The sequence below is a fragment of the Lissotriton helveticus genome, chromosome 6, assembly GCF_964261635.1.
Source record: "Lissotriton helveticus chromosome 6, aLisHel1.1, whole genome shotgun sequence".
In the NCBI taxonomy this organism is placed as follows: Eukaryota; Metazoa; Chordata; class Amphibia; order Caudata; family Salamandridae; genus Lissotriton; species Lissotriton helveticus.
The window spans coordinates 1,538,499,465-1,538,571,553 of record NC_136067.1 but is presented as its reverse complement, the minus strand read 5'-3'; positions in this window follow the sequence as shown (position 1 = coordinate 1,538,571,553).

Sequence of the window (72,089 nt, the reverse complement as noted above, 5' to 3'; positions counted from 1 at the left end):
ACTGACAAAAGCAGACATCAGAGACCCTATTGTGTTGACCAAAACAGAGATAGAAGCATTTGAGCAGCTAAAAACGAAATTGTGTGAAGCACCAGCTTTGGGAATGCCTGATTACGAAAAATAATTTGAACTGTACTGCAGTGAGCGAGAGGGATGTGCTCTATCAGTATTAATTCAGAGGCATGGAAGAATGAGAAAACCAATTGCGTATTTCTCAGCTGTTTTGGACCCTGTTGCAAAAGCTTTGCCAGGTTGTCTGAAAGCAGTAGCAGCAACCAGTGTAAGTCTGGAGCAAAGTGAAGGAACTGTGACGGGATTTCCTGTGAGAGTTTATGTACCTCATTCGGTGGAGATTCTCCTCACAAGAGCAAAAACTCAGTACCTAACGAACAGCAGAATGACTCGTTATGAGAAAATAATTTTAGGAGCTGAGAATGTGACAATTGCAAGATGTGTAAATGTCAACCCATCGACACTGTTACCTGATACAGTTAAAGCAGAAGTGAAAGGTGAACCTGATCATCAGTGTTTGGATGTTTTGGAGTATTGTACAAAACCTCGTCCAGACATTACAGATGAACCTTTACTCGAATCAGATTTTGTAATGTTTGTGGATGGATCGTGTTTGAGAACAGAGAGTGGAGTTCTAAGTGCTGCATATGCTGTCTGTACAGTGGCAGAGGTATTGGAAGCATCTTGTCTGAAAGGAATTCATTCTGCTCAGATAGCGGAATTGATTGCTTTGATACGAGCATGTGAGTTGGGAAAAGAGGTGAAAGTAACCATAGTGACCGATAGTCAATATGGTTATGGGGTTATTCATGATTATGGACAACTTTGGTCCCAAAGAGGTTATTTAACCTCTGCAGGAACACCCATTTGGAATGCAGAGTTTGTAAAGACATTGATTGATGTGATACAGTTGCCTGAAAAATTGGCTATGGTAAAATGTTCTGCCCACAAGAAAGGTGAGGATTATATCACCAGAGGAAACAGTTATGCTGATGCAATTGCAAAGCATTGCGCCAAGAATCAAATTTCAATCAATCGGGAGAAAACTGAAGAACATGTTCCAAGTCCTTTAATGCTAACCACTGTAGTGGAAACTTGGCAGGAAGTGAAGCAGATGCAGGAAGAGGAAGGAACAGAGGAAAAAGATATTTGCCTAAAATCAGGTTGTAGACAAAGGGAGGAAGATAACATTTTGTTTTACAAAGACGAAAGACCAGTAATGCCTGATATCATGATTTCAGACATGGCCGGAATGTACCATGGTCAAGCACATATTGGCAGAGACGCTATGATTCGTCTCTTTAGACAGACTTGGTATAATCCTAAATTCAGAATGATTGCTCAAAGTTCGTGTCAAAGATGTTTAGTCTGCCAACAATTTAATCCAAACAGAAAAACTGTTGTAAGTTTGGGAACCATAGGACGGGAGGGTGGCCCATTTACAAGAGTACAGATGGATTTTGTTGAAGTACCTCCATGCAACAGGCTCAGATACGTTCTTGTAATAATCTGCTTGTTCTCTCGATGGGTAGAAACTTTCCCCACGAGAAGGAATGATGGAATAACTGTTGCTAAACTGTTCTTGCGTGCGATAATACCGCGTTTCGGGTTTCCAGTCACGATTGAATCGGACAGAGGCCCACATTTTCAAAATTTGTTAATGCAGATGATTTGTTAAGCTCTGGACATTCACCAGAAGCTACATTGTGCATATAGACCTGAGGCTTCGGGAGTAGTTGAACAGGTAAATGGTACAATTAAAAACTGAATTGCAAAGATGTGTTTGGCAACAGGAATGAAGTGGCCTGATGCTTTGCCACTTGTTTTGATTACTCTGAGAAGCATACCTGACAGAAAAACTGGATTAAGCCCACATGAAATTTTAATGAGCAGGGTAATGACACAGGCCTATGTACCAGTTAATAAGTTGCTAACTATAAATGATGACATCATACTGGATTACTGCAAAAATGTATCTGATGTAGTAACTTCTGTGCTCCACCAGGTGGGAACTGAATCAAATACCAAAGAGAAAACTCCGGCTCATGATCTAGTCCCTGGGGACTGGGTAAGAGTGAAAGTTCATCGCAGAAGGAATTGTTTGGTACCAAGGTGGCAAAGACCACGTCAAGTGATCTTGATCAGCAATACTGCAGTTAAGTGTGCTGGATTGAAGAAGTGGGTTCATGCGAATCACACCATCCGTGTGCCTGAACCTGAATATCCATACAACGGTGAAAGTACAACTGACTCTGATTCTGAAGGTGAACCAGAGAAGGGTCCAGATACTGAAGATCGACAAGAACGTCGATATCTGGAAGTATCAGAAGCCAGTTCTGCGTCTGAAGGTGAAGGTGAAAGGGAGATTGTTGAAATACCAGATTCAGAAGATCAATCTGAAGATCGAGAATCGGTAAAGACAAGCACCAGTAAAGGCGCAAAAGAAAGTGAAGAGAGAGCTGTTGAAAAGGAGAAAACTGAAATGCAAACTGAAAACTCTGGAAGTAGGAACGGAAATCCTGAAACTGGGGAAGAGGAAGTAACTCACGATAAGGATGAGATTCCAAGTACCAGTTATGAAAGAGTTCCTGGCAAAGTGACAGTAGAGAAAACTAAGACAGATGAAGACAAAGACATTGTGAAAATCATAATCAATGATTCAGTTGAAGATACTGAAAGTAAAACTGATGATAGTACAGATGAGACTCCATTAAGAAAAAGCACAAGAAAAAGAGCTTGGAGAGTGGAGCATAACACTGTAGAACCAAAGACTAAGAAAGTCTGCAAAGGAGACAATTGGCCTAAAGGGGCTGGAGGATTGAGATTTAAAATAGTAAATGCGACAAAAGAACAAGAAGAGCAAGTGAACGAAATTACCAGTCAGAAAGAAACACTGGGAAAGAAAATAGAGACTATTCAACGGGAGTAAGATGTCCAAATCAGCGGTACAAGTCACCTGAGTGGACATATATTGTTCTTCCACCAATTGTTGAAGTAAATAGCAGTCAAGAAAATCTGTATGACCCAAAACCAATTGGGAAAAGTGAGTAAAAAGGTCATCTAAGAGAAAAGATAGGTGTTCAAAGTATATTATATTAAAGTAAAAAGTCTGAAGTCCTGTGAGACAGGTTTTTGTAAATATAGAAGAGGTCGGAGTTGACACAAGGTCGCAGAAAACTTGTTAGAAAATCTTATTATAGCATTATTTAGAATAGAAACTGACCCAAGGTCAAAGAAAACTTGTTAGAGTGCTGTGTGGTGTGGAAAATTTTAGGTGACATAAGGTCGAAGAAACAGTGTTAGAGAAAAATGGCAATGAATAACCATAAAACGAAATGTTCTATTTTTAGAAAATGGTGCAGGTGTTGTACGATATGTATGGGGTTGTTGACTATACTATGGACAATTTTAGCTATTGTGATTCCTTTCCAAACTAATTTAACAAAATTAAAACCAAATGTGAGTTCAAGTAAGCTAATTGATAAAGAAAAAGTGCATGAGGTTCATGTGTATAAGCCAGAGTTGCATCAAGATAGGTCTATTAGTGACTACACCCAAAATACTTTTTCAAAATTATTGCTTGAGTACATCAAAACTATGAATGTTGATGACTGTTCTGTTTGTTTAAAATAGCCAGCCTCAGTGTCAGAAGGGGTGACCTATCACCAACCTTCCTCTTACTTATGGAGTTACTTGTAGTGTAATCTCAAGTTTGTTTTATAAGACTGGAAAATTGGAATATCATTATTCTAATGTGGATGGGATATTTGCAAAGTTGAAGAGTGATGCCACACTAAACAAAAGGAAACATGCAGAGGTGATGGGAGAATATTTTCTAGAAGTAGATGAGTTAACACACAAGTATGCATTTAATAATAATTTGACCTGTGAAATGAGAGTTGAAGAAAAGGTGGCAAACGCAATATTTTGTGTACCCCTCGCAAAGTTAATGTCCCATAACGTAATAAGTACTGATTGCATGTTTTTCAAAAAATAACCAACCATAGAGTAAAATGCACACATTACTTTTATTATTATGCACGGGGAAAACTAACTTTGCTTGCATGTTGCACTAAGCCCATCTAATATGTATTGTTATAGTGTTGTGAATTAATGTGCAGCTTAGGTGTAAAAAAACACAATTTAAATGTGATTAAATGTGCACGTTTCTATGTTAAGAGGTGATCGAAATTGTAAGTATAAAACGCATTTATGTGGCTTTTTGCTAGGTAACAACTAATGGGAAACATTAGAATGGTGGGAGGTAAACAGAGCGGGTTAAAATTCAATATTTAACATAAATCTGTGTTTGTTTCTCGATAGTTCCAAAAGTGGCCTCTGAGGCCTATGCAAAAAGATGGCTGCTTGGGTAAACTGTGAGCAAGAGTTGGACAGCGCAGGCGCGCCAAAACCTGCAAGTCAGAGTGAACTGCCTGTGCTCGAGGAGGTTCAAGGCTGCGGTAGCCCTGAACCTAGGATGGGTGCCAAGCATGGACTATATTATGTTCAGGGCCTGGGAGAATTTAAGGGATGTGTCGAATACAAGGAAATGTCTAGGCCACGGACTTATTTAAACAATAACCCTTTATTTCTTGATGACATGTTGTGAAAATGATGCTGTAATGGTGAGATGATGCTCACCCACCCCGAAATGGTCCAATGAAATTCTGAATAAGAGATGTTAGATACTTTTTAGATAGATTGATTTAGGGATTTAGGGTATAAAAACCCCTGGTTTTGTCTAGTTGGGGTAGCTTTTTCCATTTCCATCAGAGATGCTGCCCGATTGCTGACCGATTCCTGGATGTAAGATACTTATGATTTTTCTCCTTGTTTAATTTGCAGGATTGAAGGATAAGATGAGGGTGTTAGGGAGGGACATTAGGAGAGAATGATTTGGATCTATCTGTTCTTTGCTAAATTTTAACTGTCTTCTAAATAAAGTGATTTTCTTGAGCTCTAAATAAAATGATCATTTTGAAATAAACTTTAAGATTTTACTGAATAAAGATTTACTAATGCATAAATGTCAGACATGATAAAATTTTGCTTTGAATAAAAATTAGATAAATGAAGATGTAAATCTGGTCTTTGATTCTTCCTACGCCTAATTTTCATTCTAGGAGATCCATTGCCACTATGGTGGTGTGTCTGAATAATTAAATCCATGGTAAAATGTTAAATCTGCATGTGTAAATAATGAATAGTTAAATAGGTTTAGACGCTCCACCAAATGTTACAGCACTTCTCCATTGCGATTCACCAAAGCCTTGAAGCCAAGTGTGAGTGAATAGGGAAAATGTGCAGTGTTATGGGCCCCACTGATGCATGACTTGTGAGTTTAAGGTTTCAGGGAAATGATGAGTATTGATTAGAAATGATTTTTGAAGCCGCGCTGTAACAACACTACCACAGTACTACTTTCCACACTGCAAAATGCAGTGTGTGCATCTGGCCCAATGTGAGTACACAATATTTTAAACATATCTTGAAAATATATATAACTGCATTGACAGTATGAAATGGAAGTCAAAATATTGGCACATTTTCTGACTTTAATTGTCTCACCAACAATTATTTTCTTCTGCTATTGAACCAATATGACCCTTGTTGTCCCCAGCTGACTCATTACTAGCAAAGTTGTGCATAGAATATTTGTCAACTGACTCTAGTTGGGCTACAGCTATAGTAAACACATCACTGAAGGAAGGTATTGATCCTGATACACTAAACATTGCTTCTGTGACTCTACTGTAAAACATTGGTCTGGATCCAGAAATAATTTCAAACTACAGACCAGTCACTCAACTGCCATTGTTTAGCAAATCTTGGAAGAGCAGTAGTTCAGCGAATAGCATGCTATATGACTGCAAACAGTTTTCTGCACCCAGAGCTGTACAGAACTGATGATTATATCAGTGGTAGATGAGCTAAGACTTATGGGGAGATGGGAATGTTCCCAAAAATCTGATAATGGTTGAACAAGTGGGAGCTATCAATACCATAACTCACACTATTCACCTGAGCACGTTGGAAATACAGACATAAGTGTAACAGCTCGAAAATGGTTAAGCATTTTTTCTATCTAACAGGTTATTTCAACTCAAATTAGAATCCTATGAGTCTTCACTGAGAAAATGTAATTGTGGAGTCCGACAGGGCTCTATTTTGTCACTGTGTATCTTTGATATGTACTGAACTCTATTAGCCCAGCTATTTGAATGTTGTGGTCTAAAGTTTTCCTATATACAGATGACACGTATATAATAGCAATCTTTAAACGGGTAATCTTGAAGTGTCAATAAATCTGCTTCATTGTCTAGAGAAAGTGTAATGTTGGATGACTTTGAACCATCTAAAGCTTAAAGGCTCAAAAACAGAAACTGTGGGCCTGGTGCAACAAATGACACCACTACCATCTACTTTTTGGCAGGAGAGTCTAGGAGCTCCTCCGGTGTTGCTGCCAATAGTTCGGAACTTGGGTGCTAAAATTGATTTGCACTGGCTATCAGAACAAGTGTCCACGGTACCTAAAACCTGCCTATTTCAACTCCACTCACTTAAGAAAGTGCTTCATCAGTTTAAAGCTGCACAATGGATCACTATTCTAAATGCATTTGTGTCTGCTCACTTGGATTACTGTAATTCCATTAACCTGGGCCTACCAGGTTATCCTGGTAAAAAACTACAATAGATCCAGACTTTTGCAACAAGATTGGGTACTAGGGCACAGCACCACTTATACATTTCTCCAGTGTTGGCAAAGCTTCATTGACTGACAATAAAGGAGACAGTCTTGTTTAAATCCCTCTGCTTTGTACATAACTGGTATGCCAACTACGGCTTTCACCCCTCAGATCCCCATTTAAACTATTTTCGCACACCAGCACTGTGAGATCAGCCTCCAAGATTAACCTAATAGTCCCTAAAGTTAATTGTAAGACAGTCAGTGGTTGTGCCTTTTTAGCAACGGCAGCTCAAAGGTCAAATCCTCTCCCTGATGCCCTAAAAAGAGAGTTAAACCATCTGAAATTAAGGAGAAGACAGAAGACCTGGCTTTTCCCTCGGCCTAATTAAGGAGAATCAAAACAACAGGTACAAGTTTGTTTATGACCTCTTTTTTAGTGCTATGATACCCTAATGGGGAGTTTGGTAAGTTTTTAACAAATACGCATAAACATAAAGAAACAGAAAATTGTAGAAAGTTATCCAAAACAGAATATGCAATGAAAACAGTAATACAGGCAATGTGGCAGTAAATACAGGGCTCCAGGCTACCACCCTGTATGATGTGTGCAATCACTTATTGATCACAGACCTTCAAGCAGTCCTACAACTGAAAACACAGCCCAATAGCAGTGCAGTTAGGAAAACATTTGAATGTTCCTAAAACTATACTGACTGCGACCGCTTACTGATCGCAGTCACTCTCCTGTAAACATGGAGGATCGCATCCCTCTGGCAAAACTGACATACTTTGTAATGAAGTTGTAAACCTTTACTATTCATGACTTCAGGGATTCCAAATTAATTTCGATGATGGGGATTGGGGGGAAGTGTTTGACTAACATCAATGGGTGGAAGCCCACAGACACTACAGGCTTGTTCTAGACCATAAAAGTCTATCTTGATCTGTGAAGCTAGCAAGCCAACCAAGCGCTGGAACACCACCAAAGCAGTTTAAATGAAGGAAAATTCAGAAAGGTAACTCTTTTCTTGTCTCTGGTGAACGGAACAGGTTGACACAAGGTAATGCATACTAATCTCTGGCTTCTTCATCTGGCCGAGGACTTCCATTGAGACAAGGTCAGCTTCAGCAGTGAGTCAGGCCAGCAGAACATCAGCATTTACAGTCAGGATTGTTCCTTGCTAGCAGAGCCGAACTGGGTACCCAAAGCAGCCCTGGCAATTTTGTAGGACCCACCCCCCCACCTCGGGAGGGGCTAGGGGGTGCAAGCGTAAAGCACTGCTGCTTATGTTACTGGGGGCCGATATTGCAGCACTGCTGAAAAACCGTCCCCCAGTAACAAGAAAACAGCCCCCCACTGCTGCAAAACCGCCCCCCACCCTTCCAGTCTCCTGGGAAAACACCCAATGCCCGCTACGTCCAGTCCAGCCCTGCTTGCTAGAAGGAAAATTACATCATTAATTTAACATCCTGGAAACGTAACAACATGATGGTCTACGCAGTTGTACATCCAAAAGGAGACCAATAAGAGGGAGGGTTGCTCCTGAATATATATATATATATATATATATTACCTACTGGCGGTCGCCAGTAGGTATATATAGTTAGGATTTTTTCTCTATGGGATTTTTGAAAATTCTATGTCTAATAACTTTGGCGTTTGTGGACGGAATTGGCTGAAATTTTCAGGAAAATGGCACATTTTGTTTCTGAGCAGCCCTTGAAAATTTGGGGGGGGTTCGTCAAGGGGGGGCCGAGAAAAAAGGGGGGTCCCAAAACGTGTTTTTAACATTGAGTTTTCCATAGGGCGGTTGGCCTCACTTTTAGCCCGAACGGCTGAATGGATTTGCACGAAACTTGGCAAAATTGTAGGGACTGGTAGCCCGATGTGCCTTTTGTAGGTCTCAATATATGTGCTCCAGTGGATTTTGAGAAATTAACGTTTAAAAAAAGATATATATCTGTAACAGCGGACCGGGCAGCGTCCCAGGACGCGTACTTTTCGCGCAACGGAGCTTTGTGAAGCGAAGCTGATTGGTTCTCCGGCGTCTGTCAACATTCCAAACAGTCCGTAGCGGCCGCCATCTTGTCTCTCGGTAGGATCGAGAGACAAGAGGAGGCCAAAACAAAGGGGGAAATAACCATAAGGGGGCATAGTAGATCCTCGCTGACCCCCTAGGTTTGATGTGGAGGTTTTAAAAGGGCCCCGCGGGGCAAAAAAAAAAAATAATAATAATAATCGAACGGCTGAATGGATTTGCACGAAACTTGGCAAAATATTAGGGACTGGTAGCCCGATGTGCCTTTGCTAGGTCTCAATATATGTGCTCCAGTGGATTTTGAGAAATTAACGTTCAAAAAAAGATATATATCTGTAACAGCGCTCCGCTTCGCGTACTTTTCGCGTTACGGAGCTTTGCGAAGCTGATTGGTTCTCCGGCGTCTGTCAACATTCCAAACAGTCCGTAGCGGCCGCCATCTTGTCTCTCGGTAGGATTGAGAGACAAGAGGAGGCCAAAGCGAAGGGGGAAATGACCATAAGGGGGCATAGTAGATCCTTCCTGACCTGTTAGGTTTGATGTACCATTTTGCCAAGTTTGGTGTAATTCCGTTTAGCCATTCAGGCTGTAGACGTATGTAAATGTCCTATGGAAAATTGCATGGGGAAAACACATTTGAAAGTGTTTAAATTTAGAACCAATTAAAATGTTACTTTGGTTTTGTATTTGTGTGTGATGGTTATGTATATATCTCAAATGAGAGGAAACCACAGCCATTTTGTGATACTACTGTCTGAGGTACATTTGTGAGGAATTTTTGGTGGTGAATTTCTGGTGTTTGATTTACACAGTACTAACACTTCTCCTACTTTTAAAAAGGTGAGTTGTTAATTTGTAAGGGGAACTATGTTATAGCCGCAACCCTGCCGCACCTTGGAAGTTTCCAGAGTGGGGGCGGATGTTCTACTGACTTGCATTTTCCCTAGTCTATCGATTTTTTTGGCGTGGCAGGCGGTGGGACAGCGAGGGGTGATTTGGGTTCTCTTACTGTTTTTCTGGTCTCTCACCACTGGCATATTTTAACGGTTTCTTGTTTCTAGGACATTAATAGGTTTTATCATTACGTTATGTTATCGTTTCTTTGTTCGTTGTTTAATAAAAGTTCATGTTCATCAGTGGCCTACTGATTTTCGTTTTCCTATTCTTTTCTTTCCAGGTTGTTTCATGCTAAAGTTTCTGTTAACAGGATACAGTGATCACTTCGTTATTATTGCATATGTCCTTTTCACTAGGGGTGCTCTCTGGTAGGGCCAGATGACGTATCTCTAGTAAATGGTCCGGGTGAAACAGGTGCATCAATCAGTGGGGAGTAGATAGGCATGACAGATTACAACGGGGGAGAAAGGTCCGCATTACGTACCCTTTCACTACTTGCAAAGATTTTCCTACGTTTATTTGCAAACAGGAAATACCTCCAAAAAGAACTAATTCCCAAACAGTCAATGTTCGGACAATCAATCAATCAATGAGGAATGAAATAGGTACGACGTGTTAAAGGCTTGCGTTACCTACCCTTCACTATCTGCAAAGGGAGAGAGAATATTCCTATTCTTTCTCGTTTGCAGGCAGAGAAGATCCTTAAGAGAACCAACTTCGAACAATTCAATGCTCGATTCAAACAATCAACAAGGGGTACTGTGAACACAAATGAACGCCGCTTATGTACATACGCATTGCTATTTTCAACAGGTTGTTCCTAATGTTTCTATTTTAGCGAGGTCAAAAAGAGATCCCATTAGTGGCCTACTGATTTTGCTCGATTCCTTTTGTTTTTTTACACGATTTTTCGCTATCTGCAAAGACTAAACAGAGTATTGCGACTCTGTGCTTGTTTGTAAATAGAGAATGAACCAAAGAGAACAATCAATCAAATGGAGAGAGAAGCAGGCACGACGGATTACAAAGGGGGCAAAGGCCTGCGTTAACTACCCTTCACTATCTGCAAAGAGAGAGTACTCCTAATAGAAATGAGGGGTGGGGGGCAGCATTCAAAGCAGATCAGTGTGCAGAAACACGAAAATGTTTTTACTTACCACGTACTTGACATTCGACAGCTTATGATATTTGCTATTAAAAAACCATTGAAATTCACTGAAAAAACCATAGGTTATAGACCATATATAGTTAGGAATTAGCATTTACAAAACCTTGAAAATTCACAGAAAAAACCATAGGTTATAGACCATATATAGTTAGGAATTAGCATTTACAAAACCTTGAAAATTCACTGCAAAAACCATAGGTTAGAGACCATATATAGTTAGCTGGATATTTTATTGACATAAAACCAATGAAATTCCATATATAGTTAGTTGCACTAACTATATATCGCGCACCCGCAATCCACTGCTGATGATGTCACATATTAAATCATTCATGACATGGTCAGTGACATCACTGATGACATCACTGATGACATCTCAAATGACATCACTGATGACATCACTGATGACATCTCATTTGACATCAATGACCACATCACTGATGATATCATTCATGTGACAATACAATGCATCTCCTCACATTTTAATATAACCTCTGTTTCACCCAGTGTTAAATACAGAGTATAATTTTTGAAACCATTGACACACCAATACTAGTTACTACATACGTACTCACTGATTCCTACGTCTACACACACATTCACTCATTCACCCATACAATCATTCATACATACAATCACTCATCTTTACAACACTATCATATGCACTCATACACCTATACAGACACTCACACTCTGCCACTCATCCATGGAGTTACTCACACACCTAGTCAGTCCTGTAAAGAATCAATCACACTTCCATTTTCTTGTCTATACAGTTAAACATAGAGCACCTTACATTTTCAAACATATACTAACACATACTTACTTTCTTATACAATCATTGATACAAGTACACATTGATCTGCACAGAGTCACACACCTCCCAGCCAGCCACACACACACTCAGTCTCCCATACAAATACTTGGACAATCAATCAATAACCCATATAGTTAATCATATAGCTACTGATCAACACAGCAGTTTACAGAACAACAGACATAATGATGCACAAATTAAGACAGTTTAGTCACTAACCCATGCACTCAGTGAGACACATTTAATCACTCACTCATACATTCAGTCATGCACCTACTAAATCCTTCGTCCAGACAGTTATACATCTACTCATTCTTCAATATGTAAAACATATTTAAACTTTACAGAAACACACAGTCACTGGATGATGTCATCAGTGATGTCATCAGTGATGTCATTTGAGATGTCATCAGTGATGTCATCAGTGATGTCACTGACCATGTCATGAATGATGTAATATGTGACATCATCAGCAGTGGATTGCGGGTGCGCGATATATAGTTAGTGCAACTAACTATATATGGAATTTCATTGGTTTTATGTCAATAAAATATCCAGCTAACTATATATGGTCTCTAACCTATGGTTTTTGCAGTGAATTTTCAAGGTTTTGTAAATGCTAATTCCTAACTATATATGGTCTATAACCTATGGTTTTTTCAGTGAATTTTCAAGGTTTTGTAAATGCTAATTCCTAACTATATATGGTCTATAACCTATGGTTTTTTCAGTGAATATATATATATATATATATATATTACCTACTGGCGGTCGCCAGTAGGTATATATAGTTAGGATTTTTTCCCTATGGGATTTTTGAAAATTCTATGTCTAATAACTTTGGCGTTTGTAGACGGAATTGGCTGAAATTTTCAGGAAAATGGAACATTTTGTTTCTGAGCAGCCCTTGAAAATTTGGGGGGGGTTCGTCAAGGGGGGGCCGAGAAAAAAGGGGGGTCCCAAAACGTGTTTTTAACATTGAGTTTTCCATAGGGCGGTTGGCCTCACTTTTAGCCCGAACGGCCGAATGGATTTGCATGAAACTTGGCAAAATTGTAGGGACTGGTAGCCCGATGTGCCTTTTGTAGGTCTCAATATATGTGCTACAGTGGATTTTGAGAAATTAACGTTCAAAAAAAGATATATATCTAGAGCCGCGCCTGGAGCGCTCCTCCGTACGCGTACCGGGGAGCGCTCCAGGCGCGCAACGCGACTTGCGCACGGCAAGCTGATTGGTTCTCGGGTGTCTGTAAACATTCGAAACAGTCCGCAGCGGCCGCCATCTTGTGTCTCGGTAGGATTGAGACACAAGAGGTGGCAAAAATCAAAGGGGGAAATGAGCAAGAGGGGGCAGGGTACACACCCCCTGACCCCCTAGGTTTCATGTGGGGGCCATAAAAGGCTCCTGCGGCTGAAATTTTTTTTTTTAAAAAAAACGATTTTCGCGGGGGTGAGCGCTCGGTACGCGCACCGGGGAGCGTACGGGGGAGCGTACCATGGAGATTAAAAATGACAGACTTTTAAAAAAATAAAGCTTCTTTTTAAAAATTGGAGGTAGTTCTGAAAAGAACTTTTTTTTTGATTTTGTTGTTTTATATATTTTTTTTTGTTTTTGTTGTTTTATATTTTTTTAGACTTTTTAAAAACAATTTTATATTTTTTTTGGATTTTTTTCAAGGGAAAAAACAAAAACAAGGATTGCAAAACTGCTCAACAGGAGCAAAAAAATTTGAACATTTAGGGACTGGAAGAGCAGCGGTGTTGCTGTTTCTTTAGGGCAATCAGTTCAACACTCTGCTCCCCATAGCAGAGCAGTTCGTCACACTCTTTGCACGAAAATTTGATGCCCGCAAACACCGGCTGAATGTTAGGGACCATTCTTCCACGGGGTGGTCCCGAAGGTGTTGCTCCACCAGTGGAGGTGCTGCCGCCATCTGTGGGTGCATTCCGTGCCAGCTCTCTGACACTCTCCCTGGCAAAGTTGTTAGGGTGTCTTCTTTTAACATGCCGGATCAAATTAGCATTCCCAAAACTATATTTTTTCAGAGGATTGCCTCTGGATAAACTACTCCCACATATTTTGCATGTTACTTTGGGAGCGTTGACTTTTTTCTGTCCTTCTGGGATTTCGTAAAATTTCCAGATGAAATGGGTTTTTTTTCTTTTGCTGAGGAGGGTCCTCATCTAAAAATCCCTCTGAATCACTGCTGGATGACTCTCTTGCAGCCATTGCTGGAGATCAGAAAAGTAGGAGATAGAGTAGACACAACAGCTCTTGCTCTCTCCAAGTACAAAGCAATAGTGAGAGAAATGGGTGGGTTTCACACAATTTGGAAAAAAAAAAGTTCTGAACCAATGAAAAGTGTTATTTTAAAGTCACATGGTTTGACGCGCTTACGCTACGCGCCCCGGGGCGCGTCCCGGGCGTGTAGCGTAAGCGCATCGGGGCGCTTACGTTGCGCGATCGTATGCGCTTCCGGGTGCGCTTACGCGGTGCGTCATAAGACGCATCTCGCGGCTACGCGATACGTGTCTTATGACGCAAGGCGTGGCGGCTACGCGATACGTCACAATGTTGTTTTCGTTCTCGGCAATAGCGCTTCCGGGACGCGCATTAGTACGCGCCCTGGGGCGCGCCGCAAGATTGCGCTTACCCGTGCGTTCACCTGTCCGCGCCCCGGGAGCGCACTAAAAATAATATTAAAAAAAAAATAAAAAAATTATAAAATATAAAATTAGATTTAAAATGTATTATTTTTATAAAGATTTGCTATTAAAAAACCTATGAAATTCACTGAAAAAACCATAGGTTATAGACCATATATAGTTAGGAATTAGCATTTACAAAACCTTGAAAATTCACTGAAAAAACCATAGGTTATAGACCATATATAGTTAGGAATTAGCATTTAAAAAACCTTATTTTACTCACACAAAACCATTGAAATTCCATATATAGTTAGTTGTACTAACTATATATCGCGCACCCGCAATCCACTGCTGATGATGTCACATATTACATCATTCATGACATGGTCAGTGACATCACTGATGACATCACTGATGACATCTCAAATGACATCACTGATGACATCACTGATGACAACATCCAGTGACTGTATGTTTCTGTAAAGTTAAAATATGTCTTATATATTGAAGAATGAGTGAATGTATAAGTGTCTGGATGATGAATTTAGTAGGTGCATGACTGACTGTATGAGTGAGTGGTTAAATGTGTCTCACTGAGCGCATGGGTTAGTGACTAAACTGTCTTAATTTGTGCATCATTATGTCTGTTGTTCTGTAAACTGCTGCATGTGTTGATCATTAGCTATATGAGTAACTATATGGGTTATTGATTGGTTGCCCAAGCATTTGTATTGGAGACTGAGAGTGTGTGTGGGTGGCTGGGAGGTGTATGACTCTGTGCATAGATGTATGGGTTCAAAAGTGCATGTGGAAACAGCTGTATGGGCGGTTTACTGTGTGTATGAGTGTATTGGTGAGTGAATGGATATCTCAGTGCTACATGTCAAAGTAAGTACATATGTAAAACACAGTACATGTGGTAGTTGACATATATAAATAACTGTGCATAAGAGCAAGTGAATGTGTGAGTGGCTGTATGGATTATTGTGAACTTGTATCAGGGATTGTATAACAGAGTAAATATGTGTTATTATATGTTTCAATAAGTAAGGTGTGTTTAACGATATAGTTGAGCAAATGGAGGTGTGATTGATTCTTTGCAAGACTGATTAGGTGTGTGAGTAACTCCATGGATGAGTGACAGTCTGTGAGTGTCTGTTTACACTGAGTGTATCTACGGTTATATTAGAGTCTGAAGAGGTTCATCGTATCATCACATGAATGATGTCATGAGTAATGTCAAATGAGACGTCATCAGTGATGTCATCAGTGATGTCATTTGAGATGTCATCAGTGATGTCATCAGTGATGTCACTGACCATGTCATGAATGATGTAATATGTGACATCATCAGCAGTGGATTGCGGGTGCGCGATATATAGTTAGTACAACTAACTATATATGGAATTTCAATGGGTTTGTGTGAGTAAAATAAGGTTTTTTAAATGCTAATTCCTAACTATATATGGTCTATAACCTATGGTTTTTTCAGTGAATTTTCAAGGTTTTGTAAATGCTAATTCCTAACTATATATGGTCTATAACCTATGGTTTTTTCAGTGAATATATATATATATATATATATATATATATATATATATATATATATATTCTCGCTCTGTGTACACCTGCCTCCCGCACTCGTGGGCTGGTGCCTGCCTTGTCGGGGGTGCGCCCGACACTTAATATCTGCTCCAGAAGGTCTCAAACCGCTATCGCGCGGAAAAAGAGATGGCAGCACTCCCAGGGTAAATGCACAAAATGTATTCAAAAGAACGCGCTTTCGGCACTCGGCCTTCTTCAGTAATGAATCAACAGTTACAGCAAGCCACTGCCATTTAAAAACATCACATGCCATATAGACAGAGAAAGCGGACTTGAATGGGAACAATTGGTCGCCATCTTGGGAAGGGTAAAAGCGATTAACATGCTGAATGCATCAAATCATTATCGTATCCTCTCAAATTAATCAAACTCGAGATACTTATTACACCCTGTATGGGTACCCCCTTATTCAGTTGTAACAGAAAATCAAATGCTTTATATCTGCGCATATCGATTAATTCATCTGCATGTTCTAATCTTGCCCTGAATGGGCTTTTTATCCAAACCCTCTGTCTACGTCAAAAAATATGCATAGCATCTCTCATTCTAGTTATGTCTCTAAACAAATACGCATTGTCACAAATCAGATATAATTCAGATATAGCAGAACCATCCTAAAGATACAGTCATATTAAATGGACTCCCAAGTCTTCGTGCATATTTAATCCCATATGTGAATCTTTCAGTGTATCCTACGTGTTTAAGTAGCCCAGGCAGTTCAGGCTAGAGTGTAGGTTCCCATATCAGGGTGGTTTCTGAGGAAATCATCTTCCCAGAATGCATTACAGTGGTGTCTGTCTATATGCACTTTCCCTCTAGACATGCCCAGCAACAAAAACAGGGAGTGATTTAAACATACGGGATGAGGCTTTATGTAGGCTCTCAGTGCAGCATAAGTTCTCAAACTTTTAGCAGCCTTTCTGACAACAATATACATAAATAGCTGAGGGTATCCCTCCAACAAGTGTTTCCTATGCATTTGACATGCACACATGTTCCATTGATCCGGATCAATACTGCAAAAATGTATGATTATAATATTTATGAACATCTCAGATTCACTGAACAAACATAATTGGGCCCTCATCTGCCCTTAGATACTGGAAAGTTTTACACAAGGATGGCAGCAAGCATTTTCCCTGGGTACAACCACTGCCCCCCTAAAAATTTAATTCGCAAACTAAGCATTTGTAGAGGGAATTGGGAGCAATAAAGGTTTTGCGACACGAGTAGAGGCCCTCTTTTCTTAAGCTCTCACTTTTGTCAGGAACGTCATGAACAAATTTGCCAGAAGGAAAGGTGAGCAGATAGTACTCCTAGGGGAAGAATATTAAGCAAGAGAAAGAGTCACTGGTAGCAGACTACAGTCAGTAAGTCTGAAATTTGTGTGCTAGTCCCTAAGTTAGTCATCACAAAACTGGTGTTAATACTACAGGTCTGATATTAGAAGCATCCTTTATAGAATGCACAGACCGTCACCCATTGTAGTGGCATGCTTCATCTTCGGACCATGCTCCTACCTGGGTGGGCACTGCAGTGCCCATCATACCCCTAGAAGTGGCCTATTTGCCAGAGATTTCTTCTTCAAGCTGTTCAGTTTCAAACAGTTAAGTATAGGCTAGCTTTGTGAGGGAGGTGATAGATGGGATGAAACGTTAAAATTGGCAATGGGTTCATAGCTGCCAGTATTTGTTATTGAAAGAAGAAACCCCATTCCAAGCATTAAAACAAGACTAGGAACCATTAAAGGGGATAATGGCCTTTGGTTCTTAAACAGGGGCCAACATGTTCCATGCCTTGTCTTCTCCTACGGGTCTATGACAATTCATAAGGACCTTTTTTTGAAGTGCTCTAATTTACCTTAGGAGTGTGTATTTGTATATGTGGTCAAGTGTTCCTGTATTGTTAGTTCACTACTATAGTAATAATATGAGAATTATAAGTTTTCTAGTATAATGCTGTTTCCTGAAAAAGCAACCTCAGTAAACAAAATGTCTAGAAACAAAAGACATAGGTCCTCATTATGGGTGGCCTGGTAAATGAGCTGGATTTTCTCCACCCCAGAGTTACTTATAGCAGGGGTAACAGCAACTCTAGGAGTGGGGAAATCCACCCATCACAAGTCAGACCCTGAGGGCATCCTAAAAAATGAGGAATTGCTGGAGGAATCAGTAATTCCGGGTCGGATTCACCTGGTAATTCTATTTATATATATATATATATATATATATTCACTGAAAAAACCATAGGTTATAGACCATATATAGTTAGGAATTAGCATTTAAAAAACCTTATTTTACTCACACAAAACCATTGAAATTCCATATATAGTTAGTTGCACTAACTATATATTGCGCACCCGCAATCCACTGCTGATGATGTCACATATTACATCATTCATGACATGGTCAGTGACATCACTGATGACATCACTGATGACATCTCAAATGACATCACTGATGACATCTCACTTGACATCAATGATCACATCACTGATGATATCATTCATGTGACAATACAATGCATCTCCTCACATTTTAATATAACCTCTGTTTCACCCAGTGTTAAAAACAGAGTATAATTTTTGAAACCATTGACACACCAATACTAGTTACTACATACGTACTCACTGATTCCTACGTCTACACACACATTCACTCATTCACCCATACAATCATTCATACATACAATCACTCATGTTTACAACACAATCATATGCACTCATACACCTATACAGACACTCACACTCTGCCACTCATCCATGGAGTTACTCACACACCTAGTCAGTCCTGTAAAGAATCAATCACACTTCCATTTTCTACTCTATACAGTTAAACATAGAGCACCTTACGTTTTCAACCATATACTAACACATACTTACTCTCTTATACAATCATTGATACAAGTACACATTGATCTGTACAGAGTCACACACCTCCCATCCAGCCACACACACACTCAGTCTCCCATGCAAATACTTGGGCAATCAATCAATAACCCATATAGTTACTCATATAGCTACTGATCAACACATGCAGCAGTTTACAGAACAACAGACATAATGATGCACAAATTAAGACAGTTTAGTCACTAACCCATGCACTCAGTGAGACACATTTAATCACTCACTCATACATTCAGTCATGCACCTACTAAATCCTTCGTCCAGACACTTATACATCCACTCATTCTTCAATATGTAAGACATATTTTAACTTTACAGAAACATAGTCACTGGATGTTGTCATCAGTGATGTCATCAGTGATGTCATTTGAGATGTCATCAGTGATGTCATCAGTGATGTCACTGACCATGTCATGAATGATGTAATATGTGACATCATCAGCAGTGGATTGCGGGTGCGCAATATATAGTTAGTGCAACTAACTATATATGGAATTTCAATGGTTTTGTGTGAGTAAAATAAGGTTTTTTAAATGCTAATTCCTAACTATATATGGTCTATAACCTATGGTTTTTTCAGTGAATTTTCAAGGTTTTGTAAATGCTAATTCCTAACTATATATGGTCTATAACCTATGGTTTTTTCAGTGAATTTCAATGGTTTTTTAATAGCAAATATCATAAGCTGTCGAATGTCAAGTACGTGGTAAGAATTTTTTTTTTCGTGTTTATGCACACTGATCTGCTTTGATTGCTGCCCCCCACCCCTCATTTCTATTAGGAGTACTCTCTCTTTGCAGATAGTGAAGGGTAGTTAACGCAGCCCTTTCCCCCTTTGTAATCCGTCGTGCCTGCTTCTCTCTCCATTTGATTGATTGTTCTCTTTGGTTCATTCTCTATTTACAAACAAGCACAGAGTCGCAATACTCTGTTTAGTCTTTGCAGATAGCGAAAAATCGTGTAAAAAAACAAAAGGAATCGAGCAAAATCAGTAGGCCACTAATGGGATCTCTTTTGACCTCGCTAAAATAGAAACATTAGGAACAACCTGTTGAAAATAGCAATGCGTATGTATATAAGCGGCGTTCATTTGTGTTCACAGTACCCCTTGTTGATTGTTTCAATCGAGCATTGAATTGTTCGAAGTTAATTCTCTTAACGATCTTCTCTACCTGCAAACGAGGAAGAATAGGAATATTCTATCTCCCTTTGCAGATAGTGAAGGGTAGGTAACGCAAGCCTTTAACACGTCGTACCTATTTCATTCCTCATTGATTGATTGATTGTCCGAACATTGACTGTTTGGGAATTAGTTCTTTTTGGAGGTATTCCCTGTTTGCAAATAAACGTAGGAAAATCTTTGCAAGTAGTGAAAGGGTACGTAATGCGGACCGTTCTCCCCCGTTGTAATCTGTCATGCCTATCTACTCCCCACTGATTGATGCACCTTTTTCACCCGGACCATTTACTAGAGATACGTCATCTGGCCCGACCAGAGAGCACCCCTAGTGAAAAGGACATATGCAATAATAACGAAGTGATCACTGTATCCTGTTAACAGAAACTTTACCATGAAACAACCTGGAAAGAAAAAAATAGGAAAACGAAAATCAGTAGGCCACTGATGAACATGAACTTTTATTAAACAACGAACAAAGAAACGATAACATAACGTAATGATAAAACCTATTAATGTCCTAGAAACAAGAAAACGTTAAAATATGCCAGTGGTGAGAGACCAGAAAAACAGTAAGAGAAACCAAATCACCCCTCGCTGTCCCACCGCCTGCCACGCCAAAAAAATCGATAGACTAGGGAAAATGCAAGTCAGTAGAACATCCACCCCCACTCTGGAAACTTCCAAGGTGGGGCAGAGTTCCGGCTACGCCCAGCCGGGAGCAGCCCATATAAGGCAGGTCCTGCTGCCACGCCTCGGCCAGGAGATCCTAACGTAGGGTGTAGCCGGAGGAGAGGCCGAGACCAGCGGGACCCGGCCAGGGGATTGCCTTTACAACGCTGAACAGTTGCAGGGGGGGGGAATGTCTCCTCGACCCTCCCCTCTCTCTCCCAGTCCGGCCGCGGTGGCCCTTGAGAGTTGCAGGTAGTCCCGCCACATGCTCTTCCGGTCCGACCACCAACGGTCGGGGGGCCGAGGCCGACGGGATCCGGCTGCAGCCGATAAACCAAGAAACCCGTTCATGGGGCCAGAGCCAGGGGCGTCCGGCCGACATCCACCGGAAGCCCGGCCCGAAGACGGACGGGACACTTCTTTCTTTTATAATGGCTGCGACAACACTGGAGGGGGATGTCTTGCACATGCCTCCGACCCCCCCCTCGTCCTCATCGCCTGGTCCGGCCATAACAAATCTCAAGCGAGACGCCGTGGGGTGCACTGGGAGGGAGAGACGGTGCGAACAGGCCTCTCCCGCCTCCCCAGGTGGAGGCTTCCCAGCTGCACCCTCAGCGCTCCAGGCGGTGGCATCCTAACAACTACAGTGCTGCACAGTTTCGGAACGACCTAGATAACGGTTCTTCCACTGTGGCCATGCTGCAACGTCTCGCCCGGCAGGGTGGAGCCCGTCCGCTCATGTGACCCCGCGATCGCCGGTAGCTGCCGAACTCTCAAAATGGCGGTCGACCTGGCAAGAGCGGGCCCAACATAAAGAAATGGCCCGGTCACTGGTTGACTCCACCACCGTAGTCCTCCACGACCTTGAAGATTCTAGAGGAGCCGCGGGAGTCTCCGACCCCCGATGGGGAATGACTGCCATGATCGCCCGTGGAGTGACGAAACTGTATCCGCGGGACGTCGGCGCTCCCATGCTGGCGCCAGCCTCACTTTGAATTACTACAATCCTGCAGACCTTACTTCCGGTGAAAGCACAGTGTGACCCGGTAGGAAAAATTATTGCACCCCCTCCCCTTTTTGACTGATAGTTCAAACCACCGATCCTTTCCTTTGCCCTTTTAACGGAACTTTGGACTGCCTCCCCCTCTTTTACATTTTCTAGAGAAAACAAAACATTAACCACTACATTAGCATAGCAGTTGACACCAGAACTGTTTTCAAATTGAAAACCAACAACATCTTCAACAGAATCCTTTTTGTTTCTGCTGTGACCCTGCTACAGCACAGGCATTGTCCCCAGCAGTAATTCTGCAATGCCGGTAAGAATAGCTGTGGTGCCTACTGGACTCACTCACCCCCGCGGCGCCCCACGCCGTTTTTTGCTGGGCGGCAACTTACTAGACATCACTTTCGTGCCATCTAGATTTCAGCGCGTTCTGCTGCCTTGGAACTATTCGCACAACAGACCGCTACTGACAAGAATATTTCATTATTGGTGCTGTCAATTTCAATAAATCTATTGGATAATTAAAAAGAAATTGCCACGGTCTCTTCGTTGTTTAAATGTTTTTACTGTTTTTGTTTTGTTGTATATATTTATATGTTATTAAAGTTTTATATTCCTACTACTTTGTTGGAGTGCTATATATTTTTAATGTGACACATAATTGTAAAAACTTTGATGTACAAAGAGTCATTCCTGGAATCTTCCGCTTCAGGCTCGGTCCCCTCCCCAATCACAATACAGGATGGTTTTCAGATAGTAGGAACGCGTGTGCTGTGACGGATCACATCGGGTGTGGGCCTTGATCTACTATAACTCCTTTGAAGAGGGGTGATTCTTTACAGCTGGGGCCATAAACTACATCTGCAGGGCTAGCTGATAGCCTAGGACCGGCCTGGACATTCGGACACAGAGGAAGAGGAGTGTCAGAGGGTGCGGTAGTGAATAGGGCGAAAGGGAGGTGTCGGGCGGGCACAGAGTGTGATTCTCAGGGAAGAGCAGCGCAGATGGGGGAAGGTTTATTGCCCATGCATAAGACAGAGAGCGGGGGTGACCAGTGCCTGGGGGAGATGCTTACGAGGGTGAGGAGCCATGCTACGAATCGACAGCGTGCAGAGAGTGGGTCTGGTCAAGACATCTAAAATGGCTGCCGTGCACGACAAAAGTGTGGCATTTCAAAAAAGGCAAGATGGCGCAGACAATGTTTTTCAACACTTCCTCATTTCCTTCGAATCGAACGTTAACAGACGTTGGGGCATATTACCAAAGTTAAGCGATATTTATCGCTAACGATGCTTACCAACCAATTTTTTACCACTAAGCATCGTCAGAAATTATCGAAGATAAACCTTACTATTATCAAGGTTTATCGCAAATGCGATAATAAACGGCCGCAATGCATGAATATCGCTAAAAAGTCAGCGATATTCATGCATTACCGAGCTAATACTCTTAGCCATGTTATCCACCTCCCATTGGATAACATGGCTAAGAACTGCTCAGGGCAGGTGTTACTTTTTGGAGATATTCGCGCTTAGCGCGAATATCTCCAAAAGTTGGTAATAGGAGATAGATATCTTGCATGTTGTAATGCAAGTTATTGTGGTATATGGAACTCATACCATAATCTCTCAGGAAAGCAGAAACTGATCCTTTTGGGACCGCCTAAAAAGGCCTAGGGGGTGAGGAGTACTCTACTTTGCCCCCTTTTCACGTTCCGAACTATTTTATTTTACTCTCTTCTGTAATTACACAAAATACCAGCGATAAGATGCATCGGAGACACACAGTGAGAGAAAGGAGGCCGGAGATGAAGAAGACATGTCAAATACACATTGGAGATAATATAGTGGCAGAAGGGAAGTAAATATGAGTAAACTTACCATGTAACATAAAAATGTTGCACTCTATACTATAAGTCTCATTTTATACTACAATCACTTCGCTACAACCTCATAAATTAAAAATAAAAATAAATAATGTCTCAAACAATTTTTGATTTCTAAATATAAATTTATTCTTCAGAATTTTCTAAATTTGAAACAACTAGTAACATGTCCTCATCAGTAATTTCCTCTTCAATCATCTCATCTGGAATCTCCTCATTAAAAGTCTGCAATGATGATTCTTGTAACTCTATGGTCTCCAAACACTCGATAAATTCGCCATCAAGAGATTGATCAAAAAAATCATTCAAGTCATCTCCTCCTTCTGACAATATTTCATTATTGGTGCTGTCCATTTCAATCAATGTAGTGGAATCATTCAAGTCATCTCCTCGTGACAATATTTCATTATTGGTGCTCTCAATTTCAATCAATGTAGTGGAATCATTCAAGTCATCTCCTCCTTGTGACAATATTTCATTATTGGTGCTGTCCATTTCAATCAATCTAATGGAATCATACAAGCCATCTCCTCCTTGTGACAATATTTCATTATTGGTGCTCTCAATTTCAATCAATGTAGTGGAATCATTCAAGTCATCTCCTTGTGACAATATTTCATTCTTGGTGCTGTCCATTTCAATCAATCTAATGGAATCATACAAGTCATGTCCTCCTTGTGACAATATTTCATTATTGGTGCTCTCAATTTCAATCAATGTAGTGGACAATTCAAAAGAAATTGCCACGGTCTCTTCATTGTGAGCCATTTTATTTTGAAATTGCTTGCTGTAAATTGCAGAAAAAAATAATCACTTTCATTTATCGTTTTTAGTAATACATAATATAAAACTAACTTCATCAAGTATTTAGTATAACAGAAGGACTGCAAATAAATAACAGAAAACATTTTTCAAATTATCTTCAAGTGTACAACATAGTTCCCCTTACAAATTAACAACTCACCTTTTTAAAAGTAGCAGAAGTGTTAGTACTGTGTAAATCAAACACCAGAAATTCACCACCAAAAATTCCTCACAAATGTACCTCAGACAGTAGTATCACAAAATGGCTGTGGTTTCCTCTCATTTGACATATATACATAACCAATTAACTTTCATCACACACAAATACAAAACCAAAGTAACATTTTAATTGGTTCTAAATTTCAACACTTTCAAATGTGTTTTCCCCATGCAATTTTCCATAGGACATTTACATACGTCTACAGCCTGAATGGCTGAACGGAATTACACCAAACTTGGCAAAATGGTACATCAAACCTAAGAGGTCAGGAATGATCTACTATGCCCCCTTATGGTCATTTCCCCCTTCGCTTTGGCCTCCTCTTGTCTCTCAATCCTACCGAGGGACAAGATGGCGGCCGCTACGGACTGTTTGGAATGTTGACAGACGCCGGAGAACCAATCAGCTTCGCAAAGCTCCGTAACGCGAAAAGTACGCGAAGCGGAGCGCTGTTACAGATATATATCTTTTTTTCAACGTTAATTTCTCAAAATCCACTGGAGCACATATATTGAGACCTAGCAAAGGCACATCGGGCTACCAGTCCCTAATATTTTGCCAAGTTTCGTGCAAATCCATTCAGCCGTTCGATTATTATTATTTTGTTTTTTTTTTGCCCCGCGGGGCCCTTTTAAAACCTCCACATCAAACCTAGGGGGTCAGCGAGGATCTACTATGCCCCCTTATAGTTATTTCCCCCTTTGTTTTGACCTCCTCTTGTCTCTCGATCCTACCGAGAGACAAGATGGCGGCCGCTACGGACTGTTTGGAATGTTGACAGACGCCGGAGAACCAATCAGCTTCGCTTCACAAAGCTCCGTTGCGCGAAAAGTCCGCGAACCAGAGCGCTAACCGGTCCGCTGTTACAGATATATATCTTTTTTTAAACGTTAATTTCTCAAAATCCACTGGAGCACATATATTGAGACCTACAAAAGGCACATCGGGCTACCAGTCCCTACAATTTTGCCAAGTTTCGTGCAAATCCATTCAGCCGTTCGGGCTAAAAGTGAGGCCAACCGCCCTATGGAAAACTCAATGTTAAAAACACGTTTTGGGACCCCCCTTTTTTCTCGGCCCCCACTGGACGAACCCCCCCCCAAATTTTCAAGGGCTGCTCAGAAACAAAATGTGCCATTTTCCTGAAAATTTCAGCCGATTCCGTCCACAAACGCCAAAGTTATTAGACATAGAATTTTCAAAAAACCCATAGAGAAAAAATCCTAACTATATATACCTACTGGCGACCGCCAGTAGGTAATATATATATATATATATATTTTTTTTTATAAAACTTTTTTTATTTTTTGTTAATCCACACCAGCATTATCAAATACATTACAGAGGAGCAATTAGGCAATCACAAGATGACAATAGGTAAGATCAATCAGTACAGGATATCAATTGGAAGGTCCAGGGCGAGGAGGGTTCTTCACTGCTAGGGGAGAGGGGTGGCTGACATATATCCCCACAAAACAAATTCCACCTGCCCCACACATGGATCCACTTCTTAGGGCAACCCCGGGCCACATATACTGTTTTTCCCTGAACATTGACCAGTCCAGATCTTTCTCCCAGTCACCCACCTCAGGAGGCTGAGACGCTCCCCATAGCTACGCTATATTTCTTTTGGCGAGCATGAGCCCCAAGGTAACCCACTATGTTAGGCAATCATTCAAATCCGTCGGTTCCCAAATATTCAGTAGACATCTACGAGCTTCTAGGCTAAGTTGCGTAGATAATACTGAGTTGATGATGTCCTGTACTTTGCGCCGGTAGAGTTTGATATTGTCACATTCCCAAATTATATGCATAAAAGTACTCACCTGGCCACATCCTCGTCTACAGCCCCTCCTTTCTGCTCTCCCCATCCGTACTAGCTGGGGCCCAGTAACATAGGTCCTATGAAGTAATTTGAGTTGGTCTAATCGGAGGCGTACCACTATTGCCATGACCCTAGGCGAGGACACGGCCTCCAGCCATTCCTCAACGTCCATCTCAATTCCATCACTGGACCATTTCTCCCTGAGCGACTGGAGAGGGTCTGGCATAATGTTTATCATTTTTTTATATATCAGTGAGATTGTGTTATCTGGGAAGTGACCATCTAGGACTCTGTCTTCCAACGGAGAAGATTCGGGAAGGGTGGTACCGCGCTGCAGGAGGGTGCACAAAGTGTGTCTGATCTGTATGTAGCGGAAAAATTCAGAGTTAGCCAACACAAATTGCTGTTGCAAGGTGGCGAATGACTTAACATCAGTTTTGTCCCAAAGATCACCAATACGCAAGAGACCTATAAGGTCCCATTTGTCAAACCCTTTGCTTTTCCACAGGCAGCCCAATTGTTCGGAGTCTCATAGCGGGGTCACAAGAGTAAGCCTGCAACTCCATCTCAGGCATTTAGTGGCCGAGTGCCAAATATGGACTGAGTGCTCGGTAGGACCTGTAAGAGCAAAGCGTTGTGGTTTGGAATAAAGGGCTCTATTATAGTTCCCGCCCGAGAGGAGCCACCTATCCATGTTATAGCCTGGAACCCCGGGTCGCATGTAGGCGTCATGGTTAATAGCAGCCAGATGGGCCGCCCAGTAATACTTTTTGATATCGGGGAGGCTAATGCCTCTGTCATACCAATTCAAGGTGAGCTTACTAAGGGCGATACGCGGCTTTCCACTCCACAACAAGTCCCATTGGAGACCCTCTACCGCCCGGAAGTAGGACGCTGGGACCGGGTCAACGGAATTTTGTAGGGCATACAAAAACCGAGGCAACAACATCATTTTAAATAGCACCGCTTTTCCCAGCAGGGAGAGCGGGGGTAATTTCCAGTTGGTTATGTCCTTACGCAGCCTAGTCAAGGGGGGCAGTAGGTTCTGAGAGTAGCGGAGTGCCGGGTTCAGGGAGAGAAAACCCCCCAGGTATTTGAAGCCTTCTGTGCAGATTTGTATGGGGCATACCCTAGGCGGGCTCGGCGGCTCTCCATCCAAAACTAACCATAAGGATTTACTCCAATTAACAGAGTACCCAGGGAACCTACCAAAATGGCAAGAATATCTAGGACAAAGATCAGAGACCTCCTCGGGAGAAGTCAAATAAAGTAGGATATCATCCGCGTAGAGCGAAATGCGATCCTCCCATTCCGGGGACCAAAGCATGCCCCGAATCATCGGGTCTCTGCGTATCCAGGCAGCCATTGATTCCAAGGCAAGGGCAAACAGGAGGGGGGACAGCGAACATCCTTGCCGGGTCCCCTGAACCAACTCAAAGGTGGCGGATTTTTTGTTATTAACTACAACTTGCGCTAGCGGTTTAGCATACAGAAGCTGCACCCATTGAATGTATCCTGGGCCAAACCCAAACGTCTCAAGAACTGCCCAAAGATACGGCCATTCAATGGTGTCGAAGGCCATGGTGGAATCTAGGGAAACTATTACTGCTGGCTCCAAGATGGAGGCTGCTCTGCCCAATACCCCATGCACCCTATACAAGTTAAGCGCCGTATTACGATGCGGAACATAACCAGAGTTTTAATCACCGTAATCAGATGGTTGGCCAGGAGCTTAGCCAGAATCTTGGGCTCTGCATTCAGGAGGGAAATCGGTCTGTACCACCCACAGTCAGTTCTAGGTTTCCCTTCCTTGTGAATAGTGATAATAGTAGCCGTCCTCTGGTCTATTGGTGGGAACCCATTTTTCCTGGAGTCCTCGTACATACCCTTGAGGTACGGAGCCAGCCTGTCCAGTTTGAGTTTGTATAGCTCGACCGGAAGCCCATTAGGGCCAGAGGCCTTTCCTGACCTGATGGACCTTATCGCCGTCACTATTTCTTCATTAGATATGTTACTGTCTAAAAAGGCATGGTCCTCTGCTAAGAGCTTGGGCAGCACTATATCCGCTAGCATCAGGCGGGAGTCTTCTACGGAATAGGGAGCTGCCGATGAGCAGACAGCGCTAAAGTGTGCAGCAAACTGGTCAACAATGTCATGTGGATCAGTAACGGGGATACCTCCCTCCCCACGGAGTTCCTGTACTAGGCGGCTTGCCCACTCCTTCTTGTCCAACCGCGCTAGCAATTTCACAGCTTTGTCTCCCACCTCATATAGGCGTCCCTGCATGGCTCTTCCCAAGGCCTTTGCCTGATCAGTCGCCAATGTTTTATATTCATGCTGTCAGAGCTTTAAATAGTGGAGGTTGTCTGGCGTGACCCCTGATTCCAGATCAGTTTCTAATTGGCTAAGTTCTTCCTCGATGGCCTCTATCTCTTAGTGGAGAACTTTCTTCTTGTCCAAGATTAGGGATAGGGCTGACCCTGAATCACTGTCTTAAAGGCTTTCAATGGTACCTGCGGCGAGTGTACGGTTCCCTTATTCTCAATAAAGTAGTTCTCTATTGCAGTGAGGAGCGCTTTACGGATTTTGGGATCTCTGAAATACCACGGGTTGATGGAGGCCACCCCAGTTTATAAGTAAAGTGAAGCTAGACTGGCGAGTGGTCGGAGATTCCCCTAGCCAGATGTTTAATTTTGTCAATATAAACCACCTGAGATGCGGGGACCAAAAAATAATCTATACGTGAGAGGCTCCTGTGTGCCCCAGAGTGGAAGGTGTGTTGCACTGTATTTGGGTGGTAAGTCTGCCAGCTATCCACCAGCCCCATGGTCTCCAGAAAGTCAGGAAGCCAACATGGAGTGGGACTCACTACTCGGGGGGGATGTTGATCCAGCACATCCGAGACTACTGAGGTAAAGTCCCCTCCCAGTATCAACAGACTCTCCGGAATAGCCAGTAATATAGTCCCTAAATCCATAAAGGTGGTGCCTGCAGGCCAGGTGGCACATATACAGAAAAGAATGTATGGAGCGTTCCTCCCACAAGCCCGAAACCCCAATATACCGACCCCGGTCATCTACCCAGGTTGCCTGCACCACAAGAGGAAAGGATTTTTTCATCATAATACCCACCCCTCGCGAACTGGAGGTGAAGCCTGCATGCACCAACATTATGTAGCACCCTCTATGTAGGGCTTTGCATGTATTGCCAATGAGATGGGTTTTTTGAAGCAATACGATATTGGGGGGCTGACCCTTGATGTACTGAAGAACAATACTGTGCTTGATCTTGTCTCTTAACCCATTGTCATTCCAGCTTAACAATTTAATTCCTCCGTCTCTCTGCATAGCCATGACTGATAAGGAGACAGCTCTCCCCCCTTTACAGGAGTAGCAGCTTGGACGTCTACCTCCTCTGCAGAAGTTGCTATAAGTATCGCTGATGCTGTGAACATAACCAAAACCAAACAAAACACCCCCACCCAACGACCCACCACTCCGCTTCCCTGTACTCTGGGCCTAGAACTGCCCATTGTAAACTTGCAGAGTGCCTGTTGCCCTGAAAGAACTAAAGGTAGAGGAAAAGGGGAAAATAGAGCGCTCCGCCTCCCTGTTCCCGGCAAGTCAAGTGTACATCCTCGTTTAGCTACGGGTATCAGGTCTAAAAGAGACCATACCCATAAAGCATCAGATAAAGGAATTTCCACCCAACACCCACCCCGCCCCGAGACCAACCTACTCAATCTGAAAATAAATGTCCATACGGCCCAGTCCTCAGGCCGGGCGATTGTCCTCGCTTTCCCTTCTGACGTGGTCACCTGGGCTTCTCCGTCCATGGTGTTCGATCCAGTTTGCCACTTCCTCAGGGTGCTCAAAAAACCAGGCCCTTCTGTCGGCCTCGACACGAAGATGCACTGGAAACAGCATCGAATATTTCAGTCCTCTGTCTGAGCACTCGTTTCATGGATAGGAACGACCTCTTCAGTTTTTGCACCCTCTGCGTGAAGTCCGGGAAGAAGGTTATGTCCACGTTTTCGTAGCGGAGGGGGGCCCCACCATTGGCATTCTGGAGGATGTCATCTCTGTCCCTAAAGTTCAGTACTCTGGCTAGCATTGGCCACGGGGGAGCGCCCGGTCTGGGACGGCCGCCCGGGACCCTATGTGCCTGCTCGATGACAAAGAACTTACTGAGGCCTTTGGGCTGGAAATGCTTCAGGAACAGGTCAGAAGATTGCCCCTCTCATTTCTCTGAAATACCCAGGATACGAAGATTGTTGCGCTACAGGCCGCCTTCATAATCATCAAGCTATAAGTCTGTAAATTTGTGAAAGTCTTGTAAATCGCGAACTTCTCCCTGGAGTTGCGTGACATCTCAGACGAGACTCGCGGCGGTGATTTCCACCTGCTTGACCTTCTCTCTTAGTTTCCCCAGATCTGCCCTGATGAGATTCATGTTAATGGCGATAGCGTCCATTTTGTGTTCAAGGGAGGTTTTGACTCCAGTGATAGCATCCATGACATCTTTTAGTGACAGTTCCTGTTACTCCTCACCTACGCCACCCTGGGGGGCCCCTCCGGATAGTCAGCTTGATTGGGAATCTTTGGGAACCGTGTAGCGGTCTAATTTGTTGGTTTGCCCCGTTGTGAGGCCTCGAGCCCCGGAGCCCTTACTCCGATCCATGGCGTGGCTTAGTCGACACCCAGGTTCTTCTAGGTTACGCAGGGTAGGTGTCCCCACAGACCGCAGTCCGCACTTCACCGGCCCGTAAGTCTGCGGACCCACAAGCCCAATGGCACAAGCGTAGGGAGAGCCAACGCAGTCTTCAATATTCCACGGGGAGCCCACCACCACTCAGTAAAACTACGAGTGCAGAGTTCGGTCCGGGGTGAAGACACAAGCCACCTCCAACTCGGAACACTCCCCCCTTCTGGGCCGACACTAACCCTCAGCCTTGCGCTCTGTCCATCTGCCAGGGGAGTGTGCTCCTATCACCTGTACCAGCTGCGAAGATATTCAGGACCGTCTCTGCCCCAGTTCAAGCTGCTGCCGACATGGCCACTACTCCTCCCAGGTCTTTGCCAGTGTTCCTTGCGCCACTGCAACACGGTAGGGCCTCACTGCTCCAAACACAGCAGTTAGTGATCTTAAAAGTTAGCGCTTTTGTTTCCCCCCGCAGTGGGTGGGGGGAACGAAAGCGATGTGCCACCAGCCCCTGCAGCACCGCTCCCTGAGCTAGGGCCCACCTCACGATGGCAGCACTGTACCTGGGCCCCCTCCGCCTGAAGGGGTGTCGTGACCAGGCCCTGTCCCACACCGGCTCACTGCAGGGCTCCGCCTCACCTACCGCAGCGATCTTCCAGAAGTGGCAGTGCCGTCCAGGTCTCGTGCCGGCACGCGGAGTCTCCGGCCCAGTGGAGCCCCGCCCCGGCTTCTCTGCGGACTGTGTTTCCTGGCTCCAGGCCGGCAGATAGGCCTCACCGTTCACGTCCTGGTAACTCCGGTGCCAGGCGGGGAATGTGTACCGGAGCGGGCGGGATGGTGCTCGCTAATGTTCCGGTGAGCGGCCTTGGATGGTGCGGATAATTATGATAGGATAGGCGTTTGGGAGAGATCGAGCAGCGGAGCTCTGCGTGGCCATCTCGGATCGCCAATTGGCCACGCCCCCCGGTAATTCTATATTTTTGACCCGACTTTCACCAAGAGAATCCAGCTGCTTTTAACAGTCAAAATCTCTGTATAAAAATGAAGAAATATCAGGAGTTCCCTAAATCCCATAATTCCATTGGGGAGGGTAACTACATTTCCAGGTCCCATCTCAATTAAGAAGGCACCTGTAATGAAGGCCACAAACATGAATATGTTGACCCGACTTTCAAATCTAAAGAAACTCAGTTGTTAAATCTACAGCCAAAGCATTAGTAGTGTGTGGAAATTTGTGGTGTAGCTGCCAGGGCAGCTGACTTCAGAGCACAGGGTTCATAGTTTGATCCCTGGCTGTGGCAGCTCAGCTCAATACCATGTGACTCTGGGCAATAGCTCACTTAATTTCAGCGAAGGCCCCAGGTTTCTTGAGACTCATAAGGGTGAGTAGTTTGTGCTTTACAAATATGGATTTTACATTTTTTGTTGGTCACAGTACACCAACTTCACTCCTGGTAGTGATCCAAGATAGAAACTAAGTTAGCCTGTACCATAATAAGGAAGTCATTTGAAACCAAACGCCCAGTCAAATAATAATGCTTTATTCAGTTATAGAAAAACCATCAAAGCAGACAATTTAGATGGGACCGGGATCTACGGGACCTTTTTTTGATGAATTACAAGTAGCTCTTTCAGTCCCTTGTCTCAGATCTGATCATTGTATTCTTCTTGGAGATTTTAATGTCCATATGGACAATAAACTTGACCCTGATGCTATGAAATTGATTGATATCACGGCATCGTTAGGGTTGTCTCAGTTTTTGCAAGGACCAACACATAATAAAGGCCATACCTTAGATCAGGTATTCTCAACAAGATCTATCTCTGTATCTTCCATACAGCCAGTACTCTGGTCTGATCATTTTTTAATCTCCTTTTCTTTGCCTGTCACTGCCCTCACTCGGGAGAGAGAAGTAATAGAGGCCACGCGGATTTCGCGCCCTTTCCATCTGCTCTCGGTGGATATGTTATCGGAGGCTCTCATTACCTTTCCTTGTTCTTTTCTGGGAAATTTGGAAGAGAATCTTGCTCTCTTCCATAAATGGCTTATAGCCAGATTTGAGACCCTAATCCCCGAAAAGAAGCTTAAATTAGGTGAGCGAAGAGCGTCGGACCCGTGGTTCACTCCCCAGCTGAGGATACAAAGGCAGGATTGTAAAAGGGCTGAGAGAGTTTGGAGGCGGGCCTATGACCCGACTAAAAAACTGAAATTTCGAGCAGTAATTAAAGCCTATCATCAGTCAATTTGGGATGGAAAAAAAGCCTATTTTGAACGCCGTATTGATGAGGCTGAAAATGTCGGCAAAGAAATTTTTAAAGTAGTTCAGGATTTTACTTCTCCTGCCGTTTGTACTCCTAGTCATACTCACACTGACTCCTGGATACAACAACTAGCTACCTTCTTTGTTAGTAAGATTACAACTATCCAAGCCTCTCTCTCTTACTCTTGCCCACGACCGGATTTGAGTCACTTAACTTCATCATCCCTTGTGGAGGGGCAAGGCCCTTTCCTCTCTGAATTTCCTCACATGGGTCTTAATACATCTTTGGATCTTTTGTCAGGTCTGAAATCTGGCTCCCCTTTAGACCCATGCCCGGCCAAATATTTGGGGAAAGTGGCACCTGCCTTAAATGCCTTGTTAAACCCTCTCCCGAACTCTTCCCTGTCTACAGGTGTGGTGCCACAGGCATGGAAGCGCGCCAAGATCCTACCACTGCTCAAGAAACCTACCTTGGACCCCCTCATCCATGCCAACTACAGGCCAATCTCCCTTCTCCCTGCTCTGGCGAAAGTGGCCGAGAGATACGTGCACAGGACAATTTCCAGTTTCATCGAAGGAAACGACCTGTTGCACGTTTCGCATTCCGGTTTCCGTGCTAATTTTAGCACGGAGACGGCTTTACTCGAGGTCACCGATGCCATCAGGGAAGTGTTAGATTCTGGGGGAAAGGCCATGTTAGGAATGCTTGACTTGTCGGCGGCATTCGACACCGTTCCTCACGATGGCCTCCTTGTAAGACTCTGGGAATGTGGCCTTCGTGGAACGGTGTGGAACTGGCTTAAATCCTTTCTGGCCGACCGCCGGCAAATGATCTGGGCGCCCCCTTTCTCCGCTGACATGGCTCCGCTAGAGGTGGGAGTCCCTCAGGGCTCCATTCTTAGCCCCATGCTTTTTAACATCTTTATGGCCCCTCTGGCGGCAGTCGCGGAGTCGTTTGGCGCCCAGATCATATCATACGCTGACGACACCCAGCTCCTATTCACATGTGATAGGGGCGGGTTGTTTAATGGCATACAGATCAGGGATTGTCTTGGTGCGGTCTTTGAGTGGTTTAGGTGTCATGGCTTAAAGTGCAACTCCGACAAGTCGGAGCTGCTCTTTTTTGGCTGCGCTCCCGATGCTAATTGGAAATCTTGGTGGCCACAAGATAAGTTTCCCCCTGACAACGTGTCTTTCAAGGCCAAAAATTTGGGAGTGATAGTGGACTGTGAACTGTCTTTTGGGCCTCACATCTCGTGTCTTTCAGGAAAATGCTTTGGCATCCTGCGGATGCTGAGGAAATTTCTTCCCTTAGTATCACTCAATCATAGGAAAATAATTGTCCAGGCCTTGATTGGTTCTCGACTGGACTACGCAAACGCTCTTTTTCTGGGTCTACCGAAATATCTTTTGACCCGTTTGCAAGTAGTTCAGAACTCGGCAGCCCGAGCTATCTTTGGACTCCCGAGAAGAGCAGGTGCCACTGTTTTATTGAACACCTTACACTGGCTACCTATCTCAAAGAGAATTCTTTTCAAAAGCCTGACCGTGGCCTTTAAAGCTTTACACGGCACCGGCCCTAAGTACATTGGAAAACGTCTTTCCCGGTATTTACCTAGCAGGACCCTGAGGTCATCTTGTCTGTCCATGATGACAGTTCCTGCAATTAGGCGTGCAAGAATGGGAGGTCGGTCGTTTCGCTATTTAGCACCAAAGGCTTGGAACGATCTACCATTATCCCTGAGGCAGGCTCCCAGTCTTCTTGTTTTTAGGAAAGACCTGAAAACGTGGCTCTATACGAAATAGATCTCTTTTCCTTTTTTGTTTCTGCATCTTGCTGTTGTGTGGTTGTTTTTATTTGCTGATATTCTTCGCCAAAGCGCCGGGATGCTCCATGGAGTAGCCGTGCGCTATAGAAGAATTAAATTAACATAAAATAACATAACATTTAAAATATTCAAAATAAGACTATAAATTTAAATCAATAAAATCGGAACATAAAAAAATACAAACTTTATAATGTATATTACTTTGACTAAATCATCCTGGGCTATCATTAAAATATGCTTAAATGCATCTCAACGAGTACAAAAGTTCTTAAAACATTTTCATCTAATGTAAGAGATACACACAATATAATGTATTTTGCTTAGCTCATACCAAGACCTTAAAAAAAAGTCCTAGTTTCATACATAATAGTATACTTGGATACATCCCTTCACGTGCCATAAGTCCAGTCCAAATACCAGGAGTGAAATGAAAATCGAAAGGAATTCAGGCAAGGATAGACCGCTCAAATCCATGATACCAAGGAAGGAACTTGGTATCAGTCACATTTTTTTCTAGTGAATTTTTAAGATGGCTGCTGGCATTAGAACTTTTACAACTCTGGTGAGAACTAAATGAGTTGTGTCTCCTGAGAGCCTGAGGCTTCTGCTTCTTTGAAGCTGCCTAACAAGTTCTCTCTTTGTAGGGGCAGTGCCTTGGACACTGAAACAGTTTCCTGAAACCCGCTACCTTCAACTCAGGCAACTATGGAAACACCAATCTTTACAATATTTTAACACCTTAGGAGCTCGTAAACATACCTCCCCAGTGCTGCGCTGTCCATTATCCAGTGCTGAACTGGACGTCCAACGGTCGCACGCAGCACTGGGGAGGTAGTGCCCGTGACGACCGTTGGCCGACGGCAGCACTTAAAGGGTTAAAAAGAAGGTTTTCTAAGACCTGATCTATGTTTATTTTTGTGTTCATGATAGTTTGTTAAATTTTAAGTTAACCGCTTCCGTGCGGCGCCGATTCCCCCCTGTGCTGGACATTCCAGAACAGGGTGTGGTCGTGACGGAACCATTCCGTCATCAGCACAGCTCAACCGTGACTGATGATGGAATGGTTTCGTCACAAGCATCGAAGGGGTTAACAAACAGACGATACAAAAAATAGTACAATGAAAGTACCCAATGAGAATATATGAAGATTATCAACATCAATATCATTTTAACAATGACCTATGTTTATTGACTGATAGAGTGACTAGTAACTTTTATATTGCCTTGTGATGCATATTGTACACGTTTGGCCTGAGACTTTTTTTCTATTGTCTACCATGACATCTCTGCTCTTAAAGTCTTCCAAGGGCATGTCACTAAGGGCCTTATGTATGAAGTTTCCGATTTGCGATTCGGAATCTGCTATTTTTACCGAATCGCAGATTCAGAATCGCAAATCGGAATGTATCAACATAATCGCAAATATTTAGCGATTCGGATAAAATCGCTAAATATTTGCGAGAAATACAATTGCGATTCCTTAAATGGGAAAAATCGCAACATTGCGATTACTTAACGGGAAAAATCGCAAAATTGCGATTGTTCCAAAATCAGCCAATCGCAATCTTGATGCAGTTTGATGACATCACCATCCAGGAAGTGACTGACTACCCATGCTGCAACAGTATTGTTTGTCAGAGAGTGGGAGAGTGAGGATTGCTACTGAAGAGCCATGGCTGAGAGTGGGAACAAGGAATTGCCTGCAACCCAGCAGGAGCAGCAAGAAGGAGAAACTTCTAGAAAGAGAAAGATTAAGTTCTCAGAAGCTGAACTGGAGACACTCATTACTGAGATGGTGCCAAACCACAATTTGTTGTTTGGAAAGAGGTCACACAAGGTGCCAGAGGCAAGGAAAAGACGCATCTGGGCAGGCATACAGGCGAAAGTCAATGCCCTGGGAGTTACACACAGGAGTGTGGAGGTACTGCGCAAGCGCTGGTACGACCTGCGCCAGCGCTCAAAAGAAAAGTTGGCAGCCAGGCTGGAGCAGTCACAGCTCACCGGTGGAGGGACCTCCAATGTACCAGAATCTACACCGCTTGAGGAACTTGTAAAGGAACACTGGCTCCAGAGAGTGTGGCGGACGTGTCTGTGCTAGACAGTTCCGACCAACCAGTTTCCAGACCAGGTAAGATGCATGCCATCACACCCCAAACCCCTCCCCCCACACCCCTGCAGCAACCTAGGGATTAGGGGAACCACATGTCACGCTAGAGCAAGTACACAGGCAGTCACAGCAATGCATTGAGGGAGATGTAGTCACATGAAAATTAAATGTTGCGAGAAACAGCCACGCTAGGCAATTTTCACATGTGCAGGTCAGGAAAGAGGAATAACAAAAGTAAAGTAAGGGTAAACTGTGAAATATTTTATTTTCACATTGGAAATTAGTAAATTTAATTAATGTGTTCTATCCACAGCACCTGCAACTAATAAGCCCACAGGCAGTGGAAGAGACACAGAACCTACAGACTCTGGAGATGCTGAGCAGGTGCAGGAAACAGATGGGGAGGACAGCCCTGTCATTCCACCAAAGGGACCCAGGAGGAAGATTGTGAGGCCATTGGCAGTCATGGAGGACGATGATGAGGACACCAATAACAAGGTGCAGTCTGATGCCATAGGTTCGCAGCAGGAGTCAAGGCCACAACACAGCCAGGGTCTACAGGTCACAGGCAGGCGTAGACCCCGCTTGGCCAGCAGCTCCGTTGATCAGCAGGAAGACTCGGTTTTCGCAGGGCTGGAATTACACACGCTCCAGGTGCAGCGCCTACAAGCCAAACACATGAAGGCGATACAGCGTGAGATGAGGGCAGGGCTCAGGGGCATACGGGAAGAAATGAGGGGTGCTGTGCAAGTGCTTACTGAGGAGTTGCGTGCCGAACGCGCTGCTAGGCGCAAAGAGCTGGGCCGCATGGTACACGCGCACAATCAACCGCCTGGCCTCAGCAACCAATATTCTGTCCAGGCGCACCATTGAAACACAGCGTGAGTTCTCACACGGCATACAGGACATTGCCACTGTCGTTGTACAGTCCACATCTGCTCTGGATGAACTGCGTGCCCTACGTACCACAGGCCCTGGAGTACTGACTCCAAGTGAGGAGGACTCCCAGTCAGTGCGGAGCTCCACCACCCCACCACCCACCGTAGAGAGGCGCCGTAGTGGCAGGAGCAATAGGCCTGCTACATACCATTAGAATGTGCAGCCAAATACCAATGATTAGCAGGGGCAAAATATGGACAACTACAGTGTTGACTTTGCAGTCATTCCAGTTACATAGTTGCACTGTGAATTGAACATGTGCATTACATTGGGAGTGTATGTACTTGCCTATGAGGATGTGTGGCATTGTTGCTGTAGCTATTAAAACACAGTTGCACAGATTGAAGTTGTCATTGTGTCATTATTACTCACCTAGACGTAGTTGCGCGTAATCTCATCACGCCTCTGTCGCCCAGCGGCAGCACCAGCTACAACAGCTGCCATGCGTCCAGGTCCTGGCCCCTTCACGTCAGAGGATTCAGATTCGCTCAACTCCACTGGTGTGCCTTTCCTGGTAGCGATATTGTGCAGCATGGCACATGCTACAACAATTTTGCAGCAGGTTTCGGGGCTGTATTGGAGTGCTCCTCCACATTTATAAATGCACCTGAATCTGCTCTTCAATATGCCAAAGGTTCTCTCAATGGTGCCTCTTGTTGAAATGTGTGCCCGGTTGTAGCGCCGCTCCCCAGCAGTAGCAGGATTGAGGTAGGGTGTCAATATGAAATCCCGGACTGCATAAGCACTGTCACCTGTGGTTGGAAATGTAAACGGTTAGTCACTGGAATGCACATGCTAGTCAGTTGAAATGTGGCCTATGTATCAGAGCATTTACCTAGTAGGTATCCCTCGCCAAAATCACCTCTTGAGAGTTTACGGTATAGCCCACTGTGATGGAAGATAAACGCGTCATGTGTGCTTCCCGGATACTTTGCCCCTATGTCAGTGATGATGTTTTTGGCATCACACACAACCTGTATATTAAGTGAGTGGTAGCATTTCCGGTTCCTGTATACGTACTCATCGTTTGAGGGGGGGATATTACAACATGTGTCCCATCGATGCATCCTATGACGTGGGGGAATTGGGCGATGTTGTAAAAGACCTGCTTGGTCTGTGCTAGTTCCTGTGGGGTGCTGGGGAAGTGTATGTGGTGTTGCATCCTCTGTGTCATGGCATCGAGGAACGCATGGAAAAAGCGCGACAGGGCACTTTGTGACACCCCTCCTGCTGTGGCTATCACCCCCTAAAAACTACCTGAGGCCAGCAGGTGCAGTGAACACAGGACCTGGATGTGTGTGGGTATGGCTTATGTTCTGCGTGTGGGGTGTTCTAGATAGGGTCTGAGTTCTTCAATTAATTCTAGTATGCTCTCTTCCTCCAGTCTGTAGTGGGTGTAGATGTCCTCCTCAGTGAGCTGGTAGATGGTGGTGCACGCACGGAATATCCTCTCCTGCCGTCTCCTCCTCTGCGCCACAGCTCTCACTCTTCGCCTCCTCGCTATCACGTAGAGCCCAGACATTGTGGAAAAGAGTGTGTTGCATTGTGGGCTTCCTTAAATACTTTGCACCTGGTTACCACCTGCTCCCACTTGGTGGTAATTGCGATTTCTAGAAATGCGAATGTAGTGATTTTGCAATTTGCAAATTTTTGATACATATCATTGCGAATCCTTATTTGCGACTTCCGGATTTGCGATTATCGCAAACTGGTATAATCGCAAATTTGGGAATCGCTATGGATTTCGCAGATTTCAGCCTCTCGCAATTTTTGGGAATCGCTATATTAGCCATTCCTTGATTTGCGATCAATTTTGCCTTCATACATTGGAAATTGCTAATTTTCAGTCGCAAACGCTATTATTACCGATTCGCAGCGTTTGCGACTGAAAATTAGCTTCATACATATGGCCCTATAGAGCAGTTGTTTGCATTTTGAGGGGTCCCTTAGGATCAGGGTCCCACAAACTGTTGCCCAAAATCAAAAAGGCACGGGAAAATTCAGGGAGAAATGAAAAATGGTATGGATGGCACAATGATGTCTGCTGGCACAGGGCAATTTTCATTCACAGATGTTTGAACTAAGCAACCAGTGCAAAAATGACATTGCACTGACCATCAAGTGCAAACACAAAAATAGTTCAGCTGACACTGTGCAAACATTATATTTCTACTCTTCTAGGTTGAGGAAAAGATTACTTTTGCTCAGGTCACCTTCCTCTGAGAGTAATGTCCCCTTTGAGCAAACTATTTCAATAGAACAAGGTCCTGCCTAGGCTTCCATTAAGTTTCATCCTCAAAGTATTCATAAAAAAGAAAGATTTGCTTGGTACCTGCAATAAAGCATAAACTAATAAGAGTTGCACAGTTCCATAATATTCTCACGAATTTTTATGTATATAATGTTAACAAGCACTTAGCACTTTGAAGCAACCTGTATGGTTGTGTGTGGGCTAGGATACATGCAGCTTTATTTTTAACCTTGATAAACCCTATATGTATTGTTTTACTCGGATCGTCGAATGATTTTACATGCCATTTTGACACATTTGTTTTTTTTTATCCCTGAAGGATTCGTATGCATATATTATTTACAAGCACCTGGCACTTTGCAACCAACTGGTATGGTTTTCTGCAGGCTACGACACATGTAGCTGTATTTTTAACCTTGAAGAATTTTATGTGTATTAATTTTAATCAAAATGATTCATTCTAATCACATTATCTCACAAAGATGTATGGTCTATAGAGTAATATTATATGCTAAAGTGTTGTAAATGTACTGTAATGTATCACTTGGTGAAGATTTTAAATAATCAGTCAATACAATTTACATTGACCACCCTCAAAGTATTCATAGCAAAGAAAGATTCACAAGGATTTGTTGATGCCTGCAATAAAGAATGAACTAGCAAGAGTTGCACACCTCCATAATACCCTCAATCCTAAACAGAAAAGGGAGACTCTGGAAAGGGGCGACCGCTCGGTCCCCCCGAACGTATGGATGGGGGCCCGAACCTCCCGAGAAGCCATTTTGGGCGGGGTGGGCGTGGCCCGGCTGGTATGCCCAAAGCGGCGTAGCCGGAGCGCGCCTTCCCCCGCCCGAGAGGGGTTGTCCTAGACACCTCGAAGGAAAACCACGCCCAGTAGGCATATCAGGGACGGGTACATGCCCTCCCGCAGAAGGATAAAGGAGCGGGAACCCAGAAGATCGTCCTCTTGTTCCTCGGATCGGAAGGCTGCACCCACTCGTTGCTCGTGAGCCCTCGACGGAACAAGCAGCAATTTTGAACGTAGTAATCCTGTTTTTATCTTTCAGTTTCGACACAGATTTCAGGACCTCGTGGATCGACCAAAGGCGGAGGACTCGAAACCATGCCTAGCAAGCAAGCAGGAAAGGGTTCCGAGATGGAGAAGATGTTACGCCTGTTGTCGAACCGGATGGCGTGTATGGACCGAAAGCTCGGTCAAGTCCAATCGCTCGGTAGAGGTTTGGCGGAGGTAAAGAAGCAATTGGCTACAATGAACGACCCAGGTCAGCCGAAAAAGGTAATAGGCCCGGCCTTGCCGGGAGTGGTTCCCGGGTTAAGAGGGAAGCGGGTCAAAGAAAGGGCAGTCTCGGGGGGGGTCCCATCGTCCCCCTAGTACCGGCTGGTAACCCGGTTCAGGAACCAGTTTTAGGCCAGCCTATCCCAGTGGTGATCACCTCGACCGAGGATGATGAAATGCCCCCAGAATTGGCCGCTCAGTTGACCGCATGGCTTAAAACAAAGGTGGGGGGCACAGCGACCCCGGGAGATCCGGCCGAAGAGGCCAGAGTGTTAATGAAGCAGTTGCGGCAATCGAGAGATGTCGCGAAAGCGAGTGTTCCTCTTGTTCCCCCACAGGTGGCGCCAGGAGTACCAGCAGCTGGTCAAGAGAAGGTGGCGGCAACAATAGCCGATCCGGGTAAGCTCGCATTGCCAATGGTGGGGGAGGGCTCGATACCCTCTAGGCGGGAAAAGGTTGCACAGCACGTTCCCTTGGCCACGAAAGAGTTAATATGGGGAGACAAGTATGTCAACATGTTTTCATTGTTAACGGACCATCGTGAGATGGAGTATGCTAAAACGCAGAAAGATTTGTGGCACCCTAGTGTATGGCGCGCCAAGATGGCCGAGTTCAGGGTGGAAGAGACAGTGACGAACTGGGTTAAGGCCTTCTCTATATTTACCGCAGTTATGGGGGAACGTAAACCTGATGTTATGACTGAGTTGGTTTGCTATCAGAATCGCATTATGGATTTTTATTCAATGTATGAGGGGGAAGAATGGAAAGGCTATGACATGAAGTTCCGTAAAGCAAAGGAATATGATGCTTCTCTGTCTTGGGATTGTTTGGACTCGGTGTCATGGCACAAGCAACTCCTGCCAGGGGCGACAGGTACGTCCTCGCCAGGCGGGAGCGGGTCCGGAGTTGTCCGCCAAAAGCCCGGGGTGCCCTTTCGAGCAGGCACAGGTGGGGGCTATCAGCCTAAAGTTGGCGGGAAGGGCGGACAAGGAGGGGTCTGTTGGGGCTTCAATCGAGGCAATTGTAACAGACCACAGGGGACATGCAAGTTTAAGCATGTGTGTGCCGGCTGTGGGAATTCCTCACACCCGGAAAGTGCATGTAGATCAAAGAATGGCGGGACGGGTGGAAAAGGAGGACCTAAGCAGGAGTGAGGTGGACCTTTGTAACCGATTGCCTACACCAGTTGATCTAATGGTTATGATTCCGTGGTTAAACAAATACCCTGATCATGTGTCCGCTGGGGTGTTGAGGAAGGGATTCTTACATGGCTTCCACATCCCGGTGGGGGAAGTTCGGGGGAATTCCTTTTGTAGAAACCAGTTATCGGTACAGCACAACCCAAGCGTGGCAGAAAAGAAAATAGCAAAAGAAGTCAGTTTCGGACGAGTGGCTGGCCCCTTTTCCTGCCCGCCGTTGGCCGATTTCATATGTTCCCCGTTAGGGGTTGTCCCGAAGAAAGATCCGGGGGAGTTTAGACTCATACATAACCTTTCTGCTCCCAGGGGTTCCTCGGTGAATGATGCCATAGACCCAGAAGTTTGTTCGGTACGATACGCATCGTTCGACGATGCCGTGGCCATGTTGAACCACCTAGGCCCTGGGGCGCTGATGGCGAAATGTGATATCGAATCAGCATTCCGGTTGCTTCCGGTGCACCCGCAGGATCAGCGCCTGCTAGGTTTTGCATTTCAGGGAAATTATTACATGGACAAATGCATGCCCATGGGTGTTCCATTTCATGTGCATATTTTGAGATGTTTAGCTGTTTTTTGGAATGGGCATTTACAGAGGCCACAGGGCATAGACATGTTATGCATTATCTGGATGATTTTCTGTTTTTGGGGGCAGCCGATGATATGAATTGCGCACAGGCGCTGTATGATTTCTGCATCCTCATGAATGAATTCGGTGTCCCATTGGCACCAGGTAAGACGGTTGGACCATCTACTTCACTGGAGTTTCTGGGTATTGAGCTCGATTCTGTGGAGGGGTGTTTCCGAATACCAGTAGACAAAGTGACCAAGTTCCGGGCTTCCTTGAGGCAATGCCTGGGTGGGGAGAAAGTGACCCTGCACCAGTTACAACGAACAGTGGGTCAGCTTAATTTTGCCTTAAGGGTGATTCCTATGGCCCGCCCGTTTTCGCGCTCTATCGCGCAGGCTATGGGTGGTCTCAAAGAGGCTCACCACCGTACGAGACTGTCTGGAGAGGTTCGCCAGGATATGCGTATTTGGTTGGCATTTCTGGCGGACTTCAACGGTCGAGTCGTCTGGAGCTCCCCGCCAGAGTCTTCGGAGGAATTGGGTCTATGGACCGACTCGGCAGGGAGTGTGGGTTTTGGCGCCATCTTGGGTGATCGATGGTCGGCACAAACATGGCCAACATGGTGGCACTCCGACGGCCTCACAGGTAACATTGGGTTCCTGGAGTTATTCCCCATCTGGGTTGCTCTGATGACATGGGCCGATGACTTCAGGGGCCGCTCAGTGGTGTTTTGGTCCGACAATATGACTGTCGTAGATTGCATTAACAGACAGGCAGCACGCTGCAAAATGATGTTGAGATTGTTGAAAGAGATTGTGCTGCTGTGCATGAGATTGAATGTACTGTTCAGGGCGAAACATGTGCCAGGTGTACTGAATCATGCGGCTGATGCACTCTCTCGTTCACGTATGCAGGCATTCAGGGGTTATCTGCCCACAGCAGACTTAGAGGCAGCACCATTCCCAGAAGCAATGTGGCTAATCGGTGCCTCGGATTACAAGACCTCGTGGCAGCGAGTCTAGCCCCCAGGACAAGGAAAGCATACGAAGGAGCGTTTCGTTCTTATTGCACATATTTGGGTCCTGTGGGGAGTCTGCATTGGGGGCAGGAGGAATCCTTCCTGGGGTACCTGGTTGCACTACACAGGGAGGGCCGATCAGTGGCAACGGCCGGTAGGCATAGGGCGGCCATTTCATTCATGGCCCAGGTACACGGCACAAAAGACCCTACAGGTTCTTTTTTGGTGAAGAAAGCCCTTCACGGCTGGCAGCGCCTTGAGGGTTGCAAGAGAGATACGAGGCACCCGATTGGCTTAGACAGACTGTCTCTGCTTTTAGCAAAGCTGGACGAGACGTGTTCTTCCCATTACGAAGCAGTTCTGTTCCGGGCAGCGTTCACATTGGCATTCCATGGGGCCATGAGGGTAAGCGAGCTTGTCGCAAGGAACAAGAGAGATATGGAGGGAGGTTTGTGCAGGGATCACATCCAGATAAGGGGTGATTCAATGGTAATCATGATAGCCAGGTCCAAGACCGACCAGGGGGCTATGGGAGATAGTGTGGTCGTACAGCGCAAGCGAGGGTCCCCCGTCTGCCCGTTGAAGTGTGTGGAAGACTATTTGGCGCTGAGAGCGGCCGCTTGGGGGGGGGAGCTTGCTCCGACACAAGGATGGCACCCCACTGACGAGATTTCAGTTTCAGAGGGTGCTGGCACTGGCAATCGCTGACGCGGGCATGGACCCGTGCGATTTTGGGACCCACTCCTTTAGGATAGGGGCTGCTACTGAGGCTACAGCCAGGGGTCAGAGTGCCGAGGAAGTGAAACAATTGGGCCGTTGGTCCTCGAATTGCTTTAAGAGGTATGTGCGATTGCACATGTTGTAAGTGATCAATTGACATGCACTCACGTTTTCTGTCTTTTGTTTACTTTGCAGTTTCGCGGGCCTGCCATGCAGGGCGGAATTGGAGGTCGACCCTACATCAAGAGACCAGCGGTCAGAGATCACCGACTGGGGAGAGGATGGTATGGGTCGTGGGCCACTCATACGTGAGGCGCGCCGGTGACGTATTCAAGGAAGGTGACGCGATTCACGCACCTGGGGAATACGGGTTCAGAGTGGCTTTCCATGGGAAAGGTGGGCTCGTTTTTGACAAATTTGAGTCATTTTTCGAGGGACTTTTAGGGCGGCATAGGTCACCACCATCTATAGTCATAGTACACCTGGGTGGCAACGATTTGGTGACACTGGGTAGACGAGTGTTACTTAAACGAATCTTGTCGGCTGTTAGCTGGTTGGCTAAAAGAGTCCCGGGGTGCACGATTGCCTGGTCCCACATGATTCCTAGAAGGAGGTGGCAGGGGGGCCTTTCGGTGTCAGCTCTGAACCATTCAGTTAAACGGGTCAATAATAAGATTAATAGACTGTTCCGTTCTGCACAGTTGCATGTCATTCCTCATGGGTGTATCCGGGGTGACCATATGTATCTGTACGATGGGGTTCACCTGTCCAGGGAGGGGAATGATTTACTAATAGGAGATTTGGTTGCAAGGCTGAGAGGTTTGAGGAAGTATGACCTATAGGAGGAGTTGGGGGGACCGGATAGTCGGTCAACTATCTGGTCTGTGGCGGTAAGGTCATGATCGGTGAGCAGGAATTTAAAGGTCCCTAGAGTGGGGCGCCACCCACAATGGATGGGAGCGCCCGGGGGAAGACGGCCATTGGCCCCTTCCACGGGGAGGCGGCACCCACTAAGGATGGGGCGCCTAGGGGGAGATGGCCATGGGCCCCTCCCAGGGGGGGAGGCGGTTAAATGCCCCTCCTGACTAATTTCCCGGGGGCCGGATATCCGCGACGGCGGATAGAGAGTATGGGGTGGGGGGGAGAGTCCACGCTGTCCTTCCTACAGAGACCTCATACGGGAACTCGGACGACCCTTAAGATGGCGTCGAGTAGAAAGGGGGCCCCCACCACGACAAGGGAAGTTACAGTTGGCAATGAGGGTAGAGCCCTCTGCGCATGAGCCGCTCACACGGTGAGGGCGGGAGTTTGGTAGTAGGGATCTGACACCGGTTAAGACCTTGCCGTTGGCCCTTAATGCTAGGATGTACAATTTGAATTAGAGTGTATGCATTTTCAGGATGTTAGCCAAAAGTACATGACTGCATCGAAATGTAATACATGTCAAATTGTACATAATGCATAATGATGAAACTTTTAATTTAATGTTTTAAATTTTGTTTCATATTTTAATAAATACGGCCGGGAGGGTGACTCCCTCCCGTCTTCCAAAAGTTCAACGATTGTCCGACTTCCCATCCTTGGGGATGTGTGTTGGGAGGGGGTGGCGGGCATCCGGGCCATATGGAAAGGGGCGACCGCTCGGTCCCCCCGAACGTATGGATGGGGGCCCGAACCTCCCGGGAAGCCATTTTGGGCGGGGTGGGCGTGGCCCGGCTGGTATGCCCAAAGCGGCGTAGCCGGAGCGCGCCTTCCCCCGCCCGAGAGGGGTTGTCCTAGACACCTCGAAGGAAGACCACGCCCAGTAGGCGTATCAGGGACGGGTACACGCCCTCCCGCAGAAGGATAAAGGAGCGGGAACCCAGAAGATCGTCCTCTTGTTCCTCGGATCGGAAGGCTGCACCCACTCGTTGCTCGTGAGCCCTTGACGGAACAAGCAGCAATTTTGACCCACCCACCAGCCCCTGATAGCAAATGTTTGGAGAAAATAAAGTTTTGTGAGTGATGAAAGTATAGGCCTTTCCTTTTCCTTGGTAGAGTGAATAAAGGAATGTTGAGAATGTAAATATGGTTTGCATTGGAGAAATTTCTTCTTGCAGGAATGATCAGTAATAGCAGTAAGATGATGTGGAATTTTTTCTTTTTAGTAGGTAAACAACTGTTGTATTTATTTGTCGGGCGGTAAGGTCATGATCGGTGAGCAGGAATTTAAAGGTCCCTAGAGTGGGGCGCCACCCACAATGGATGGGAGCGCCCGGGGGAAGACGGCCATTGGCCCCTTCCACGGGGAGGCGGCACCCACTAAGGATGGGGCGCCTAGGGGGAGATGGCCATGGGCCCCTCCCAGGGGGGGAGGCGGTTAAATGCCCCTCCTGACTAATTTCCCGGGGGCCGGATATCCGCGACGGCGGATAGAGAGTATGGGGTGGGGGGGAGAGTCCACGCTGTCCTTCCTACAGAGACCTCATACGGGAACTCGGACGACCCTTAAGATGGCGTTGAGTAGAAAGGGGGCCCCCACCACGACAAGGGAAGTTACAGTTGGCAAAGAGGGTAGAGCCCTCTGCGCATGTGCCGCTCACACGGTGAGGGCGGGAGTTTGGTAGTAGGGATCTGACACCGGTTAAGACCTTGCCGTTGGCCCTTAATGCTAGGATGTACAATTTGAATTAGAGTGTATGCATTTTCAGGATGTTAGCCAAAAGTACATGACTGCATCGAAATGTAATAAATGTCAAATTGTACATAATGCATAATGATGAAACTTTTAATTTAATGTTTTAAATTTTGTTTCATATTTTAATAAATACGGCAGGGAGGGTGACTCCCTCCCGTCTTCCAAAAGTTCAACGATTGTCCGACTTCCCATCCTTGGGGATGTGTGTTGGGAGGGGGTGGCGGGCATCCCGGCCATATGCAATTTTCCCTACGCCCAGTCAATATTGATGATAGCCAAGGAATATTGCCAGCAGCAACTGCAAACAATAGAATGGGTAGTGTAAAAGAAACTTGTGGCACGTTTAATATGTTTGAATGTGCAATACATAAGACTTTTAAAAATCGAAATACAATAAATAAATCCATAATAATTGTGCACAGCACAAAACTAGATGGAGATCCTTTTTGACTAATGTACTGTGAATATAGAAGTAGACATTTTTATTGTTGTGGGAAATGAGGAGTGTTGCTCTTTATAACTAAACACACGTGTGAACTTTTTTAATTTTACAAAAAAAACTAACCGCGCATGTTAGCTTGTGCAAGAAAAGCTATGAAAAAAGAAAAAAAAACGTATTTACGGAACGAACTCTATTTTTTTTCTAAAAACTTCTATAAGCGATCTTGGCTTAAATTGGGACACTAAGCAAAGTTCGCAATATGTAGTATGCCAATTTCACCCAACTTTGAATGCCAATTTCGCTCACTCCTAGTTTGATTACATTTTTGAAGCAAAGTATGGAAAATTATTCAGACGAGAGTAAGATAAATGCGTTGATGCACTTTTAAAAAAAAAATCTAAACGCACAATATAAGTGAAACTAATCGGGTTAAGCTTCAAACAATAAATGCATTTCTGTGTTGTATGTATAAAAGGAGAAGTATCTCATCTGAATCACTTGCTTTACAGCTGCCTAGGGAGAGGTGGACATTCCTGAAATGTGCCAGAGGATTATGTTTCCTTCTCAGGTAGGAATTTCTCAAAACACTCCTTAAAAGCCAAAAGACGCATTTTTCACTCTGAACATCTTGGTTTTTTTTTGACTGCAGATATTTACATTTTTGTTTATGATCTTCTAAGGTGAGGAGACTTTCATAGGATAGATGCACATTTTCACATCGTTTTTTTTACTCAATAAGGGAAGACGTGCTGTGGCAACGAGAATTATTTGGAATAAAACCTGTTTAACCACAGGTGCAGACGGGCACTAGACATTGGTGAGAACAAAAGCACTCTTGTCTTTTCATTCTAAGTGAACTGTAAACATTGGTCCTTTTTCCCTTCTCTCAACATCCACGAGACTGAGGATGACTCACATCCTTTTCTTCCGCGTTGACCACATGAAATGTATTCGTAAGGTTTTCTTGTTTTTTTAAATGTTGTTTCCAGTTAAGATTCCTTCATTCTGCACCTATCAGTACTCCACACCCTTTCCCTTTTAAAAATGCAGAATGTAAGCTGAATAATATTCAGCAAAGTGCAGAATGATTTTGATAATGAAATGCCAATGTGCAGGTATTGCTTGCATACCTGTATGTTTTTGGTTGTGCAAAGGTGGGTTTCCTTAGCACAATGAATGAATATGAACAATTGCCATGTTGGGAACAACAGTTTCACCGTCCTATAGTCAACATTTAATTTGTATTGTGTTGTGCTGTTTCTATAGAGCTTCATATCATTGTAGAGGCTGCCGAAGCACTCTCCTGGGCAGTTGGGTAATAGGCAATTCCATGTGTTGTGCATAGTTTGGGATAGTGTATGTTTATATTATAATTTATATGGGAAACATTGGGTCCCAGAGACATTTTAAGGCATGGGCAAAGTGCAGTAGAGGCTCGTGGAGGGAGTGCCACAGGGCGTTGAGGCGGGGAGGGGATGGTGGGGGGTAGTAAACTCCGGCTCACGGCCGACTGTAATAATGTAAATAAATAAAATTAATTTAATTGCGTGCGCTGGAATGCATTTGGCGTTTCAGCGTGCGCAGTGAAATTAGTTTTATTTACTTATTTACATTACTCCGGTCGTCAGCGAGCCTGAGTTTACTACCCCTCAACCTGGCCCTCCCCTGCTCCACCGCTCCACAGCACTCCCTCCACAAGCAGTGACTGGCAAAGTGGGCTCTGGCCAAGGGCCCCAGCCTTTCTGGGTGCCCTTGATAGAGCCAGCTCTGTTCTGCAGAGAGTCTTACCCTGAAGACCTTGAATAGTTCTTAAATATATTATTTTAAATAGTGTTATCCTGACATTTACTTTTAATGTGGGTGATGTGTGAGAGTCTAATACAGACATTTTGCAGAGAAATGTTGTTTACATTTCATGCAACATTTAAAAAAAGCTAGTTTTAGATAAAAAAGGACTTCATATATGAGAAATGGGAGGGTGTCACAGAGATTATTGGCATTAATATTTGTGAGCTGCTGTTTAGAACATACGTCACTGTCCCTGAATATTAGATGTAAACACATTTAGAATTTGGACTAGTGTGCCTGTGCCTGTCAGTGACCTGGCCAAAGAGGACATGAAAGAGCTGAAATTGGATAATATATTCAAATCTGTTCCTAACAGGGGACCCCAAAGTACATTTGACTGAGGGCCCCCAAACTCCTTAAGATGAAAAGGTCGCTGCATTGGGTGTCATGAGCAAAGATCAAAAGTGGGCTACAATGGTACTGCTGGAATGTTGTATCCATGAATTTGTGTCTGTTCTTGTTGGTGAAATTAAGATGAAGGTTGCCCTGGCGTATGGTTGGATGCTGAGAGAACATGGTTGCTTGCTGATTAGGCTCCTTGGCGGTTGTGTGCAACATTGACAGTAGCAGCAGCGAAACCACTTTTCTAACAAGAAAATGTAAAGGAATACTGAGCATGAACCTCAGCTCCCTGTAAATAGGTAAAGCAAGTATCTTAGCATCAACTACGTCTTATTGCAACATATATTTCTTCATATTGTTACCACCTTTTTAGTAGCTTCCCCCCACACCAGTACTCGAAAATCTATTAGCGAGCTTTCTCTATTTTTTATTGCAATTTGTTAATGCCACATTTTTATTTATTTTTTTGGGCTGCCTTCTATATAACATAAGTGTCTTCTCCATCATTTGTCAGTGATTACAGCTGATTTTCAAACCTCCATGACATTCTACTGTAGGGTGACTGTACCGGTTGTTGGCCATGTGTGGTGCTGGCACTGAGCTGCGGTATATTTACTGCTGTAGTTGGTCCTTTTTCCCCGTAGGACTTTTAGAAGTGTAGTTTGTGAATAGCAGTGGACTTACCCCCTAAACTCCTCTCTAACCCTACCTCAACCCCTCCTTACTCCTCACGATTAGCAGTAAACATTTCTTCCACATTTACTAATAAGTAGCAAGCTTACATGTGTGAGGGTCTCCCTATAGAAATGACAGGAGAGGTGGAGGTGGAGATTTACACTCATTGGTTTGTGAACTGCATTTTATAGTAAGTAGGTAGTATTACTGTAGTCCTACTTACTTTTTTCAAAATGCAGTTTGTGACTCAGAGCCATAGTCTAAATCATGGCTTTTAAATTCAGATATTTTATTTTAAATTAATTTAATCAGTATTTTACCTAGAGTTTTTTTCAGGGTCAATATCTCGGCTGGATTCGGTCATTGTATGATCAGCCTACTGCTAAAATAAGTTATGCAGATATGAGTTCATCTAAATTTCCAATAGCGAGGGGCACTCGGCAAGGGAGTCCTTTGTCACCCTTGCTGTTTGCTCTCTCTATGGAACCATTTCTAAATGCGCTTCTCTCTCAAGCTGATATTATCCCTTTCACACATGGAAGGAATATTTTAAAAAATAACTGCGTATGCGGACGATATTGCAATTTTTACCAGTGATGTAGTTAAAGCCATTCTGGGGATAACCAGGGAAGCGAAAAGGTTTGGGGATATATCTGGTTATAAATTAAATTTAAATAAAACACAGGTCATTGTTAATTACAAACCACTGATTCCAGTCCAAGGTATGTGTACAAACGCCGTATACTTTGGAGTAAAAATCTCTGCAAATATTGATGAATTAATTGCACTTAATTATAATTTGTTATTAAAAGAAGTAACTCTCTTATTAAAAAGATAGCATAAGATACCACTTAGCTTAGTCGGACGGATTAATTTAATTAAAATGAAAATAGTACCTACATTTCTTTATTTATTGAGATCAATTCCTCTACGCCTTAATAGTCTTTTTTTCAAAAAACTTGATGGGATATGTAGCAGCTATATCTGGGGGTACAAAAAAGCCCGTAGATCGATACAGTTGTTGAAACTCCCAATCGAAAAAGGAGGGTTAACTTTCCCTGATTTTAAATTATATTTCTTCGCAACTTTTTTTGGTCGTATCCGAAGTTTGCTTAAATTTGAAAACCCGCTATTTTTTATCAGTTTATGTTAGGTCCTGATTGTAATCAATTTCTGGCCAGAGTCCACGATCCAAATTATTTCAAGCGAGTTAAGTTCAAGACTGCCAGGGATATTATAAGAATCTGGAATCTGATTATGAACTATGGTAGGATCTCTTTTTTTCATGCAGAATTACAACTATGGAGCAATCCAGGGCTTCCTGGAATCTTCTGGATGGTGCAGGGACTTCATGGTCTAGCCGTGGTGTTAATACTTTAGGTGATCTTTATGGTTCTGAAGGTTTACTTGATTTGACATCACTTAAATTTCTATACAAATTAAATGACGGTATGTATTTCAAATATATGCAAATCCAGGACTTTTTAGTCCGGAAAATGAACATCATCGAAGTTCGTCATTCTGACATTCTAAATTGTTTGTATTCTGATCGGACCAAATCACTTATTAGTGAAAGGTATAGACACCTAATTCAGGTAAAAGCGGATGACTGCTGTAAATTAGCGGCTAAATGGACCAGATATCCGCTTCTCTTTGTCAAATCAACCAGGTGGTTCAGTCTTCTAACTTAAGACTTCAATTATACAGAACTGTTTGTCAATTATATTATACTGCTCAAAGAATTTCTAGCTGGTCACCAAATAATTTATCGAATAATCGTACAAAATGCCCTAAATGCGATCTGGTGACTGCTGATTTGGAGCATATGCTTTTCTCTTGCCCTGCTCTGTTCGAGTTCTGGAAAGGAATAGAAGGTGTTCTTACTAAGAAGCAAATCATATTCCCGCCTTTTTCAGTTCATTTGATTCTATTAGATTTACAGGATGTAAATAACCCACATAAAGATTTGAATACTATTTTATTTGCTTGTGCAAGATTGATAATAGCTAGGGCTTGGATCTCTCTGAAACCTCCGCATGTTATAGAGTGGTGGACTCTAGTCAATTAAATTTATACGATGGAACTAGCATTAGCAAAGACAAGGGGGCCACGCTCATTGAGAAAACGGGAGAAAATTTGGGGAATGTTCATTTGAATTGTGTTAAGACTACTACAATATGTATTTAGGATATATGTTTTATTCTTCAATGAAAAATATGCTATAATGGATACCTCTGTATTAACAACTTACATTGAGATGCTTAATATTATGTTTGTAATGAATGATTCTTTTTTTTCTCTCTTCTCTTGCAATGATAATAAAAAAAAATAAAAAAATGTTTTTTTTTTACCTAGTTTTACCTTGTAAAGTCAATGGAATATGCTCTCTGATAAAAAGGCAAAACGTTTTCACAATTTTTTCTAAAGTGAATATGAATACTGCTTATTGTAGAAGGCTTGTTTAATGGAGTCAGAAGTTCTGACAATAAAAAGATGTTCGGTGCATAATATCCTTTTCTTACCTGGATTGGGGAAGTAAATGGTGTATAATTCATGTGAGAATTCTCTCATTATAAGTCTTCCCACTGTGTTGGCCTGGGCTGAAGTATAAAGGCGCTGAAGTAACACATGGCAAGAAAAAGTGTGTTTCCTCTGCAAGAAAACAGATTTTATATGTTAATAAGTCACGTCTCAAGTGTGCATTTTTGGCCCACAAGTTCTGGGTGCCTAATACATAAAAAAGTGTGCCACACTATATAATTAAAAAGTGCACCGGTACAGTGACTGAAGACCAGAATGCTATTTTCAATGTGTCAGTTCAGCTACATTTTCCATAAGACAAGTCTATTTGTGATTTAAATATTTATTTTGCATTTGTGCATGTACAAATGCGACAAATGTCATTCAAAGCTATATTCCCATTAGTTATAAAAGTATGAATTAATCGTGAAATCAGATTTTTGATACAAAAATGTACTTTGAGCTACCTGAACCACAACTGTCTCAATACTAGTTCTGCCACTCATCACACCTTCAGAGTGGAATACACATCTTTGGCAGGGAGAGTTAACAACTCTGGCCCATAAGACAATAGCCAGTCTCTGAGCCCAACAAAAAGAGGTGTTTTTTTAATTACTGCCTGCTTAGCAGAGATTAGCCATCTGGGAAGGGTGAAGGACAGCTGGCACAACAAAGAGCACCTTTTTTGCTTCTTCTTTTGATCCGCTGATCCCAAATAGGGTCAACAGATTCTGCTCACATTCTGTCTCAAACACCCCTTGGACCATTTGATTTCATCCTCACCAAAAGGGAGAATCCATTACATTCAGGCTTGCCAAGGGAGATCACACAGAAGGCATGCAAGAAAACTAGGTTCAACAAACTGTGAGCTCCCACCTATGCTGAGAATGCATTTAGAGGGACCTCGCAGTAAACCTATTCGGTCTTGTGGAGCCCTGCCCAACTGCAGCTTATAGCCTTGCCCCACTAGAGTATTCTAAAAACAAAAAAATTGACCATGTCAAAAAAAATAAACTTGGCCAGAGAAAGCTATCAAATCTATTTGATCTTTGAAGCTACTTCAGTGACAACATAATCTTCATGGATCTTTTGATGCCAAAACCAGTAACTTCAGCGGGAGATTGACAATTATGCATTTAACTTCGAGGGCTCATCATCAGCCACTGCCTTGGACAATGGCCCTATGAAGGATTTTGACCTTAATTTCGGAGACAAAGGTAGCTATTTAGAGTTTGGTGGATGGGATGCTCCACCAAAACATGCTGGACATCCTGTTTGCCATACAAGTGCTATAGGCTATAATGCACTTATAATACAGCGGACAGTACGCCCATCATATTAGTGATAGAGTATCCAGTCTACCTAACTTACAATCAGCCCCTAAGTCAGAGGCTAAAAACCTTGACTGTGACAACCCACTTCGTGCATCCTTCTGTTTAATCGTAGTTGGCCTGAAATATAGAATATATCTTGATTAACCACACACTGTTTTTTTGAATGGTACTTTACTTTTTTAGGCACTTTTAAATTTTAAAGCTTAACATGTCCAGATCCTGCCAAAGTTCTTGATCTTGCACCTTTTTGCTCATTACAACTAATTTTGGGTATTTAATAATTTTGTTTCTTAATTTTAAAATTTTTGTTATGGCTTGAAATTAACACATACTTCTGCTGTACCAAAGCAGGGGTTGAGCAGAGATTCTTTTAGCACTCTTTTGTAGCCTAACCAGATTATGTTTATTAAGTCGGTAGGACATCTCACCCTTCCAAATTATTAGCCTATCTTCTGTCACTTGGACAATCAAAGGCCTGTAAAAGAAAAGAGAAACAAACGAGTGGAAACCCAAGCATGGGGACCATTTTACTGTATAAACCAATCTAGTATCAGGCAAATTCCTTTAGTACTTAGCCCTCAGGGTAGTGAAGCAGAGCAGTTTGGGATTATTCAATGATATAGTCTGTGGTGGAAACCCAGAAAGCTACATGACTGCTCACTATGACACTTAATAAATGATGATAAGTCAGTAGTTTTACTTTTAAAAATAAAAGGTTCTTTCTTACACACACACAACTGCATAGTAAGCATAAAATGACAAACTATACTTCTCTAGCTGTACCTGAATAAGTGATCTCTTAAGAAGGTCTTTCAGAGTTCGACAAAGTAAACCCTCTTACTATGGTGTTTGTGTTTGAATTCACGATGTAAAACCCCTTCCTATTGAATTTGTCAGAGTGCACAATGTTAAGCCGTTTGTTATTGAATTGATCAGATTGTTCATAATGTTAAAATCCTTTGTACTGTATTTTTTATGTGATTACACTATGTAACGCCCCTGACACAGGATATGCTTTAGGAATAGCTCTATCATTTATGAAGAGCAGACTTACTTCACAAGTGGACAAATACAACTGCTGACCAAATATATGCTCGTAAAGAAGTTCACCAAATCTGTGAAGCCAAATCCCCTTTGTATAAACTACTTTGTAACTCTTTTTCTGATTACATGAGTTCTGGTGCACAGCTAAATCTGCACCTGGTTAAACTTTACAAACACTGACTAAAGCCAATAGGCTTCGCCTTTGAAAGGTGTTAAAAGATTATTTTGACTTTGCCAAGGGTTGTTGCAGATGCCTAACAGTCTCGGCAAAAAAGGAAACGGCTAGAATGGCTGGGCCCAGTTGTTTGAGGCATATGCTTACATATATATATATGCTATTCCAAGGGTGGCAGACGTTCATCTTAGTGCAGTAGATTAAGACATACTAAAAGTGGGTAAAGATGCATTACAGTGAAAGGAACATACTGGTTGCAATTTGCGGATGAAAAGCCCTACAAAAAGCAAAAAAATGAATACCAAAATGTAGTATGCCATGGTATGTGGAGCAATTGAGGAGATGCTGTCAGGGGTAAAACAAAAACAAAAAACTGAGATGGGATGGTTGTGGAAGTAACACATGATCTTGGTGGGAGTGCACAGAGAGCACGGCAATGTGAAGTGGAAACCTCACCTGGGGAGAGACTAACAAACCATCCAATCCCATGGAGTGCTGAAAGAAAAAATAGACATGCAATGGAAAGGATGGTAGAAAAGGGGAAAAAAACACTAGATTAGGAAGCAAAGTCATTGAACAAGAAGCAAGTGAATGAGGTTGATAGGATAGCCAATCAATGATAAAAAATTATGTTCCCCAAACCCCACTCTAAGTAAGGGTATGGCTGATAATAGGTTTTCAGCAGCAAAACACTGTTTCTGGGAAAGACCCAGAAAGGAAGACGGACCTCCATGGAAATAAAATCTGAAAAAAGGGATAAACATAGGTAGAACAGTCTCAAACGGACTCTTTGCTAAGAGAAGGCTGTACGTGCTACACCAACCTCAGGCCTTGGACAACCTTTTACCAAAAACATGATCTCACATTTTTAACAAATACTCAATGCCCTAATAGTAATATTCTGTAGGATTGTCAACAGTTATAGTATTACCCTTTCGACTTAGTATATAAATTGTATGACAGGATGTCAGCTACATTATCAACCAATAAGTATCACTATTGTAGGTTATATGATATAGAGCCTGATGCATGAAATACTGGTTACAAAAAACTTGTTGCAATTGGCTACCAGTAAAGAATTTTATTAACCAACCTATGTACTAATAAATTGGTTCTAAAAGTTCGATTCGGAGTTGGTCACAATACAACCTACCTCATGAATAGTAATTAGGTAGGTTACAACTTGCGACTCATTCCTATGGGCGGCCATCGCAGAAATGGTAGCTAGCAAAGATCAGCAGACCATCATGTTTTTGATCACTTTTAAATAAAGTAAATGCTTTGAAAAAAACCCAACCTTTTTTCTTTAAATGCTACATTTAAAAATAACACTTTTTTTTTTTTAAAGGTTGTTTTTGAGCCGCTGCCTACTCCCCACTAATTTTTTTTTTTAATTCATTCTTGTGACCTGTTATTTTTAGCAAATTATTTACCACTCACATTTAAGATATGGCATTTTTAAAAATGTTTTGCAACCGGATTTTGGTCACAAAACAATTATAAAAGTCATGCTGATTTGAGTGTTAGCTACTGTAAAAAGTTTTGTACATGTGGCCCAAAGTAACTTGTATAGAAGCTAAGGTGGTTCAGGGAAACTAATTTTGTTCAGGGAAAGAGTTTTTTTGTGTGTTTAACCACAAGAAAAGAAAAAGTGTGCACGAAATATATATGGATTATAAAGGTAAAAAAATAATAGATAAAGGGTACCCACAGACAACGATTTTTCTCAAATATGACTTTGTGTTATTGAAATAATTTATTATAAAACATAACAGATATTACAAACGATACAAACATATAACACAGTGCTCACAGGGGTATACATAATGAACATACAAGAGACACAAATTACAGTGCTTACAAACAAACACAATGGCAGAGGAATAAAATACAAATTCGTCTGATATATCACACAACAACACAATGACTGCATCCTCGTTAGTTGCCAGAGCGATTGACCTAATTGCTTTAAAACACATCATCAGGACACAAAATGTTTTGAAAGCAACCATCAAAACAAAATCAATGGCGAAATAATTAATCGTGTCAGAGGTATCATGAATTCAATTGAAAAGAGCCTTGCCAACATTCAAACCTCTCAAAAGATTCTGTAGATTAAATTAGGATTTACATTCTTAGTATAATACAATAATTTTTAGGACTGCATCCAAAAGAACACGTCCAAAGTGAGCACAGTGATTCACCGAAAATAGAGCACGTTTCCAAAACAGTACTCTCCGTTTCCTCTCCTTTCATCTTTGGCAACTAAAGAGGATGCAGTCATTGTGTTGTTGATCTTGTGATGTAGCATTTGTCCTATTGAGGAACATTTTTAGTTTCTTGGGTTAAAGTGCATGCCACCGGCGTGTTTTTATTGAATGGGGGTGGTTTAAGTATAGCGCATTTTCTGTCAGTATGATGTCAAACATTACCGCTGAATGGTCAGACCAAGAGAGTAGCAGTACTATTCTGACTTTTATGTAGGGGTGTCCGTAAAGATCCCATCAAGGGTGTGAATTGCCACATCAGTAGGGTGATATACTAATTGATTTAGGCCTAAGCTGGCCATGGTTTTGTGAAGTTCAAAGAAGAGGGTACACCAAGTCCTGGTAAATGTAATCCACTTTATTAAGAAAGGTATCAGCAGAGACCTCATTCACAGCAACGTAAGAAAGCAACTGGCATGTAATTAACTCCCAATACATTCCACATTAGCAACCACCCTACATTGCAGATCTCTGCATATTAACCTGGATGCAGAGTATAGATTCAGAACAAAACAGGTTTCTATGAGGGTTTCTGAATCTTTGTCCAATTGGTTCTCTAGGTGAAAATTAAAGTCACCTAGAATGATGTAGTTTGTTGTATTAAATCTAGATTCTAGTCTAGGGCTTAGATTCTTTAACTGGTGGATCATGTTGTAAAGCATTATTAGCAAAGCTCAGCAACATGTGATACCCACTGTTGCTACAAGCGAGACTCACAGACATCAGAGTTTCATTAGTGTTGGATATGGCACTTTCTAGGGTGCTTTCCTTTGACTTTTTGATTTTCTCCTTCCCAGTTTTCGGCTACTCTGGATACTAGCCTTACTTTGCGAGCGGCTTTGGCACTGCAGTGCAATATCAAAGCTCTGTGCTCATCATGTACATACAGCAGGGCGGTGTGTATATGATTGGCTGATTTGAGTTAGCTGTAAGTCCCGTGTCATGTGGTAAAATCTATGCCAGGGGCCTGTATCTGGAATATGCCTCTTTGGGCCTACCACACTGGCTGTGCCATCAACAAAGGTAGCTCATCAATGGGGCTATAGGTTTGCCCTGGTGGGACCTGTGTGCATGAATTACTGTTACTCGACATGCCGTTTACAAAGCTGTGTGCCAAGTTTCTGCATGTCTCCTGCTACTTGGAGTTCTCCCTAGTGAAAGGGTGCAGTGTTGGGAAGGTGTTGGGCAGATGTGTGTATGTGTTACCTGCAAAAATCATAAATGACACTGGATGGTGTGTTTGGTACGATGTGGTCTGCTTCTTGCATTGGATTATCATGTTAGCATGTAGGGAAGGGCTGTCTGGCATTATTTCCTATGGGCAGATTTGTAACAGTATGCTGTTTGGCATCAATGAGTTTGTAATGGCGAATCCTCTCCGGTGGTGGGGTTGGATTCAACATTACTGTAATGGAAATGTCACTTTGGGAAAGTGGCATTTTGATGTGCGTGGCTCAGTGTGCCTGCCTCCTAATTCATACTTGGGTGCTAGGGGGATAGCCACTTCAGTGCATTCCTAATAGAGGGCAATAAACCAGGGGTTCACAGAAATTCCAGACCTCTGACTATGAAGTGCCTTCTGGGATGGTTACCTGGGAGTAGAATTGACACCTGCATTCTAAGGGGGCATGGTCTTGGCCCCACTAAATATTGTGATCAACCCTCCCAGGGAAGGATGTGAGACAGGCCAAAATGTAGAGTGGGCCTGTGCATTCCAAAGGTGGCCTTTTGAACTGATTGTATCTTCAAAGGCCATGCTGGGTATAGCTACTGTGGCTTCGCCCTCTAAAAGTAGAGACACTTTTAGATTTGGAACCATACTAAGCTGGTTTGAGACTGGGACATTGACACGAGGAATCATTAGGGCAGGAGGGCCTACAACTGGACCAGACACAGACTTGGGGTGGCTTGTATCTTGGCATGCTCCAAGAAGGGGACTATCACTTGGTAGATTTTGCCTGGACATTGCTGGCCTGCAGCTAGAGCCATGTGGCATGGCCTGGGTCTTGAAGTACTCTACGAGGGCCGGTGAGCTGGCCTCCTGCCTACGAGATCCCAGGGACACATAGGATTTCACTGTCTTCACAAGATCGTAAGGACCGCACTCGGTACGGTGAAGACAGGTGGAAGTGGGCGTAGCTGGGACAAGGACTGTCCTGACATACTCCATCATCTTGTAGTGCAAGAGGAGTGTGTGCACAAACATCAGCAGCCATCTGAGGTGCCGGGGTGTGAGGAGTTCGAAGAGTGCAGGGGAAGTTTGCAGAGTCTGAGGGACCCGTGCTTGCAACCAAGAGACCAATGCTTACTTGCCCTCCAGATCGTGTGGTGTCTGAGGGGTGTCCGGGATACTGAGCCGGGAGCCAAGACTGTCTCTGACCTCCAGATCAGGATGACAACAATGCCTGACATAGCAGCCTCTGTCCAAGGTCATTGGCTCCCTTTCCCCAGAACCCACAGCACAGGGTGCTTTGTTTTGGAAAACATTGAGACAAGACCTGAGGGGTTTTACGTGCCTTGTGGGTGTCTGCAGCTCACTGCTAGGAGTCGACGGTAGGTCACACCCTCGCTTGAGGGGAAACATTTCTCCAGACAGGGAGTGTGCCAGCTTCCTGGGTCACATCCTTTCGTCTATGGGGGAATATTGAACCTGCACTCGTGCAGAGCCATCAGGCGCCTGGAAGTCTAATCTCGAAGGATGAAACTAAGTAACTGTTTCTTTCTGTGTTAGGTGGTTCTGACTGTAAAGTCTATAGGGCATCAGCAGGGGCAACGTGTATCATTTACTGATAGAGTTGCAAGACTGAGGGGCTAGGTCACGAGGTGTAGTCAGAGACTAGTGACTGTTTGACCTTTCTTCAAAGGGGAAAGTCTGACAATTGCATGTAACTGTGAAGTGTATATGCAATGTGTGTTTCGTTTTTATTTCAATAAAGGTGTTTGACAATTGCGTACAACTGTAGAGTGGATATACAATTGTGTATCTCGTTTTGATTTCAGTGTGTGTGTGTAATATAAAGACAAGTGTTTTTATACATACGGTGTGGAGTCTTTCTGTGATGAAAGCAGTGTGTTGCAAGGGGTTTGCTGTGGGAACACTTTACACATGAGCTCTGAGGTTAAGCCTGAGTGCTTGGTGCCATGCTACCAGAGGTACAAGTGTATCATACTCATTCTATTTGAAACTGTGGGTTCTGACTAGCTGTGATGCATCTTAGCCAGCCCGAAACTGCTGGGTCTAACAATTACTCACACAGGTTACAGGGCATATGCCATCTTTTTGTATGTGAATCTCCGACAGATAAGCGGTGTTATTACCATTACTAGGGCACATGCTAATCTTTTTGACATCATTCCATTAACATCACCCAATGTTGCATGCCTCAGAGGAGACAAAAGATGGATTTGCTTGAGTCATGCACCTTCAGGTCTTGAGCTGCATACCTTCAGTATGTAACAATCCTTGGGCTTGCAAACTCATGCCACTATTCAATTATTATCTAAGGAGGTCATCAATTCCAGACTCATGGTATGCTGTAATCATTCAGCCTATCTTTAAAAGTGGCTCTAAATCCGACTCCAGTAATTAAAATACGATAGCGCTTCTGCACAATAACGCTACATTTTTTGCTAGCATATTTTTGGAGGAACTGCAGCAATGAGGGGAGTCAAGGGGTCTCATCCCAAAGAACCAAACAGGGTTTACAAAGAATTCTGGTACCTCAACAAAGCTGTTAGCTATGTCTTTATTATTAGAAAGGGCAGTAACATCACACACTTTGCTGCTCTGCTGCTTTGTGAATCTCAGGGCAGCGTTTAACAGTGTCCCTAGGGGACCTCTGTGCAAAACGTTTTAAAGAACTGGCGCCGCCTTGATGCAATTATACAGCTACACACTAACACATGGATTTGTGTAAAAATATGTGATGGCATCAGCGTATCCAGGAAAATTGCCACCTTGTGGAGGGTCAAGCAAAGGTGTGTGTTGCCCCATTGCTTTTTAAGTTGTACATTTATGATATGTCCAGCGCTCTTGACAATACAAACATCCATCCCCCTAAGATCGGGGTGAACATATCTCTAACTTTCTCTATTCAGATGACCTCAGCTCCCCAGCTACACAAGAGTAGGATTGCATTGCTTACTAAATTTATTGCACTCTTACTCCATTGCTAATCACCTGGAAGTTAATCTAAGGAAAAATAAGATTCTTTTTGTGGGCAGGAAAATCAACAAGGCGGGTAGCTGGTACCTCAATGGCAACAAGATCTCAAAAGAACAGATATACAAATATCTTGGTGTCATAGTGTCTTGGTCATGCTAGGAGAGAAATTTTGGAGGCGCTACTGTGGGATGAAGTTCAATTAGGTGGTTCCAGATAACCTCACTCCCTGTAAATCAAGAATTGTCTCAGTCTTTTGAATTCCAGGGAGCTCTGTGCTTCACATGTGAGCCAAAACACCGTTGGGCAAAACATTAAAAGGTAAGTGCGCCTTTTCTTGCAGCAGGCTGACATGGATATTCTGGCGAAGCATAGGCATTCTTGAACCATCATCAGTTCTTACCAGCTGAGGCATCAACAACCTTATTCGGCATGCATGTACTCAAAACATTAAAAAAACTAAAATTCATGGCCCTTAGGCTTGGGGACTGGGCATTTTTGAAACACCTAGGTGTAGGAAGCTGGCTCTGTATGTACTATACCAAAGTAAGGTATAGTGTGCACAGAGTCAAGTGGATCCCCAAAGGTAGGCAGAGGTAAAAGTAGATAGTACCTTACTCTCTATTTGTGGTAGTGTGGGCGAACAGTAAGGCCTTATCAGAGGGTAGTGCTTAGCATATATTGAACAACTCAGGCAAGAGATGATTTCGCACACTCAAGGACTGAACTCTGACCAACTGGTTTGTATAAAAATATTATTTAGTTATATTTATTTTCTAGACCAAGGCAGGCTTGGTACAGATCAGGATAGAAATACTTTGCAAGCATATGCAGGTTAAATACAGATTGAATGCAATGCATTAGTTACAGTATTATTACTTTGTATTTACAGACAGTCAGAGTTCCTTTGCAATTACTTTTCTTACACAGCCTGATATCGCTAGATGCTAGGCTGGTGCATTTTCTGAGGGAAATTAAAATGAGCCAATGCATTCTGCAAACTTAATACAGGTTTACAGTATTACTCACGAGCCACATTTAGTCCTGAGAAGGCAGAAATGAGCTTACGGGTCCGCGGGTAAGATTCGGTCAAATGGGCACCCATGTTGCACCGCCAACGGCACAGAGGCGGCTGGGTGTAGAGTGCAGGGACCACACGTTAGCCAATGGACTAAGCACAGTCGTGGACTTGGGGACTGCAACGAGCAGGCTACCAGATTGGAGTACAAGAGCTCTATGGGTCAAGGTCAGTACTGAAGGGCCCAATGGCCAACCCAAGAACTACACCACCAGTCACCAGTGGCACAGTGGCGGCCGGGTGTAGCATGCAGTCTTGGCTGATGCTGCAGAATCGGTCGCAGTTCCCTCGGAATCGGTCAGCTGCTGTTGAGGTGAATGGGGGCTTTGGGAGTCATCGTCCTGTGACTGTAAGCATTTGGTGATGGAGTCGGTCGGATGGTTGCGATTGCTGATTCTGGACCTCTTCAGTTATGGAGTCGGTCCGGGGGTCACCTTCGGTGGCGGTTGAGAGGGTCTTCCAGTTGTTGGATGCAGGTTTGATTTAGGAACTAATGGACGTTTAGGGGTCACTGGGATCCAGGCTAGGATCACTGACAGGACTACCTTTGGGTATTGGGTCACTCGGGCTCTGGGCAGCGGGGGCATTGTGGTGCAGACTCACGGAGTCGGCTGGAGTCAGAGTCAGTTACCTTTTTCAAGTCTTGTGCTCACAGTAGACAAAGTCCTTTTTAGTCGAAAGGCAGGGCAGGTTCTCTGGGTTTTCGATGACTGCTAACTGCTGGACACACCGAGGTTCTGTTGGAGGAGTTGGAGGTTGGGACAGGCCGGTAGGACTGGGGCCAAGTCAGTTGGTGTCCTCCTCTTTTTTTCTCTGCACAGCTGTTTGGTCCTTCTTCTACTTGCTTAATTTCTGCTTTGTTCTGAGGAGTCAAGGTTCAGGGTTGCCCCTAAATTCTCAATTTAGGGGAGTTATGCGCAGGTACAGGTCGGGACCAATGGGTCTCTTCCTTAGGGTGGGCACACCACTATTATGCCACCCTCCAGTGGGAAGGGGGCATGAGTCTCATTCGGGTTGGTTAGGTCCCCTCATCTGCAAGATGGCAGGGACTGAGAGTTGTGCTTCACCTTGCCTCCCCACCTGAGGGGTGGGGTTGGCAAAGGTGGGAACACCTCTTTTCGTATCTTGGTTTTCCCATGCAAAGTGGGTGTCATAACATGTAGAGGCCAGTTGCTGGGAGCAGCAAATGGCTGGGGGAACTCACAAAGGCAGCAGACCTATGAAACTTCTCTTTCCTGGACCCTGCCCATCCTGGGGTAGAAGACTTGACACCTCATCCCAGGATGTGCTTTGTTCCAGGTCCCCCAGAGCGGCAGGCTCTTGACCCAGGGTCCAGAAACATGTCTGGTGGTGGCAGCTGGCTAGCAGCCACTCAGCCAGGACACTAGAGTTAGGACATTTTTCAGGGGGCATCTCTAAGATGCCCTCAGAGTGCATGTTTCACTAAATCCCACCCTTGTATCAGTGTGGGTTTAATGTGCTGAGAAGTTTGATACCAAACTTACCAGTTTTCAGTAAAGCCATTATGTTGCAGTGGAGTTCGTAATGACAAACTCCCTTACCATATTCTCTTTATGGCATTACTGCATTTACAATGTCTGAGAATTGACTTTGACACTGTAGGGGTACAGGGCTCATGCACCTGTACCCTCACCACTGGTATAGTGCACCCAGCTAGAGGGGTGGCTTGCCTATGCCAGGGCAGTGGGTTGTAGGGATGGCACACATGCATGTGTGTCATGTCGACTCTTCACTTTGTTCTGCACCAAAACACGTAGCCTGCAATGGCAGTGTGTGTAAAGGTACAGGGCCTCTAAGGGTGGCACAATAAGCGCTGCAACCCTTAGAGGTCTTCCCTGTTTACAGTGCTATTGGTACCTATTGTACCTTTTACAATGGACTTACATGTGGCCAGAGCTTGGCCAATTGGGTATTGCAACAGTACAGTTAAGGGAAAGAACATAGGCCCTGGGTACCTATTTGGCAGGAGCCCAGGGCACACTCAGTCGAAGTACATCAACATTTAGGCAAAAAGTGGGGGCCACCATGCAAAAAGGGACACTTTTCTACACTAGGCAGGTGACGTTGGATTTTGGAATTTACAGTCTGTAGGCATGTACGTCATGGCAACGCGGGCTTTTACACCGCGCTGCCATTACGACGCATCCATTACAACACAAGTCGTTACAACGACTTGCGCTGTAGGCGCTGGATTTTGAAATAGTATGATTTACTATTCCAACTACAGCCTACGCAAGAGTAGGGAAGGTGTTGGAATAGTAAATCTACTATTCCTTAGTATCTAGCGCCATCCATCGCAATTCGTTGTAACGACTTGCGTTGTGATGGCAGCGTCGTAATGGCAGCGCGGTGTAAAGCCCGCGTTGTCATGGCTGTCTCCTGTCTGTAGGCGCTACAGTACATATGAGGACTTGCTTCAACACATTGGGCCTGATTCACAAAGATAAAATCAGGCAAAAGTCTAACTTTATGACTTTCGGTATTCATAAAGGGCATTTACTACTCGTAGTAAATGCACATTTGTGAGTACCAAAAGTCATAAAGTTCAACTTTTGGTATTCACAAAGGGCATTTACGAGTGGTAAATGCACTTAATACCAAAAGTCGTAAAATTAGACTTTTGTCTCAGTTTACTTTTGTGAACCCATTGTTTGTAGCTGTTAAGCCTTGTCACATGAGTGGAAGGAACTCCTAAGGCCAGAATGGAATAAATTAGGTGCTCGTACATGCCAGCTGGCAGTTATTAATGCCCTTAATCCTGACAACACCACTTTGAACATCTTGCCGGTTAAGTTTGTGGCCCTAGCGGTTAAGAAGCTAAGTTGAGAGGTAACAACTTGGGGAGTGGCACCAGCCATAAGTAAGCACTTTCCAGGACTGTCCCCTAGTGCCACAGCATATAAAGGTAAACCTCTTTAGTTAAGTGTCTCAAGTTGAAGCTTTAGGCCTCTGTCTGCTTCCTGCATCAGTGTTATCTACTTGTTTTTTGCTTACAGCTGATCCTGTTTATGAAATTTTGCTTTTAATGAGCTATGTCTATAACACTGTGAATGCACTATTATGATTCTACGTTTATTGAAGACACATCGAATCAATTTGTGTGCTAGTGTTTAAAGGAAGCAATAGGCCTCCAAACTTAAACTTTACTCATGTTGACAAAAGCCTGCTGCTATCTCAAATGCTACACTTTGCACCTTGTTTTTATATTAACTGAGGTAGTTTGCTTGCATTGCGTTATTGATTAATCCAAAAAGTATTGAAGCATTTTGTTTAAGAAGTATAATTGTCATTAATGTTGTAATGGTTTTATTTAACTTGAGCCTAACCATGTGTAGTACCTATAGAGAATTACAAGCTCTTGCCCCATTCTATCAAAAAAAGTTTGCTATTACTTCATTCATTGCATTATACCCTCTGATAACCTCCTGCACCTAACTTCTGTTGTTGACAAACGTTGGCTACTATTTCATGTATTGTACTTTGCCTGTTGTTTTTATCATTTACTGGAGCATTCTGTCTCCACCAGAACTACTGACATATCTAAAATGTTTTAAAATGATTGGATATGAAATTTCATTGGTGTTCATGTTGCTATTTTCGGAGTTTTTTTTATAGCGCGAACTTGACCCGAATCGGGTATCAGAGCGCTTTACATAGCACCAGTTGCATTACATGAGGACACATAAATTTTTGTTAGGCACGGGGAGATTAAGTGATTTGCCCAGAATCACAGGATGTTCAGCGTTATTGCCGAGACTCTAACCTAGTTCCCCAGATTCCTCGAGCCGTTAGGTCAACTCCTCTCCCCATTAATTGTATTGGTTTTAAGAAACCAAATAATAATAAAGGCAATCCTTGTAAAGCATCAATACCAAGTGCTTGCAAGGATAATTTATACTGAGTTACAAATAGGCGTTTTTTTAGTGCTGCTTCTACTAGGAAGAATCACTCAGAGCAACACATTTTTGTTACACTACTAAAGAGGAAGTTGATCATACCAAAAAAATTCTAGCTGACCTCCCACATCACTTAAAAAAATCTAAAATATTACCAATTTATATTAAACTAGCAGCCCGTCTCGACCTTGTCCGGGAGCAATCAGTCTTCAGGGCCCCCGCCCGCCCCGACATTGTTTGTGGGTCCCCCGGAGTCTTACCTCATCTGCCGCACCTCCCCGTGCTCCTGAGTTCATAGGTCTGCCGCTCCTCGCCGCTCCTCCCCGCCTGTCCGCCGCTCCTCTCCGCTCCTCCCAGCCTGTCCGCAGCTCCTCACCACTCCTCCCCGGCTGTCCGCCGCTCCTCTCCGCGCTCATGTCCGCCACTGCTCCTCGCGCTCCTGGACGCCGCTCCTCCCCGCGCTCCTGATGTCAGCACGCACGTCGCGGCCGGCGCTACTTCCATGGGACTACTTTTTTTTCTTGTAAATTTTTTAAATAACTTATATTTTTTAAATGTATATAGCCTATGTCCATCTGCACACCCTGACAATTACAACGATGTATCAGGTGTGTGGATTGGCGCTGTGGTTCCCGAGTTTACCCGCCTCAAATGTTCAAAGTTCTTCCTTTATAATAGTAGTATAGATAATAAAACACTACATAAACATACAACTTTTATTAATTTTTAAAACATATATCAGCATATTTCAAATGTATTCAATGATTTAAAATATTTGAAAATACATAAATATATTAAAATAAAAAATTAAAACATTTAAAAAAAAATGTGTAAATATAGTTGTGGATATCTCTATTAAATACTTTTAATATATCCAGGTGAAAGTAATATGTAGTAAGCCTTCTGCAATCCAAAACCATGAAGAAAATTAACAAATAAAAACAATTGAAGTACATTCTTCTAAATGCAATTCTTTAAACATTGCAAAAACTACATATATTCTTTTGTAAGTGGGAGGTTAAATGTGCCAATCTAAGTCCAGTCTAACAAATTTTGGGGACAAAGTATATATATTTGGAGGGTTGGGGTAGAATTTAGCATTGTAAAATAATTCTAACAAACCTTTGGGGAAAATTAGCATATTGGCCATGGTACCATTCTAAATAAAATTCAACAACTATTAGGGAAAATTCATAAATTGGAAGCGGACAGATTGACTATTCTAACATCATTCTAACAAACATTGTGAAACACATATGCATTGGTTAGAGTAAATTTACTATTCGAACTCCAGTCCAACAAATAATGGGTAACGTGCATACATTTGGGGTCAGATTTAATATTCTGATTACAGTCTAACAATCAATGGGGAAAATGCATACATTGGATGGGATCAGGTGAACTGCTTCCGAGTGATATAAATGCACGTTAAAAGTTCATAAAATGGAAATAATATAAATAGATAACACATTTTAAACAACTGTGCAATTTTGCTGTATGTATCAAGTTATAGAAAACAATTTTAATGTTTGCTCTATTTTCGGGTAATTTCACACTGCACACATTATTAAAAGCTGTTGATACAATTAAAGAATCCTCTTAACTGTCCTTTCATACATACTTGCAATCCTGTCCTACAATCCCCACAGACCAGCCAATTTGTTCACAAGGTGACCCGTATAACTCTGCAAAAAAAAAGCAAATTAATGAGGAAGGTAGATTCTGCAGTATATACCTTATGTGACACAGGCCTTGCATTCTCACCAAACTTTCCTGCAAGACCCATTTCTCCTTCAGCAGTGTCTCTTCCAGGCTGTTCCTGCTACCTTCATTTTTCAACAGCTGTAATGCACTCTTCCCATCAGTTTACATCCTTTCTACCCTGTGTTATATATGTGTTCCTGCAACTTTACGTTCTACAGCTTTTACTGACCCCCCACCTAATATAGTGATTTCCAACGGAGTTACATGCTTTGTTATTTCTTAATGCCATCCCACTGTCACCCCCTTCAATTCCTTTCTTGATTCATCTACAGTTTTCAATTTCTCTTTCCAACACACAGCCAGAGGAGATTTACTAATCTCACACAATATAGTAGAGTGGGAGAGCAGATCAGCCTCATTTTTACTAAGATGTGTTGTTGCGTCTCCCTTCTTAAGCAAGGCCACACTTTCTGACTGTCTACACACCTTTTCACCATAGTCTAGACATGTCTCCATGAGTCTAGCATAGGTTTTGTGCTTGAGGAATATCATTACACTACAAAATACAGGGCTTATATATATAACTTTCCCCACTTTGTATGTGTTCTGTACAGTACAATACACATTCAGAATTCAAAAGCATTTCTCATTCTTTATGTCGGCCTCAAGGAAGCATACCTTTTTGGCACAAAACTCTGTCTACAAATGTTAGAAGATAGGGCTTTGAGAGAAAAACCACCATGGTTCATGGCAACGCCAATGCATCACCCATGTGGTACAGCATTGATGCAAAGTAGCACCTAGCGCTACTTTGAAGTACTTTTGGACAACTTTCCAGTGCACAACTTGTTTTATGCTGGAAAGCAAATCTCAGGTCAACACTTTTCTAGTCTGAGTCTTTTTGGTAACTTTGCACCAGTGTAAATTATTGATACATTTGACTCAGAATCTCAGCAAATAGGTTAGAGAGAACTCTGCACAGACATCCATGATAGTACAGAAATGGCATCTATTAAGAATACATTAGGAGAGAGCATACCATCAAAACAAACCAACTAGACCTTTTGTTAGCTCTTACGGAACCCATCAGAAACCACTAATTGGCACCCTCTCATTCTTTCATCATGGGAATACCAAAATCGAGCGCTAATAGGGTTTGTGCAAGATCCTGCCATTTTGATCTGTATGGTAATATCACACCTCACACTTTTTTGCTCTTGTAGTTTTCACCAGGTACCACTTGGTGCAATTTGCATGAGGAATACAGGTTGGAACAAGGGTGAAAATAGGGAAATCGTGTGTCATAAGAACAATTCTGTGCGTTAATTCTTACTCCAATCATCATAAATCATAAGTCTTTAGTAAACGTGTCACAGGGAGGACTGTGAGTTGCAGTTACACATTTACCTTGGGGTGATTTGAAAGCATAGTAGTAATTCTGAATGGGTCACAATGAAGCCTGTATGCTTCTGCTGGGTAATAGGAATGACTAATATCTTAAAAAATGCAAAAGTAATTCAGTGTAGCCATCATGCCTCACTCCTCAAATAACAAGGACATTCATTAGCAACTCATTGAATCTGACAAATCCAACTAATATGGATGGGACACAAGATGATGAAAAATGACTACCAGATTGACAACACCAATGAGGCATGTGAAAGTATTGGGCAATGTGCCATTTACATTCCCATCACAGTTGAGGGAGGTAAGCTGCGTACTGCATCTGGAACTCTGGAATTTATGCTGTGGCTCCCTTTTTGTTGTTAATGTGCTCAGCATATACCTTGCCTAAAATTTATTTGGAACCCTTTTACTTGTGGGAATGACATTTTTATTTTTTGGTTTATTTGTTGAAGCAATGCTAGACATACCTCAATATGTAAACACAGGTAGTTCATGTGTGATACGCATGTTTCATACATGTATGTTCTTCTTTTCAAATTCTACTCCTTAAAAAATTGGGTTGAACTCTTCTCCGGTATTCCGTACTATACATCTATTTAACCAATAAGGGTACTACTGTCAGCATTCTACGTGCACACATGTTATATATAAATGAATTCAGAATCTGTGCTCAGCTGACTTTGCCACTGAGTCTAGAATAATATTAATTATAATTTGATTTTATATAATGCTTCGCGCAGGCGATTGTGCTATTTTGTAGTGCTGTACATACGTGGCATGGTGGTGATTATGTGGTTTCCCTATTATTCAGGAGGACAATTTGAGAGCAGTAATGGGGCACTGTAACAGGAAGTGTGTGGGCTGTGGACTTGCATGTGTGCTTATATATATATATATATATATATATATATATATATATATATATTCACTGAAAAAACCATAGGTTTCACACACGTTATAGTTAGGAATCAGCATTTAAAAAACCTTAGAAATTCACTGAAAAAATCATAGGTTTCACACATGTTATAGTTAGATGGTCATTTCACTCATACAAAACCTTTGAAATTCCCCCGTTATAGTTAGTTCAGCTAACTATAACTCCCGCGACCGCAATGCACTGCTGATGACGTCACATATTACATCACTCATGACATGGTCAGTGACATCACTCATGACAGCACCGATGACATCTCAAATGACATCACTGATGACATCATCCTGTAAATGTGTCTTTCTGA